Genomic DNA, 72,089 nt, shown 5'->3' with positions numbered 1-72,089 from the left:
TCTCAGAAAGCTTCTGTCTAGTTTTATGTGAAGATATTTCCTATTTCACCATAGGCAATAAAGAGCTCACAAATATTTTTTGCAGATTCTTCAAAAAGATTGTTTCCAAACTGCCCAATCCAAAGAAAGGTTCAACTCTGTGAGATGAATGGACACATCACAAAGAAGTTCCTCAGAATGCATCTATCCAGTTTTATGTGAAGATATTTCTTTTTCATCCTAGGCCTCAATGGGCTCAGAAATATCCCTTTGCAGATTCTAAAAAAGAACTGTTTCCAAACTGCTCAATCTAAAGAAAGGTTCACCTCTGTGAGTTGAATGCACACATCACAGAGAAGTTTCCCAGAATGCTTCTGTCCACTTTGTATGTGAAGGTATTTCCTTTTTCACCATAGGCCTCAAACCGTTCACAAACATCCCTCTGCAGATACAACAAAAGGACTGTTTGCATTCTGCTAAATCAAAAGATAGGCTCAACTCTGTGAGATGAAAGCACACATCCCAAAGAAGTTTCTCAGAAAGCTTCTGTCTAGTTTTTATGTAACAATATTTCCTATTTCACCACAGGCCTCAATGGACTCAAAAATATCCCTTTCAGATTCTACAAAAAGAGTGTTTCTGAACTTCTCAACGAAATGAAAGTTTCAACCCTGTGAGGTGAATGCACACATAAAACAGAAGTTTCTCAGAATGCTTCTGTCTAGTTTTTATGTGAAGATATTACTTTTTCACCATAGGCCTCAAACTGCTCAGAAATATCCCTTTGCAGATTGAACCAAAAGACTCTTTCCATACTGCTCAATGAAAAGAAATATTCATCTGTGTGAGATGAATGCACATATAAAAAAGAAGTTTCTCAGAATGCTTCTGTCTAGTTTTTTTGTGAAGATATTTCCTTTTTCACCATAGTCCTTAAACCATTCACAATTATCCCTCTGCAGATACTACAAAAAGACTGTTTCCAAACTGCTCTATGAAAAGAAAGGTTCAACTCTGTGAGATGAATGCACACATCAGGAAGAAGTTTCTTGGAATGATTCTGTCTAGTTTTTATGTGAAGATAATTCTTTTTCACTACAGGCATCAAACGGCTCAGAAATATCCATTTGCAGATTGTACAAAAATACTGTTTCCAATCTGCTCAATCAAAAGAAAGGTTCTGCTCTGTGATATGAATCCAGGCATCACAAAGAAGATTCTCAGAAAGCTGCTTTTTAGTGTTTTTGTGAAAATATTTCCGTTTTCACCATAGGCCTAAAAGCGCTGCAAATATCCATTTGTGGATTCTACAAAAAGACTGTTTAGAAACTGCTCAATCAAAAGAAAAGTTAAACTCTGCGAGATGAAAGCACACATTGCAAAGCATTTTCTCAGGAAGATTCTGTCTAGTTTTTATGTCAACTTATTTCCTGTTTCATCATAGGCTGTGAAGGGCTCACAAGTATCCATAAGCATATTTTAAAAAAAGACTGTTTCCAAACTGCTCAAACAAAAGAAAGGTTCAACTCTGTGAGATGAATGCACACATCAGAAAGAACTTTCTCAGAATGCTTCTGCCTAGTTTTTATGTGAAGATATCTCTTTTTCACCTTAGGTCTCAAATGGCTAAGAAATATCCCTTTGCAGATTTTACAAAAAGACTGTTTCCAAACTGCTCAATAAAAAAAGTTTCAACACTGTGAGATGAATACACACATCAAAAAGAAGTTTCTCAGAATGCTTCTGTTTTCTTTTTGTTCGAAAATATTTCCCTTTTCACCATAGGCCTCGATGAGCTCAGAAATATCTCTTTGCAGATTCTACAAAATGACTGTTTAGAAAACTGCTGGATCCAAATTACTCCATTATGGCTCACACACTGCAGCCTTAACCTCCCCAGGGTTAAGCTATTCCTCAAGGGATCCTACAGCCTCGGCCTGCCAAAGTGTTGGGGTTAAAGGCGTGAGCCACCAGCACCCGACCTGAGTTAATACATCTGGTCTCACTACGTCTTAACCACACACCCATGAAGAACTCAAGTCAAGAGAGAGTTGGCAAAAGACTCTCAGCATTCTTTCCCAAAAGCAGTGAGGTGGATGGCAGATGTGTGTCCCGAGCTCCTGGGGTTTTAGGTGGCCATGTGTAGAGGAGAGATTTCCAATGTTTCCAGAGAGGCACGAGCCACAGTTATTCGGGGCATCCGAACACGAGATGGGGTTTCTGACAGCAACTTAAGGGCCAGGAAGGGCCAGAATCTGCCAAGACCCATGTCACAGGGTGAGGCCAATGGAACCCAAGGTAGAGGGAGTCAGCGGTCCTCACAGAGAGGACTCCAGCCCTAGGCCCCGCTGTGCAGACCAAATCAGAAGGAAGAGAGTCCTTTGTCCTACATGCCACATCCCTCCACTGAATTTGGGAGTGGATCTGTTTCCCAAACATGAGGTGACATTCGCTTTGCAATGGATCACAAGGGGCCGGGCTTTCCAGAGTCGGCAGGATAAAGAAGTCATTCTGGCTCGGCCACCCCCATCCCCCAGTAACTGGTGAATTTAAATGAGCCGAGGCTGGCCGGGCCGGAGCAGCTACAGGGGGGAGGGGGGTGGGTGGGGTGGGGGTTTCCTGAGGCACTGCAGAAATTGGGCCTTTGCCTCGAGGATGACAGTGCTGCAGGAACCCTTCCAGGCTGCTATATGGCAAGCACTAAACCACTATGCTTACCGAGATGGGGTTTTCCTCACAGAACGCCTTTATGCAGAAGTACACTCAGAAGAAGCCTTGTTTTTAATGGCGACCTGTTCTTACCTCCCAGGAAAGGGCTATAAAGCATATAGACTCTTGAAAAGACACAGTTGTCCTACACCACAATGCGAATACCTGCTTGCAAAATGTTGTGTTGATCTCAGTAAGCTTGCAGACTGGGAACAAATCTTATCTGGTGGAGTGTTTAATAAGGAGAAAAGCCATGATGATATTGCTACTGAGTTTGGTGATTCAGTTTGCTTTCCCCTTCCATTGTTGGGATGTGCATATTGCAAGACAATATACAATTGCAAGATGTGTATATTGCAAAGGATAAGAATGTTTCCAAAAGAGACTTAGTTTAAATCCTTTCCTCTGTTATCCCTTTGAATCATTATGTGAAATAGGTGAAAAGCCAGATCCTGACCAAACATGTAAATTCACATCTTTACAGAACTTTAGCAACTGTCTGCCCAACTTTGCACAACACAAGTACCTAACCACAGTTTATGTCACAGACAGCCTGAGACCTTTCTTATGGAAACACCCCAGGACACAATTGAATTAAACAGAGTCAATTTAGAATCTTCCAATTCAAAGTACTCCTTGAATACAGATTCCCCAGTGTCTTTTATTGATTCAGCTGTAATTTCACCTGAAACTATCCCACTGGGAACAGGAACTTCCATATTATCTAAACAGGTTCAAAATAAACCAAAAACTGGTCGAAGTTTATTAACAGGACCAGCAGCTCTTAGTCCATTTACCCCAAGTTTTGGGATTTTGCCATTAGAAACCCCAAGTCCTGGAGATGGATCTTATTTACAAAACTACACTAATACACCTTCTGTAATTGATGTGCCATCCACTGGAGTCCCTTCAAAAAAGTCTGTTGCCAGAATTGGCCAAACTGGAGCAAAATCTGTCTTCTCGCAGAGTGGAAATAGCCGAGAGGTAACTCCAATTCTTTCACTAACAGAAAGTTCTGGTCCATAAATAACTACAACAACTCAGGTAATGAGCCCCACTATGACATCTCCCCCAAATGAACTGCATCGAAGAAGTTCATGACTCTTTACTAGTGACAGTTCCACAACCAAGGAGAATAAGAAGAAATTAAAAATGAAGTTTCCACCTAAAATCCCAAACAGAAAAACAAAAAGTAAAACTAATAAAAGAGGAATAACTCAATCTAATATAAATGACAACCTGGAAATTACAAAATTGGACTCTTCCATCAATTCAGAAGAGGAAATATCCACAATCACACCTCAGATTCAGGCTTTTAATCTACAAAGAGCAGCAGCAGAAGGCTTGATGAGCCTTCTTCGTGAAAGGGGGAAAGGTTATTTAGCTTTATGTTCATACCACTGCAAAGAGGCTATAAATATTTTGAGCCATCTACCTTCTCACCACTTCAATACTGGTTGGGTACTGTGCCAAATTGGAAGGTCCTATTTTGAACTTTCAGAGTACATGCAAGCTGAAAGAATATTCTCAGAGGTTAGAAGGATTGAGAATTATAGAGTCGAAGGCATGGAAATCTACTCTACAACACTTTGGCATCTTCAAATAGATGTCGCTCTTTCATTTCTGTCAAAAGACTTAACAGAGATGGATAAAAATTCGCCAGAGGCCTGGTGTGCTGCAGGGAACTGTTTCAGTCTGCAACGGGAACACGATATTGCAATGAAATTCTTCCAGAGAGCTATCCAAGTGGAACCAAATTATGCTTATGCCTATACTTTATTAGGGCGAGGGTTTGTCTTAACTGAAGAATTGGACAAAGCATTAGCTTGTTTTTGAAATGCTATCAGAGTCAATCCTAGACATTACAATGCATGGTAAGTGGTAATGAATTGTAAAGACAAAGTCTTGTTGATGGTGCTGCTAGTAACTAATTTTTCTTGTTAGATAGCTCTTTATTGTCATGAATTTGGTTACTAATACTTACGAATGGTACATACTGGTCAATAACTTCAAACTAACTTTTTTTATGAAATGTATGTCTTTAACAAACTCTTCAGTTAACTAATGATAATAGAATACGAGATGCTTATACTCAACAGTTTCAGTCTTCTACAAAACTTTTGCAGATACTGTAGTTGTGTTTTGTTTGTTTGCTTGTTTAGTTTTGTTACTTGATTTGTTACATTTTCTTCGAACACAAAAATGGTGATTGGGACTAAAAGTGCTTGGGAAATTGGAAAGGAATAGCATAATTCACTTATTGGATAATAGAAAAAAACACTGAAAAAGTTCACCGGTTGCTTTTTGAAAATGTTCCAGTTTATTGAGTTACTATTAAGAACTTAATGTATCCTTTATTTAGCAGTATCTCTGTTTTACTTTTTTGTATTTGTGTATAAGTGGACACATAGGAAATTACTACCCAGGTCATATTGTTATCAACTAAATAACATATGAAAAAGTTTGGTCCTACTTCTGCCTCAACACCATACTTACTGTTGGCATTTATTGTATTTCTCTGGACTGACTTAAAGTTTAAATATCAAGAGAAGGCAAGGCATGGTGGCTCATGCCTGTCATCCCAGCACTTTGGGAGGCCAAGGTGGGCAGGTCACAACGTCAAGAGATCGAGAACATATGGTGAAACCCCGCCTATATTAAAAGTATAAAAATTAGCTGGGCATGGTGGCAGACGCCTGTAGTCCCAGCTATTCAGGAGGCTGAGGAAGGATAATCGCTTGAACCTGGGAAGTGGAGGTTGCAGTGAGCCAAGGTTATGCAATTGCACTCCAGCCTGGGCGACAGAGTGAGATGCTGTCTCAAGAAAAAAATAAAATAAAAATAAAATAAAATAAATATCAAGAGAAAGTATAATTCTGAAGTAGTAACTCTGCAGAAGCTTTTTTGTCAGATACAGTTATCTTTGGGGTTAGTTATTATAGCAGTTGAGTTTTAACACTTGATTTGCTTCTAAATCTGAAGCATTATATTACTAAAATATTTTTTGATTTGTGATTATGTTGTTTAATGGATTATATATCATTTTGCAGTAATAGTTGCAGTGCCTGAAAGATTGCCAGAAAAATAGTGCTAGCTATTGCTAAACAATGTAACAATCAACTTGCCAATATTGCCATCTCTTCCAATAGCTATGTTCTCCATAATATTTTAAGAACTCAGTTCTTCATAAGGCTTGTGTTGTTTTTGATTTTTTCCCAAGTCTGGTGGATGCTTGTGCTGTTCTTTTTTAAATGTGTATTGTCTGTCCAGCTATTCCGCAGGAGTCACATTCTTAAAAACCTTAACCATATCAAAATTGTGTTTAAAGGAGGACTATTCAGACTGGCAAGATTTTAGTAGTAGGAGTTTAAATGCTGACGTATTTAGGTAACTCTAAATACTGAGCAACTTTATTCTATCTACAAAATAGGTAGTCTTTCTTTTCTTTTCACTTTCACTATCATTAGCACCATGTTTAATACCTTTTCTTCATCTATAACACAATTATAACGATATACACAGCCACTCAAATAAAGCAGATATATTGTGCTTTAAAAAAAAAGAAGTCATTATATGGCACACAATGAGGTGTGACTCAAATCTAGAATCTCCAGTGAAAACCAATGAAACAGGGTCAAATCACGTGTCTACTAAAAATAAAAAAATGAGCCAGGTGTGGTGGTGCTGAGGCAGCAGAATCACTCTAACCCAGGGGACAGAGGTTGCAGTGAGCTGAGATCACGCCACTGTACTCCAGCCATGGGGGTACAGAACAAGACCCCATCTCAGAAGCAAACAAACACAGAAAGCCAATAAAGGTGTTTAATTCAACGTGTCAGGCTCAGGTCTCTTGACAGGATACATCCAGTACCCGGGGAAACGTTGATGGGTGGGGTGGAATCTATTTTGTGGCCTCAAGGAAGGGTTTGAGAGACAGTCCCACAAACGTTGACGGCAAACGTGACGGCCTAAAGAAGCCCCTCCGCCCAAGAAGTGATATTCATTTGTATCCTGTAGCCACTCAAGAGGGAGAATCGGGCTCTCTACAGACCCCCAACCCCCACCCCACACCACCCCAACCCCCCCCAGCTTCGTGAAATGAGCTCTCGCTCCGTCAGGCCCTATTCAGGCCGTGTGGTTTTGTAACCTCCAGTGTGTGTGCCTGGGTTGTGGGGTGGGGTTGGGGCGGCTGTGTACAGAGGAGGGGATAAAGCGGTGGTGTCCCGTGGGTGCCCAGTACATGGGACGTGAGTGGGGTGGCCAGAGCCTAGGGAACTCATTGCCTGTCAGGACGTCTCCTCTCTTGGTCCCCTCTCTGACCTACGCTCCACATCTTTGCAGTTCAGTGGGGACCTTGTGGGTGGAAGTCACCATCCCTTTGGACTTTAGCCGAGGAAGGCCAGGCTCCCAAGAGTCTCCCCGGAGTCAGGGCCTTGGCCAGGCTCACAAGGATGCTGAAGGTAACGGTTGGTGACAGTGATGTAAGTTGGAGGCCTCGGCCCAATGCAGAGGTATCCATTTGACCTCGGTGGGACAGGTCAGCTTTGTGGAGTCCCGTGCATCCTTCCAGAGACTCATCCAGAGCTAGCAAGCATGGTCCTGAGGATCCCAGCTCCCATCAGAAGCACTTTTGTTCACACAGAATCCTGGGCAGGAAAGTTCTCAGCAGGTTTAGACCTCCTAGCCAAAAAGCCAAAGCCACTTCTGGGATTTTTTTTCAAAGAGCCAGTGGTTCCAAAATGGGCCGTGGGTAGTTGTGGAAATGGAGAGAAGTGTTTGCAGATACATATTTCAGACAGAACGGACAGGGCTTGGTCAAAGGTCATGAAGGACATGAGCAGATGCACATTGAGAAAACCCTACCAGCATCCTAGGTGAAGAGAGGTATGAATTTTTGAGACAGCCAAGCTAGATGCAACCCCAGATTTTAGGGTTGGATCATTATTAATATGTACTATCTATGAGGTATCCAAGTACAGAAATCAACTCTCCAGTTCTGTACAGTATTTTGTACGGAGATCAAATCTGGGATGTCTAAAGTTAAGAATTCAGGCCGTGGTAATGGATTAGATTAGATGTACTTGAACTTATTTTGCCAAGAAAGAGAGGGCGGGAGATAGAAAGAGCCAGAGAGTGAGCGAGCAAGAGAGAGAGAGACACACAGAGACAGAGACAGAGAGACAGACAGAGAGAAACAAAGATACACAAAGAGAGAAAGACAGAGAGAGACAGAGAGATAAAGACACAGAGAAAGACACAGATGGAAAGAGACAGAGAGAAACTGAAAGAGAGACAGAGGCAGAAAGAGAGAGAGATAGACAGAGAGAGACAGACCGACAGGCCGACAGACAGGCAGAGAAAGAGAGTAAGACAGAAAGCAGACACACACACACACAGAGACAGAGACAGTTGGGGAGACAGAGAGAAAGAAAGAGAAAGACAGACAGAGGGAAAGAGACAGAGAGAGAAAGAGACAGAGAGAGGGGGAGACAGAAACAGACAGAGAGAGAGACAGACAGGAAGAGAAAGACAGTAAGACAGAAGACAGACACAGAGAGAGAGAGACAGTAAGACAGAAGACAGACACAGAGAGAGAGAGACAGAGAGACAGACAGGCAAAGAGAGAGAAAAAAACAGACAGACAGGGAGAGAGAGAGACAGACAGACAGGGAGAGAGAGAGAGATACTGACAGACAGGCAGAGAAAGAGAATAAGACAGAAGATAGACACAGTGAGAGAGACAGAGAGAGAGACAGAGACAGCGAAACAAAGAAAGAAAGAGAGATACAGACAGACAGACAAAGAGACAGACAGAGAAAGGCGAGACGGACAGAGAGAGAGAGAGAGAAAGAGAGAGAGAGAGAGAGAGAGAGGCAGGCAGAGAAAGAAAGAAAGAAGACAAACACCGTGAGAGAGACAGGCAGAGAGAGAGTCACACAGAGACAGAGAGACAGAGAGAAAGAAAGAGAGAGACAGAGATAAAGACAGAGACGAACAGAGAGAAACAGACAGAAAGGGAGAGAGAGAGACAGACAGACAGGCAGAGAGAGAGAGACAGAAAGGCAAAGAAAGAGATTAAGACAGAAGACAGACACAGTGAGAGAGACAGGCAAAGAGAGAGAGAAAAAAATAGACAGACAAGCAGAGAGAGAGAGACAGAGAAAGAGAGACAGAGAGTCAGAGACAGGAGGAGGAATGGCGTGGTCAGGAAATAATTACACATATTTTATAACGCTTTTGATTCCGTAAAGGGTGGCCAGGGTGTGCTTTGAAAACAACAACAGCAACAAGAGCAGCAGCAGCAGCAGCAAGAGCAGCAGCAGCATTCGCTTATGGATTTCTAGAAAATAAGATGTTCTGAAGTAAACATCAACCGGCTCTCACTACACGTTGAGAGATTCACAAAAGCGCTAGTTAACAACAGGAGAAAACAGCAGCTAACATGTCTTAGGGAAAAGATACGTCTTCCTGAAAATTGGGGATTTCTACTTCACCTGAAAAGAAATACATACGAAAAAGGAAAAACACGAACAAAACGAAACAAAACAACAAACATGGGCCAAGGCGCCGTCCCTGGAAATCTTAAGTGAGCAAAGTATTAGTTTTCAGAAAACGTTTCTATTATGGGCAAATACTAACAACGCCCAGACTAGAGCTGTGATGCCATTCCCATTGTGAAACTACTGGCTGATGGGCGGAGAAATTAAAACATCATGATAAAAGGTGATGGAGACCCAGCCAGGGTGAAGCTTTCGTAGGGAGGGAGGCCTGAGGAGGGAAGTGGGGGGAAAAAACCCCACAACAGCAGACCCGCCCGCTTGCCCACGCGGGTCAAGGGCTATGCCATCGGCCCGAGCTCCCTCCAGGGAAGTGGGACCGTGCCACCCCCATCTTCAAAAATGGTGGCCACCGAGTGAGGCCTGATGCCCACCGTTGCAAATGTCAGCCTGGCAAGAATGAGATTGCCGGTAAGGGGTGGGGGAAGGGGAGAGAAGACGGAGGCACACCAGGGTGGCTCTGGAAGGTTTCCAAGCAGGGTGTTGGGAGGCGGTGGGTGGGGGTTTTGGGGGGAACCCACCTAACTGACTCACTAAATGAAGGTAAAGGGACGTGGGTAGTGGGGGGAGCCAGGAGGCAACTTGAAAATTAAAGTGACCCCTCCTAAAACCCAAGTAGAAGAGTCTATGCACATGAAAGAAACCAACACACAAAGAAAACTAAAGCGCTGATCAAAGAACAATAGGGCCCCCGCCAGGGCGGAGGTTCCCTAGGCAACAAGGGAGAGAGGGAGGGACCTCCAGAAGGGAGAGAGAGAAACCCGTTGCCCAGGCTCAGTGAAGTAAGCAAGACCTCCCTCCATGTCACCTAGACTTTCAAGAACAGTGGCCGCTAGATGATGCCCGAAGACAACCGATGCCTGCAAGTGTCAGTCAGCATGGAAAAGAATGTATTTATTTATTTATTTATTTATTTGTTTGTTTGTTTAGGGACAGAGTCCTACTCACTCTACAGCCTGGGCTGTAGTGCAGTGGCACGATCTCGGCTCACTGCAGTCTCCGCCTCCCAGGTTCAAGTGATTCTCCCACCTCAGCCTCCCGAGTAGCTGGCATTACAAGCGCATACCCCACCGTACCTGACTCAGTTTAGTATTTCTTGTAGAGACGGGGTTTTACCGTGGTGGCAAGGCTGGTCTCGAACTCCCAACCTCGAGTGATCCCCCGCCTCGGCCTCCGGAAGTTCTGGGATGACAGACATGAGCCACTACGCCTGGCCTTAACCATGTATTTTTGAGTCGAGGAGCTTATCAGGGAAATACGAGAAGTAGGGATGCCACATGTGACAGAGAGATAAGTCTGAAAATGCCCCTTCCATCCAAGTGGGGACCCGGCCTCGACCTCCCAAAATCATACACCAAGTGGTGAAGCGTAGCAAGGCCCGTCTGTCTCGATTCCTCTCGGCCTCTCTAAGCAGGTCCTTCTCACTTTCGTGGAAGGGGCAGGGCCCTCTCCGCCATGGGGGGTCTGACATACTGACAGAGAAAGAGACAGACATAGAAAGACAGAGATGGACAGAGAGAGACAGAGAGAAACAGACAGAAAGAGAGAGAGACAGAGACAGAGAGAAACAGACAGACAGGGAGGGAGAGAGACAGAGAGAGAGACAGACAGACAGACAGAGACAGACGGAGAGGAAACAGAGAGAGAGACAGAGAAAGACAGAAACAGACAGACACACAGAGACAGACAGAGAGAAACAGAAAGAGAGAGACAGAGAGAGAGAGAAAGGGAGGGAGAGAGAGACAGACAGACAGGTAGAGAAAGAGAGTAAGACAGAAGACAGACACAGTGAGTGAGACAGGCAGAGAGAGACAGAAAGAGACAGAGAGAAAGAGAGAGACAGACAGAGAAAGAGACAGACAGAGAAAGACAGAGATGGACAGAGAGAAACAGAAAGAGAGAGACAGAGATAGAAAAAGAGACAGAAACAGACAGACAGGGAGGGAGAGAGACAGAGACAGACAGAGAAAGACAGAGACAGAGAGAAACAGACAGAGAGAGATGGAGAGAGTGAGAGATATATAGAGAGAAACAGAAAGAGATGGGGAGAGAGAGACAGGCGGGCAGAGAAAGAGAGTAAGATAGAAGAGAGACACAGTGAGAGAGACAGGCAGAGGGAGAGAGAGACAGAGACAGAGAGAAAGAAACAGAGAGACAGACAGAGAAAGAGACAGACAGAGAAGGACAGAGAGAAACAGCAAGAGAGAGAGACAGAGAGAGCGAGAGTGAGAGAGAGAGAGAGAAACAGACAGGGAGGGAGAGAGACAGACAGAGAGAGAGAGATCGACAGGCAGAGAAGAGAGTAAGACAGAAGATAGGCACACAGAGAGAGAGAGAGTGAGGAAAGAAAGAAAGAGAGAGACAGGCTGGGCGCGGTGGCTCATTCCTGTCTTCCCAGCACTTTGGGAGGCTGAGGCGGGTGGATCACGAGGTCAGGAGATCGAGACCATACTGGCTAACTCGGTGAAATCCCGTCTTTACTTAAAATACAAAAAATTAGTCGGCCTTGGTGGCAGGCGCCTATAGTCCCAGTTACATGGGAAGCTGAGGCAGTAGAATGGCGTGAACCTGGGTGGTGGAGTTTGCAGTGAGCCGAGATGGTGTCACTGCACTCTAGCCTTGGCGACACAGTGAGACTCCATGTGAAAAAAAAAAGAGAGAGAGAGACAGACAGACAGAGAAAGAGACAGACAGAGACAGACAGAGAGAGACAGAAAGAGACAGAGCGAGAGAGAACAGAAAGGCAGGAAGAGAGAGAGACAGACAGGCAGAGAAAGAGAGCAAGACAGAAGACAGACACAGTGAGAGAGACAGGCGGAGAGAGACAGACAGAAAGAGAGACTGACAGAGATGAGACAGAGAAACAGAAACAGACAGAAAGAGAGACAGACAGACAGAAAGTGAGGGAGAGAGGGAGAGAGACAGAAAGGGAGGAAGAGGGACAGACAGAGAGAGAGACAGACGGGTAGAGAAAGACAGTAAGACAAGATAGGCACAGAGAGAGAGAGTGAGAGAGACAGACAGAGAGACTCAGAAAAAGAAAGAAAGAGACAGACAGAGAAAAACAGAGACAGACAGAGAGAGACAGAGAGAAACAGAGACAGACACAGAGAGAGAGAAACAGACAGAAAGAGAGAGACAGAGAGAGAGAGAAACAGACAGGGAGGGAGACAGAGAGAGATAGACAGGCAGAGAAAGAGAGTTAAACAGAAGACAGACACAGTGAGACAGGCAGAGAGAGAGAGACAGAGATAGAGAGAAAGAAAGAGACAGACAGACAGAGAAAGAGACAGATAGAGAAAGACAAAGACAGACAGAGAGAGACAGAGAGAAATACAGAGAGAAGGTCCTAGACGAGTAGCAATATAGTGCCTGTTCTTTCATTTTCTCTTTCTTTTCTGGTTTTCTTTTCTTTTCTTTTTTCTTTTCTTCTCTTTTCTTTTCTTTTCTTTTCTTTTCTTTTCTTTTCTTTCTTTCTTTCTATTTATTTATTTAGAGACCGAATCTCACTCTGTCGTCCAGGCTGTAGTGCAGTGGCGCCATCCCGGGTCACTGCAACCTCCGCCTGCCAGGTTCAAGTGATTATCCTGCCTCAACCTCCAGAGTAGCTGGGATTACAGGTGCCTGCTCCGCCGTGCCCGACTCAGTTTCGTATTTTCAGTAGAGACGGTGTTTCACCATGTTGGCTAGGCTGGTCTTGAACTCTTGAATTCGTGACCCACCCAACTCGTCCTCCCAAAGTGCTCAGATGACAGACGTGAGCCACTGCTTTCAGTGTACAGTGCCATTTATTAGAAATCACTCATGGGAACACGCACTTATAGGTCACGTGTAGATATTTTATTTATTTACTTATTTATTTATTTTTTGCACTGGAAGGTGGGGGGATGGAGTTTCGCTCTTGCTGCCCAGGCTAGAGTGCAATGGCATAGGGGACTCAAAGAGTCAACCTATGGCAGAGAGGACACGTCATTCTGAGTGTAAGGGCCGCAGTGAAAGGTGGCAGGGCCGGCACTTTTAAAGGCTGAAATCCCTGCGGCTCAGGCCTGTCGTCCCAGCACATTGGGAGGCCCAGGAGGGCAAATCACTTCAGGTCAGGAGTTCAATACCAACGCAGCCAACATGGAGAAACCCCATCTCCACTAAAAATAGAAAAATTAGCCTTCTGTCATGGTGCGCATCTGTAATCCCAGCTACCGAAGAAGAATCACTGGAACCCGGAAAGCAGAGGTTTCAGTGAGCCAAGACAGCGCCACTGCACCGCAGCCTGGGTGACAGAGCGAGAGAGACTCACTCCAAAAAAAGAAACGAAGAAAAAAAGAAAGAAGAGGCCCAAATACTACTTTGTCGCTGAATGTTCCCCCAAAAGGCCGGAAACCCCCTGACTCAGGTCAAGGAGGTGGTGTTTCGTTTCACTTCTCTCTCTCTCTCTCTTTCCTTCTCTCCCTCTCTCTCTCTTTCTCCTCTAACTTTCATTTCTTGTTCAAGCATACATGTGCAAGATTGTTACATAGGTAAATTTCTGATGGGAGATTCAGTGTGCAAATGATTTCATCACCCAGACACTGAGCGCAGTACTCGACAGTTTTCATGCTTCGTTTTGTTTTGGTTTCTCCTGAAGCTGTCTCTCCTTCCACCCCTGCTCCCTCAAGTAGGCTCCCGCGTCTCTCGTGTCCCTCGTTCTGCCCACGCAGAACTCTCATCTATAAGTTCCCACTTATGGATGAGAACACGCGGTATTTAACTGATTGTTGCTTTCATCTTCGGTGGTGGTGGTGAAAGAGGCATGACACTAAATCGACCCTTAGGACGCTCCCCTCTGTCCCCACCCCACTCCCCCTCCCCCTACACACCCTCATTCCTGCACACACTCCTCAAACGCAGGAAAGGAAGAAAGACAGAAATTAAAGTAAGAGGTCAGCCTCCAAGGTGGTGGAGGGAGGGGATTTCAAAGGGTGAGCAAGCGATGGGGGTCAGGGGATATCTTGGCTGAGCTTGCAACAATAGGGGAAAGAGTTTCCAGCCCCACCACATCCCGTAATCCTCAGCCGTAGCCAGCCTCTGTGTGGGGTTGTGCCTGTAAAAGCTTCTGAATGGAGAGAAACCCAAGGTAATGGAAGGCATCAGCTCCAATTCCAGGAAGCGAATAGGGCTTTGTGCATTTGAATGGGGCTTTAGAAGGCAGTGCTGCGGCTTCCAAAGCATTGCACCTCGCCTTGCCTCATCTCGCCCAGAGCGAGACTCCGTCTCAAAATCAATCAATCAATCAATCACTAATAAAAAATTCATCAATGAAAGAAAGAAAGAAAGAAGAAAGAAAGAAAGAAAGAGAGAAAGAAAAAAGAAAGAAAGAATCAGTACAGTGGTCGTGGTCGTGAATCATTCCCCAGAGTCCAGGCGCAGTGGCTCACGCCTGTCACACCAGCACTTTGAGGCACCGGGTCAGGAGGGTTGCAACAAAATGATGAAACCCTATCTGTGGTAAAACATTGAAAAATGAAGGCCAGGCTCGGTGGCTCATGCCTGCCATCCTAGCACTTCGGGAGGCCAGGGAGGGCAGATCACTTGAGGTCGGGAGTTCAAGACTAGCCTGACCAACATGGAGAAGCCCCGTCTGCACTAAAAATACAAAGTCAGCCAGACGTGATGGCGCATGCCTGCAGTCTCAGCTGCTGGGGAGGCTGATGCAGGGGAATCACTTGAACCAAGGAGGCAGAGGTTGTGGTGGGCCAAGATCGTGCCATTGCACTCCAGTATGGGCAACCAGAGAGAAATTCTGTCTCGGGAAAAAAAATAAATAAATAAATAAAAATTATCTGAGCACAGTGGCATGTGCCTGTGGTCCCAGGTACTCTACTCTGGAGGCTGAGGTGGAAGGATTGCTTGAGTCCAGGAGCATCCACACTGCAGTGAGTGAGTTATGATGGCACCACTGCCAGGTTGACAGAGTGAGATGCTGCCTCTAAATCGGTCAATCAATCAATCAGATCACTGGAAGGTGCTGTCTGTGTCTTATTTTCAAAGGGTGTCTCTTTAGGCCAAGCAGGCATGGTGCCTCACGCCAGTAATCCCAGCACATTGGGAGGCTGAGGCAGGAGGAAAGAAGGAAGGGAGGAAGGGAGGAAAGAAAAAAGGCAGGAAGGCAGTCAGGCAGGAAAGGAAGGAAGGAAGGAAGGCAGGAAGAAACAAAGAAACAAAGAAACAAACAAAGAAATAAGAAGGAAAGAAAGAAAGAAAGAAACAAAGAAAGAAAGAAAGAAAGAAAGAAAGAAAGAAAGAAAGAAAGAAAGAAAGAAAGAAAGAAAGAAAGAAAGGGAGGGAGGGAGAAGAAGAGAGAAGAAAAGAGAAGAAAAAGAAAAGAAAAGAAAACGGGGAGGGGCATATCTCCTTGACTGGTGACTGCCCAGGATACAGCTGACTGAAGCCTCGACCTGTGGGGCCTAAAGTGTTCTTCTCCTTATCTCAGCCTCCCGAGTAGCTGCGACTACAGGCAGGTATTACCACGCAAAACTAATCTTATAAAAATATTATAATTATTATTGAGAGAGAGTCTTGCTCTGTCTCAATAATTGCCATGGCATGATCTCAGCTCACTGCAACCTCGGCCTCCCCAGTTCAAGCAACTCGCCTGCCTCAGTCTCCTGAGTAGTTGTGATTACAAGCCTATGCCACCAGAACTGGTAATTGTTCTATTTTTCATAGAGATGGGGTTTCACTATGTTGGCCAGCCTGGTCTTGAATTCCTGGCCTCAAGTGATAAACCCACCTTGGCCTCCCAAAGTGCTGGAATGACAGGCGTGAGCCACTGTGCCCAGCCCAGATGATCTTTTTTATAAATTGTAGAGAAGGAGTTTTGTCAACCACAGGGTGGAGGGTGGGGTGGGTTTTACTCAGACTGCGTACTGTGAAAAGGGTAAATTAGTGTGGTTTGTGAACTAGATGTGGAAATTGTGTGTGTGTATGAGAGACAGAGACCAATCCCACCATGAGGACGCGGAAATGGTGTTTGATTTGGGTACCTATCTATTCACCTGTCTGTGTGTAGATGACTGAAGATTCCACAAATGAAGGTCAGCAGTATCTATTGAGCTGTTTCTCCCTCTCATGCATCTCATGTATGTGGTGGAGAAAGGAAAGAAAAGAGGTTCTGATGGGAAGTTGTCTTCATGCCTGAGGAAGCTGAAGGCAGGCTGACGGGACGGAGGACATCCTATGTGACATTTCCATACCTGGACACCCTTTACAATGCTGGGGCTGCCAGTCCACCCTGTATGTCAACATACCCCCAAGAACAGCATGGTCCGGGGTGGCCCAGTCTCATCCCATCCGGCCCACCCGGGGTATCTGGTGGAAGTCTTCACTGGAGGATTCGACACCATGGAATACTATGCAGCCATAAAAAATGATGAGTTCATGTCCTTTGTAGTGACATGGATGAAACTGGAAACCATCATTCTCAGCAAACTATCGCAAGGACAAAAAACCAAACACTGCATGTTCTCACTCATAAGTGGGAATTGAACAATGAGAACACATGGACACAGGAAGGGGAACATCAAACACTGGGGACTGTTGTGAGGTGGGGGAAGGGGGGAAGGATAGCATTAGGAGATATACCTAATTCTAAATGACGAGTTATTGGGTGCAGCACAACAACATGGCACACGTATACATATGTAACAAACCTGTACGTTGTGCACATGTACCCTAAAACTTAAAGTATAATAATAATAAAATTTAAAAAAAAGAAAAAAGAAAGCGTCATCGCAGTTCCCTTGGGGTCACCAGGCAACGGCCAGCCGGGAGAGGGTGGTGGGACATGAAGGGGGACGGGGCATCAGCCTCAGAGCTCGCTGGAAGGTGGCAGGTAGCCAGTGGGGGACACTGAGCCAGAGACGTCTGGCAGGATACAGATCTGGAAGGTGCATCAGTCCTCTCCCATACCTCTCCCACGGAAAATCCCACAGCGGTGGTGGGAGCCTTGGCTGGGGGAGAAGCAGGGACAAGGGGGAGAGGGAAGGAGGCCCCCGGGAGGATTTAGCACAGAAAACCCACCCAGGCAAGCTCCCTCCGTCCTATCGGGTCCAAGGTACACCCTGGGAGGTGGCAAGAGAAACGTTCACCCCATACTTTTTGTCTTTCTCTTTATTTTTTTTTGTCTTTTCCATTTTACAAGAGATGCTCATTTCAACAACCAGGCGGTGGATGTGACGGGAGAAGTGTCAAGGCCAGGAGACCAACCTGATCAACTGAGCAACACAAGTAGGAGAGCCCAGCTGAAAAAAATGAAAAAAAAGGGGGAGGAGGAGGAAAGAAAAGAAAAGAAAAAAGAAAAACAATCACCAAGAAAGTTAAAATTCTCTAATGGTGTAGGCACAAAAAAGAGTGATTTCACGTCTTTTCCCACAACATGGATAGAGCTGGAAGCAAGTATGTACCCAGTGAACTGCCTTCTGCTTAAAAGTGGGAGGTAAACAGTGGGTACGCACACGGTCATCAAGATGGAAATAACAGACACTCCAAAAGGGAGGAGGAGGACAACAGGGGGACGAGGGATGAATAAATCGCCAGTCAGAGACAACGTTCGCCACGTGGGTATCGGATACACTGGAGGTCCACTTCTACATCCGGAGGTAGTAGTATGCTGATCTAACAAACAAGTAGGTACACCCCCTAAGTCTGTAAAATACCAAAACAACGACGACAGCACCAGCAGCAGCAGCAGCAACAACAACAGCAACAGAACAGAAGCTGGAACACAAAACCACCACCACCACCACCACAATCACCAGTTGGGGGTTGGGGGAGGGTGGCCGCGCTCCAGGCCTTCAGGCTCAGTCCCCTCGGGTTTAAAAAACAAAACAGCAGACTCATTCCTGCCTGTAGGCAGGAAAAACCCAATCAAAGTTCTTCATTGCTAGAAAGGGAAGTAGAATACGTAGAAGGGCTTATTGATCTTGTGATCGATCGCGGCCATACATGTAGGAAAAAATTAAATACAGACAGCAACACTTTCTACACTGTTCAAAAGCATCGTAGATCAGACGCACCACACTCCATGGGGCTTGTGCCACTAGAAAGAAAAGACAGGCTGGGCGCGATGGCTCATTCCTGTCATCCCAGCACTTTGGGAGGCTGAGGCGGGTGGATCACGAGGTCAGGAGATCGAGACCGTCCTGGCTAACACGGTGAAACCCTATCTCTACTAAAAATGCAGAAAATTAGCTGGGCCTGGTGTGGGCGCCTGTATTCCCAGCTACTCGGGAGGCTGAGGCAGGAGGATGGTATGAACCCGGGAAGCGCAGCTTGCAGTGAGCCAAGATAGAGCCACTACACTCTGGCCTGGGCTAAAGAGCGAGACTCCTTCTCAAAAAAAAAAAAAAAAAAAAAAAAAATCCAAGCATATTGCTGCATGCCTGTAGTCCCAGCTACTCAGGAGGCTGTGGTAGAACAATCACTTCACCCAGCAGTTTGAGGCTGCAGTGAGCTATGATCATGCCACTGCACTCTGGCCTGGGTGACAGAGAGAAACCCCTTCTCAAAACAAAGAACAACCAAAAACTTTCAAGAATACTCAGAGATAGTGTAGGTTTGGTTCCAGACAACAACAATAAGGCAAATGTTACAATCAAATTAGTCACATAAACATTTTGTTTCCCAGTATTTATAAAAGTTGTGCTTAAACTGTGTTGTAGTCTAATGAGTATTTAATAATTATTAATTAATTAATTAGTAATCACATTATGTCTAAAAATCCATGTACATACCTTAACTTAAAATATCTCATTGCTGAAAAATACTAATGAATATCTGAACCTTACCAAGTCATAATCTTTTTGCTGGTGAGTGAAGGGGCGGCCTGCTCCTCCACACTTGTGGGTATTTCTAGTCAAGTGGGAAGAGAAACTGAGAAAATAATTAAGACACAGAGACAAAGTATAGAAAAGCACTAGCAGGCCCAGGGGACCAGCACTCAGCATACCAAGGACCTGCACAGGCACCGGCCTCTGAGTTCCCTCAGTTTTTATTGCTTATTATTTTCATTATTTGAGCAAAAAGGAATGTAGTAGGAGAGCAGGGTGATAATAAGGAGAAGTTTTTATTGCTTATTATTTTCATTATTTCAGCAAAAAGGAATGTAGTAGGAGAGCAGGGTGATAATAAGGAGAAGATTTTATTGCTTATTATTTTCATTATTTCAGCAAAAAGGAATGTAGTAGGAGAGCAGGGTGATAATAAGGAGAAGGTCAGCAAAAAACATGTGAGCAAAATAATCTATGTCAATTAAGTTCAAGGGAAGGTACTATGACTGGACGTGCACGTAAGCCAGATTTATGTTTCTCTCCACCCAAACATCTCAGTGGAGTAAATAATAACAAAGCAGCATTACTGCAAACATGTCTGCCCTCCCATCATAGGGCGGATTTTCTCCTATCTCAGAATTGAACAAATGTACAATCGGGTTTTATACTGAGACATTCAGTTCCCAGGGGCAACCGGGAGACAGTGGCCTTCCTCTATCTCAACTGCAAGAGGCTTTCCTCTTTTACTAATCCACCTCAGCACAGACCCTTAACGGGTGTCAGGCTGGGGGACAGTCACGTCTTTCTCATCCCATGAGGCCATATTTCAGACTTTCACATGGGGAGAAACCTTGGACAATATCCCGCTTTCAAGGGCAGAGTTCCCTGCGACTTTCTGCAGTGCATTTTGCCCCTCGTTTATTAAGATTAGAGAATGGCGATGACTTTTACCAAGTATACTGCTTGTAAACATTTTGTTAACAAGGCACGTCCTGCACAGCCCTAGATCCCTTAAACCTTGATTTCATACAACGCATGTTTTTGTGAGCTCCAGGTTGGGTCTGAGTGGCTGGGGCAAAGTGGCTGAGGCAAAGCGGCTGGGGCAAAGCTACAAATTAACAACATTTCACCAAAGCAATTGTTTAAAGTACAAGTCTTTTTCAAAATGGAGTCTCTTATGTCTTTTCTTTCTATATAGACACAGTAACAGTCTGATCTCTCTTTCTTTTCTCTACAGTGAGGGTCTTGCCTCTATGTTGATGGCTGCTGACTGATCAGTATGGGGGCTGCTGAAGTTTGGGTACCTGTGTCAATTTCTTAAAACAATGAAGTTTGTTCCTTTCACAAAAGATTTCCCTATAGCATGTGATGCTGTTTGATAACATTTTATCCACAGCAGAACTTCCTACAAAATTGGAGTAAACCCTCTCAAACCCTGCTGCTGCTTTATCCACTAGGTTTATGGAATATTCTAAATCCTTTTTTGTTATTTCAACAATGTTCATAGCATCTCCACCTGGAGTAGTTTCCATCTCAAGAAAATATTTTCTTTGCTCATCCATAAGAAGCAACTCGCCACTTGTTCAAGTTTCATCATGAGTTTACAGCAATTTAATCTTATCTTAAGGCCCTAATTCTAATTCTGATTGTCATGCAATTTCTACCACATCTGTAGGGACTTCTTCCACTGACATCCTGAGCCCTCAAAGTCATCCATGAGGGCTGGAATCAACTTCTTCCAAACTCCTTTTAATGTTGATATTTCAACCTCCTCCCATCAAACACAAATGTCCTTAATGGCATTTGCTATTAAGGACATTTGTGATTCACAGGAGGAGTTTGAAATATCATGAAGGGATTAATGGTGAAACCTTTCCAAAAGGTTTTCAATTCAGTTTATCCAGACTCACCAAAGAAATTACTATCTATGACAGCTATACCTTTACAAAATGCATTTATTATTTAATAAAAACACTTGAAAGTCAAAACCACTCTTTGATCCACAGGCTGAAGGATAGATATTGTCTTAGCAGCCAGGAACATAACATTAATTTCCAAGTACATCTCCATCTAAGCTTCTGGGTAGATAGGAGAATTATTAATAAGCAGCAATCTTTTTTCCTTTTTTCTTTTCTTTCCTTTTTTTTCTCCTTTATATAGTTTCCCTCTTGTTGCCCAGGATGGAGGGCAGTGGCGTGGTCTTGGCTCACTGCAACTTCCGCCTCCAGGGTCCAAGCCATTCTTCTGTGTCAGCCTCCCAAGTAGCTGAAATTACAAGTACCACCACCATGCCCGGCTAATTTTTTTGTATTTTTATTAGACATGGGGTTTCATAATTTTCGCCAGGCTGGTCTCCAACTTCTGATCTCAGGCGATCCAACCACCTCGGCCTCCCAAAGTGCAGGGATTATAGGTGTTAGCCACTGCACCAGGCCAAGCAGCAATCCCTTTAAAGGACTCGTTTTTTTTTTTTTTTCTGAGCAGTAGGTCTCAATAGTGGGATTAAAATATTCAGTAAACCATACTGTTAACAGTTGTGTTGTCACTCAGACTGTGATGTTCCATTTCTAGAGCACAGAAAGGATAGATTTTGAATAATTCTTAAGAGCCCTGAGATTTTCAGAGTGGTCAATGAGCATTGGCTGTAACTTAAAGCCACCAACTGCAGTGGTCCTCAAAGACAGTCAGCCCATTCTTTGAAGTTTTGAAGCCAAGTGTTGACGTCTCTCTAGCGATGAAAATTTTACATCTTCAGTAAGCTTAATCATTTCTAGCTCTTTACTTAAAGTGAGAGACGTGCAATTCTTCCTTCCATTTGAGCTCTTTGAGGCCACTGTGGTTACTAATTAACACCCCCAGTGGGTGTCATCCTCCTCCCTCCTCAATAGAGTTCACCCACAGCTCTGCGTGGGGAACGGGGCTTTCTGCACCACACACGCCCTGCATGCCTGGGGCTCTCCCACAGTGGGCTTTCATGATCCAGGGAGCAAGGGCCGTCCCCCCGCTCCAGCCCAGCCAGGCTGTGCAGGCAGAAGGAATCTCTCAACCTGCCATTGCACGTGGGAATTTTTGTGTTCACTGCCCTGGCTCCTCTGGAAGTAGGACTGTCTCACCCTCAGACACCTCGGTCGCCTCCACACCCCAACAAATGCCAGGAGGACAAGGATCCACAGCACGGCAGCCTGCTGGGCGCGTGTTCAGTGGGACAGCTTGGGCCCCCTCAAGCTGAGTCACAAGGGCAAGGTGTGTTTGCACCACCCACGTCCCACCGGAGTCCGCGGTGGGTCTGGAGCCCCAGGTCGCCAGGGCGGGATGGGAAACCAAAGACGGGGCACCTCCACCTCCGAAGCTAGCGACCCCGGACGCCTCCGCATCAAGCACAGATGCAAGCCATCCAGGCACCTCTCAACCGCTCCGGGAACCGGGGCGCTCCTCTAAACTCACCTCCAGCCTGTTAGATGAGCTCCTGTCAACCCCAGAGTTTCAGCAAAAGGCACAACCTTTCCTAGGTCCGGCGCCACTGGGGAAGCTGAAGGAAGTGGAAGAGCCCGTTCCGCTGGAACCACTCCTCAGCCAGGAAGAAGACCGGGCTCTGCTGGAGAAGCTTTAGGACGCGGGGTGGGGGCGGGGTGGGGGCAGGGCGGCCGCCTCTCTTTCGCGGTGAACCTCTGACTCGGTATGGAGAGGCGTGTCTTCCCTTCCAGCTGACCTGCCTAGGATCTCTGAGTTCCAGGTCCCATGAGAGACTCCACTCAGAGGAGGGCTGTCATTCTTTCCTGAGCATCCCGGGGATCCCAGGGCCCGTCCAGGTACTGGGAGGTGGAGTGTCTACTGCTCATGCGCGGGTGAGCAGGCAGCAGCCTACGTTTTCTAACCAGCTCAGGCGGAGCTCTCATCCCTTCCCTCTTGCGCCCCCGCCGCATTCTTCACTGGGGCGGGCGGAGACCTCCATCCCGGGAAACACTGGCCTGGGCAGGTGCCAAGCCTACTCTTCTTTCCGCGTCTCGCCACCTCTGTCTCCCCGCCCCACCGTCACTCGACTACCCTTGCCCAGCCAGCTTCCTCGGCATCACCGTGGAGTGCCTGATGGCTAAATGCAGACCCGAGACCCCGCGCAAACCGGGTTGCTGCCCTTTATACGCGGGAGGGAACTCAGGCAGAGATGGGGAGAGGAATGGAGACAGAGAGGGAGGGAGCGATGGAGGGAGAAAAGAACGGATGGACCCAGGGACCTTGGAAGGTTTGGAAGGATAGGAGGGAGAGAGGGAAGGAGGGAGGGAGGGAGGAAGGGAGGAACTGAGGGAGGGACGGAGGGAAAGAGGGAGGGAGGGTGGGAGCAAGAAACAAAGAGGGGAAGGCAGAGAGAAAAGCGGTCTTCTTCCTCCAGGACCAGCAGGATCTTGCACTCCGGGAAAATGTTGGGTGCCCAGGGCAGGCTAAGTGCTCGGCCCACAGCCGCGTCAGCCTGTGGGGCTCTCACCGGCCCTCTGGATCGCCAGCCTGGGTTACTTCATCTGGTAGCGATTCAGACGAATTTCGTCTCCAAAGGAATAAGCGAACTACCCAGAGAGCAATGAGCCGAGACTCGGGTGATTGTCCATTTTTCATCCACATGGTTCACAGATGAGATAGCCCCACGTTGAGCCTGCAACGGAGCGCGAGGTGGATAGTCCCGCCCACACAGGAGTCACACTCAGGCCGACTGAAGCATGGTTTCGGGTTCCACGTTCCTTTGTCTTCTGCAAGGGGGCCTGTTGCTCATGTGTCTCTAGCCCACTAAAGCGTGACCATTTTGACTGTTTGTTTCCCGAGCTCTGTGGGGACACAGAAACCTCCAGAGAATAGTGGAAAAGCAGCATCGTGTTTTTGCTCTCCTTTCCAGTTTCCTCTTTGGAAACAGGTCATAGTGGAGACTCCCCATTTCTTACGAAACAGGAAACCATCGTCAGGCCGTGATGCACTGGGCGTTTCTTTTCTCTGTAGTTTCGCTCTCGTTTTCTACATGAAAACGAGCGAGATTCGTAAGGAATCAGAAAAGAATTTATGGTACACAAGTCTTGACTACTGTTGCATTCCACTTTGAAATCACGTTGAGCTAAAACAACAGTTTTCCAAGATTTAAAGAAAAATAGATTTTATACAAGGGATTCTTTTATTCACTCAATACATAATTTAAGTTACTGAGAGTAACAAGTGATATTTTTTCCACTATAATTTGCTCTGATGAAAGAAATAATTCTTTTAACTCCTCACAAATGCTACATTTTCAGGACTAAAGGAATAATCAGTAGGCATTCTTTCTTCTTGATCTAAGTTATTTGTCTCTAGAATATGTCAAGTAAGCTTTTAAAGATTCAGGGAGGGGCAGTTTCATGATTTTTTTCACTCAGAAAATTTTGAGGTGGCTCCTCTGGCTTCATCGTTTCACTGTGATCTTTTTCTTCCTCTTCTTTGCTATCTTCTTCCATTTTTTCATCCTCCTCACTGTCTAGAGGCTGAAGAATAAGCTGATTACCCACAAATACATAAGTGGTAATTCTCTGTTTAACTATTTCTTTTCCTTTTGGGTGGAGCCCTTTGAGGAATCCCTTTGGCCTGCATCTCATCATTTATGAAATTTCTAAGTGTGGGTCGAATGTAAATACAAGCCGAGTCCTATAGATTCCTGACAGTGATTCCTTACAGATTTATAGTGGTGAGGGTTAGATTTAATTTTATATAAGGGTTAAATAATAGTTAAACTTATGTAACCTGATCTGAATTTGCATTTCCTCTATGAAAACTTCATTTATCTAATAAGGAAATCAAATGATTGTAGACCTATTTACCTTACTTTTGTTGCAATAACTGTTGCTGTGTTGCTGTATATATATTCTGGGCAATAAATGAGTGTAATAACAATACAAAATATTGAATAATTTAGATTTTAAAAGTCCCAAAAACTTTATGAAATTTTACAGCACTGCTACTTTTGCTTTTGAATCTCTTTCCAAAAGACTTGAGTAAAATATCGACTTCTCTCATACAGATTTTAAGAGCAAAGCAAGTGAATTATTAAAATAGGAAGTATGTACTTAATGCAGCTTTTTATATGGACCCTTTACAATTTCAGTATTTTTAAAAATGAGGTTATCTTAACTCTCTAGAATTTTTTTTTCTTATTATACTCTAAGTTTTAGGGTACATGTGCACAATGTGCAGGTTAGTTACATATGTATACATTTGTAATGCTGGTGTGCTGTACTCATTAACTTGTCATTTACAAGTAGGTAAATCTTCTAAAGTTATCCCTCCACCCTCCGCCCACCGTACGACAGTCCCCAGAGTGTGATGTTCACCTTCCTGTGTCCGTGTGTTCTCATTGTTCAGTTCCCACTTATGAGTGAGAACAAGTGGTGTTTGGATTTTTGTCCTTGCAATAGCTTACTGAGAATGATGATTTCCAATTTCATCCATGTCCCTACAAAGGACATGAACTCACCATTTTTTATGACTGCATTGTATTCCATGGTGTATATGTGCCACATTTTCTTAATCCAGTATATGATTGTTGGAAATTTGGGTTGGTTCCAAGTCTTTGCTATTGTGAATAGTGCCACAATAGACATACGTGTGCATGTGTCTTTATAGCAGCATGATTTATAGTCCTTTGGGTATATACCCAGTAATGGGATGGCTGGGTCAAACGGTATTTCTAGTTCTAGATCCCTGAGGAATCGCCACACTGACTTCCACAATGGTTGAAATAGTTTACAGTCCCACCAACAGTGTGAAAGTGTTCCTATTTCTCCACATCCTCTCCAGCACCTGTTGTTTCCTGACTTTTTAATGATCGCCATTCTAACTGGTGTGAGATGGTATCTTATTGTGGTTTTGATTTGCATTTCTCTGATGGCCAGTGATGGTGAGCATTTTTTCATGTGTTTTTTGGCTGCATAAATGTCTTCTTTTGAGAAGTATCTGTTCATGTCTTTCACCCACTTTTTGATGGGATTGTTTGTTTTTTTCTTGTAAATTTGTTTGAGTTCATTGTAGATTCTGGATATTAGCCCTTTGTCACATGAGTAGGTTGCGAAAATTTTCTCCCATTTTGTAGGTTGCTTGCTCACTCTGATGGTAGTTTCTTTTTCTGTGAAGAAGCTCTTTAGTTTAATTAGATCCCATTTGTCAATTTTGGCTTTTGTTGCCATTGCTTTTGGTGTTTTAGACATGAAGTCCTTGCTCATGCCTGTGTCCTGAATGGTAATGCCTAGGTTTTCTTCTAGGGTTTTTATGGTTTTAGGTCTAAAGTTTAAGTCTTTAATCCATCTTGAATTATTTTTTGTATAAGGTGTAATGAAGGGATCCAGATTCAGCTTTCTACATATGGTTAGCCAGTTTTCTCAGAACCATTTATTAAATAGGGAATCCTTTCCCCATTTCTTGTTTTTCTAAGGTTCGTCAAAGATCAGATAGTTGCAGATATGTGGTGTTATTTCTGAGGTCTCTGTTCTGTTCCATTGGTCTGCATCTCTGTTTTGGTACCAGTACCATGCTGTTTTGGTTACTGTAGCCTTGTAGTATAGTTTGAAGTCAGGTAGCGTGATGCCTCCAGCTTTGCTCTTTTGGCTTAGGATTGACTTGTTGATGTGAGCTCTTTTTTGGTTCCATATGAACTGTAAACTAGATTTTCCAATTCCGTGAAGAAAGTCATTGTTAGCTTGATGGGGATGGCATTGAATCTATAAATTACCTTGGGCGGTATGGCAATTTTCACGACATTTATTCTTCCTAACCATGAGCTTGGAATGTTCTTCCATTTGTTTGTGTCCTCTTTTATTTCATTGAGCTGTGGTTTATAGTTCTCCTTGAAGAGGTCCTTCACATCCCTTGTAAGTTGGATTCCTAGGTATTTTATTCTCTTTGAAGCAATTGTGAATGGGAGTTCACTCATGATTTGGCTCTCTGTTTGTCTTTTATTGGTGTATAAGAATGCTTGTGATTTTTGTACATTGATTTTGTATCCTGAGACTTTGCTGAAGTTGCTTATCAGCTTAAGGAGATTTTGGACTGAGAAAGTGGGGTTTTCTAGATATACAATCGTATCATCTGCAAACAGGGACAGTTTGACTTCCTCTTTTCCTAATTGAATACCCTTTATTTCCTTCTCCTGCCTAATTGCCCTGGCCAGAACTTCCAACACTATGTTGAATAGGAGTGGTGACAGAGGGTATCCCTGTCTTCTGTTAGTTTTCAAAGAGAATGCTTCCAGTTTTTGCCCATTCAGTATGATATTGGTTGTGGGTTTGTCATTGATAGCTCTTATTATTTTGAGATACGCCCCATCAATACCTAATTTATTGAGAGTTTTTATCATGGAGGGTTGTTGAATTTTGTCAAAGGCCTTTTCTGCATCTATTGAGATAATCATGTGGTTTTTGTCTTTCGTTGTGTTTATAGGCTGGATTACATTTATTCATTTGTGTATATTGAACCAGGCTTGCATCCCAGGGATGAAGCCCACTTGATCATGGTGGATAAGCTTTTTGATGTGCTGCTATATTTTGTTTGCCAGTATTATATTGAGGACTTTTGCATCAATGTTCATCAAGGATATTGGTCTAAAATTCTCTTTTTTGGTTGTGTCTCTGCCCAGCTTTGGTATCATGATGATGCAGGCCTCATAAAATGAGTTTGGTAGGATTCCCTCTTTTTCTATTGATTGGAATAGTTTCAGAAGGAATGGTACCAGTTCCTCCTTGTACCTCTGGTAGAATTCGGCTGTGAATCCATCTGGTCCTGGACTCTTTTTGGTTGGTAAGCTATTGATTTTTCCTCAATTTCAGAGCCTGTTATTGGTCTATTCAGAGATTCAACTTCTTCCTGGTTTAGTCTTGGGAGGGTGTATGTGTCGAGGAATTTATCCATTTCTTCTAGATTTTCTAGTTTATTTGTATAGAGGTGTTTGTAGTATTCTCTGATGGTACTTTGTATTTCTGTGGGATCGGGGATGATAACCCCTTTATCATTTTTTATTGCGACTTTTTGATTCTTCTCTATTTTCTTCTTTATTTGTCTTGCTAGTGGTCTATCAATTTTACTGATGTTTTCAAAAAACCAGCTCCTGGATTCATTGATTTTTTGAAGGATTTTTGTTTCTCTATTTCCTTCAGTTCTGCTCTGATTTTACTTATTTCTTGCCTTCCGCTAGCTTTTGAATGTGTTTGCTCTTGCTTTTCTAGTTCTTTTAATCGTGATGTTAGGGTGTCAATTTTGGATCTTTTCTGCTTTCTCCTGTGGGCATTTAGTGCTATAAATTTCCCTATACACTGCTTTGAATGTGTCCCAGAGATTCTGGTATGTTGTGTCTTTGTTGTCATTGGTTTCAAAGAACATCTTAATTTCTGCCTTCATTTCGTTATGTACCCAGTAGTCGTTCAGGAGCAGGTTGTTCAGTTTCCATGTAGTTGAGGGGTTTTGAGTGAGTTTCTTAATCCTGAGTTCTAGTTTAATTGCACTGTGGTCTGAGAGACAGTTTGTTATGATTTCTGTTTTTTACATTTGCTGAGGAGAGCTTTACTTCCAACTATGTGGTCAATTTTAGAATATGTGTGGTGTGGTGTTGAAAATAATGTATATTCTGTTGATTTGTGGTGGAGAGTTCTGTAGATGTCTATTAGGTCCGCTTGGTGCAGAGCTGAGTTCAATTCCTAGGTACCCTTGTTAACTTTCTGTCTCGTTGATCTGTCTAATGTTGACAGTGGAGTGTTAAAGTCTCCCATTATTTTTGTGTGGGAGTCTAAGTCTCTTTGTAAGTAAATCAGGACTTGCTTTATGAATCTGAGTGCTCCTGTATTGGGTGCATATATATTTAGGATAGTTAGCTCTTCTTTTTGAATTGATCCCTTTACCATTATGTAATGACCTTCTTTGTCTCTTTTGATCTTTGTTGTTTTAAAGTCAGTTTTATCAGAGAGTAGGATTGCAACCCCTGCCTTTTCTTGTTTTCCATTTGCTTGGTAGATCTTCCTCCATCCTTTTATTTTGAACTTATGTGTGTCTCTGCACGTGACATGGGTTTCCTGAATACAACACCCTGATGGGTCATCACTCTTTATCCAATTTGCCAGTCTGTGTCTTTTAATTGGAGCATTTAGTCCATTTACATTGAAAGTTATATTGTTATGTGTGCATTTGTTCCTGTCATTATGATGTTAGCTGGTTATTTTGCTCGTTAGTTGATGCAGTTTCTTCCTAGCCTCGATGGTCTTTACAATTTGGCATGATTTTGCAGTTGCTGGTACTGGTTGTTCCTTTCCATGTTTAGTGCTTCGTTCAGGAGCTCTTTTAGGGCAGGTCTGGTGGTGACAAAAATCCCTCAGCATTTATTGTCTGTAAAGTATTTTATTTCTCCTTCACTTACGAAGCTTAGTTTGGCTGGATATGACATTCTGGGTTGAAAATTCTTTTCTTTAAGAATGAGGAATATTGGCCCCCACTCTCTTCTGGCTTGTGGAGTTTATGCTGACAGATCTGCTGTTAGTCTGATGGACTTCCCTTTGTGCGTAACCCGACCTTTCTCTCTGGCTGCCCTTACCATTTTTTCCTTCATTTCAACTTTGGTGAATCTGAAAATTATGTGTCTTGGAGTTGCTCTTCTCGAGGAGTATCTTTGCAGCGTTCTCTGTATTTCCTGAATCTGAATGTTGGCCTACCTTGATAGATTGGGGAAGTTCTCTTGGATAATATCCTGCAGAGTGTTTTCCAACTTGGTTCCATTCTCCCCGTCACTTTCAGGTACACCAATCAGATGTAGATTTGGTCTTTCCACATAGTCCCATATTTCTTGGAGGGTTTGTTTGTTTCTTTTTATTATTTTTTCTCTAAACTTCCCTTCTCGCTTCATTTCATTCATTTCATCTTCCATCACTGATACCCTTTCTTGCAGTTGATTGCATTGGCTCCTGGGACTTCTGCATTCTTCACCTAGTTCTCGAGCCTTGGATTTCAGCTCCATCAGCTCCTTTAAGCACTTCTCTGTATTGTTTATTCTAGTTATACATTCGTCTAAATTTTTTTTCAAAGTTTTTTAACTTATTTGCCTTTGGTTTGAATTTCGTCCTGTAGCTCAGAGTAGTTTGATCGTATGAAGACTTCTTCTCTCAACTCATCAAAATCATTCTCCGTCCAGCTTTTTTCCATTGCTGGTGAGGAACTGTGTTCCTCTGGAGGAGGAGAGGCACTCTGCTTTTTAGAATTTTCAGTTTTTCTGCTCTGTTTTTTCCCCATCTTTTTGGTTTTATCTATTTTTGGTCTTTGATGATGGTGATGTACAGATGGATTTTTGGTGTGGATGTCCTTTCTGTTTGTTAGTTTTCCTTCTATCAGACGGGACCCTCAGCTGCAGGTCTGTTGGAGTTTGCTAGAGTTCCACTCCAGACCCTGTTTGCCTTTATAGCAGCAACAGTGGCTGCAGAACAGCGGATTTTCGTGAACCGCGAATGCTGCTGTCTGATCGTTCCTCTGGAAGTTTTGTCTCAGAGGAGTACCCGGCCGTGTGAGGTGTCAGTCTGCCCCTACTGCAGGGTGCCTCCCACTTAGGCTGCTTGGAGGTCAGGGATCAGAGACCCACTTAAGGAGGCAGTGTGCCCGTTCTCAGATCTCCATCTGCATGCTGGGAGAACCAATGCTCTCTTCAAAGCTGTCAGACAGGGATATTTAAGTCTGCAGAGGTTATTGCTGTATTTTTGTTTGTCTGTGCCCTGCCCCCAGAGGTGGAGCCTACAGAGGCAGGCAGACCTCCTTGAGCTGTGGTTGTCTCAACCCAGTCCGACTTCCCCGGCTGCTTTGTTTATCTAAGCGAGCCTGGGCAATGGCGGCACCCCTCCTCCAGCCTCGCTGCTGCCTTGCAGTTTGATCTCAGACTGCTGTGCTAGAAATCAGCGAGACTCCATGGGTGTAGGACCCTCTGAGCCAGGTGCAGGATATAATCTCCTGGTGTGCCGTTTTTTAAGCCTGTCAGAAAAGTGCAGTATTAGGGTGGGAGTGACCCGATTTTCCAGGTGCTGTCTGTCACTCCTTTCTTTGACTAGGAAAGGGAACTCCCTGACTCCTTGCACTTCCCATATGAGGCAATGCCTAGCCCTGCTTTGGCTCACACACGGTGCACTGTACCCACTGTCCTGTGCCCACTGTCTGGCAGTCCCTAGTGAGATGAAACCGGTACATCAGATGGAAATTCAGAAATCACCCATCTTCTGTGTCACTCACCCTGGGAGCTGTAGACCTCAGCTGTTCCTATTTGGCCATGTTGGCTGCCCCCACTCTCTAGAATTTTAAAATTATATTTAGAAATGTTTTTTCTATAGTTCACTGTATAAAGTATTTGGTTTTTTTAGAAAAGCAAAATCATCATTATGTGTGACTCTTGATAGGCCACAGAACGAGTGAATGAGCATGAGTGAGGCCACTTTCTTAGATGTCTGTAAGTAGAAGGGCCATGGTAGACCTGGTCAGCAGATGCACTTTAGCAGACGGAACTTCTAGTTTCCCTGAATGTTCATCCTTGACAAGGTAGGGCTGAGCCTACATTTGCTTTGGATCTTTCTAGTACAAGAAATATTCACAGAAATTGTATGTAGATAGATTTTTTTTTTTTTTGGAAAATCCTGTTCAGAATCATAATGTAATCTTTGGGACTCATGCCATGCTCATTTGACTTCTTCCCATATTTTTTATGTTTCTTTTGGTAAAACTATAATGGTTTTCATTTTTTACTTAATATCACACAATTAAACTGTCCATATTTGAGGTTTATTGTAGCTTATCAGTGATAAAAAACAGGTAGTAACTGCCATTGTTTGTTTGTTTGTTTTCCTAATAAGGCCTGAAAACAGCCATTCCTTATTAAGAAAGTGTGCAATGTAATATATTTACTAGAGTTACATGGATTATATATTTCTTAAAGGGAAAAATTTGAGAGTATCATGGATTGCCACCAGGATTATTATTACAGTAGTTGCTCAGATCAGGTTAAGGAAGCCCAATCAATGTATAGTGAAAGGATTATTATCTCTCTGCTAAGATTCAGATACAGTTTCAAAAATCTCAGCCCCAGTAATTCCACAACATCTGAAAACAAGTGTTTGTGATCATGTGTAAGCATGAAATTGTTCCACGTAATTGAGGATATTTTAGTTATGTGAAAGACAGTATCAATGGAAGGTTATTTGTTTTATACCAGTGGCTAGGATGGTGGAATTGGGGTTATTTCTACAGTTATTCTTAGATGATTAGTAAACTGTTAAGAAATGTCCCATATCATTTGTATCTAGGAAAGAAAAAAATCAGTATCATACTGTTGTCATCTGTCAGAAATGTTCACTTTATTCTGAATTAAATGTGGCTTTTGAAGTTACCTTGAATTCCTGGTGACCACACGTTTTTATCTGGAAAACCTGGGGAAAGTTGTCTGTCCCATCTACCCTGCTTTTTTTTTTTTTTTTTTTTTTCTCGGTTGGAACTGCTGTTTAGATGATGCTTTTACTATTTAGGACATAGTTTTTGTTAAGAATATATTTGAAGTTAGGCTTTTCCGTATTGTCTTTCATTCTTTGACTTTGGCAAAGTGTACAGTAGATTTTCATGATCATTGCATACTTCTTGTAACTGAAATGTATTTTTATATTTTTAAATGCATTCATTTTGCACTTGTGACTTTATTATTGACTTTAAGAGGTAGAAATAAAAAATGAAAATTTAAAAATACGAAAATGAATGAGATCCACACACCTGCCTGTGTGAGACTATCACGGCAACAGCGACACCCACAGGCATTGCTGCCTTCATGGAGTGGGCATGGAAAACTCAAGACTATCATGGAGGTTCAGTTCTACACGCCATCCTTCCAAGGTGGTTTCTCCCTGAAATCGTGTGTGAGCCCAGAGAGAAACTTCCAGTTTCTGTAGAATTCTGGAGAACTCAGAGAGCCAGCCCTGGAAGCCCCCCTTTCACGGCTGATCTGGCCCCACCTTCACCTACCACACAAGGCCCTGGTCTGTGGTTTCTGGCTTCAGAGGGCCGGTTACCCAGGGCCCTTAGGTGCTCATGCGTATTCGTGAAGGGGTGAAGCTGGTGGGTCTTTATAAGGGCCACTGGCGGTGTTGGACTCCTGACTGGCCTGTGTGCAGTACAAAGGCCAACTGAGGCACGTGGGAGCCGCCAGCCACTCTCTGCCCATGTCTGTCCATGAAATTCTGGCCAGGTGCCCTCGCGATGGCTCTCCCGACACCTTCTGACAGCCCCTTCCCTCCAGAAGCCTGAGGACGAGGACAGCAAAGGAGACTCGTTTGTAACCTGAACAAAAAAGATGACCTGCCAGCATGCTTTGAGCATAACCCTTACCCGAACTGGCCAGAGAGACCTGTCTTTTAGAGTCCAGGATTCAGATTTCGTGTCAGAATCGAAAGTTCAGGCATCCAGGCCAGGGTGGCAGGGAACCCGTGCACGCAGGCAGCCTGTGCAACATGGCCCACCAAGATGCCACCCTCCCTCCTTTGTCACCTTCACCCCCACCAGGGCGTGGGGAACAGGGGGCTTTCGTGAGCCAGACAGCAAGGCTCGCCCCTCTGCTGCAGCCCAGTGAGGCTTTGCAGGCAGAAGGAATCTCCCAACCTGCCGTGGCACACGGAGATTTTGGGTTTGCTGCCCTGCCTTCTTCAGAAGTGGCGCTGTCCCACCCTCAGACACCTGGGTGACCTCCGCACCCAAACTGATGGCAGGGGGACCAGGATCCGCACTACTGTGGCTTTCTGGGTGTGTTCTCCATGGGACAGCTTGGGCTGCTCACGTTGAGTCAAACAGATGGCAGGGGTACCAGGACCCGCAGCAAGGTGGCCTTCTGGGTGCCTGCTCAGTGGGACAACTTGAGCCACTCAGGCTGAGTCACAGGAGCAAGGTGTGCTTGTACTGCACACGTCCCAAGTGAGTCCATATTGGGGCTGGGGCCAGGGTCTCCAGGTCGCCAGGGTGCTTGGGGACACGAAGCCGAGGCACATCTACCTCCGCAGCTGATGCCCATGGAGGCCTCTGCATGTCAGAAGCAGATGTAAGCCATCCAGGCACCCTCCCAACCGCTACAGGAGCTGAAGCATTCATCTGCACTCACATCCACCCTGTTATATGAGCTCCTGTCGACCCCAGAATTTCAGCAAAAGGCACATCCTTTCCTAGCAACAGAGCCACTGGGGGAGTTGAAGGACGTGGAAGAGCCCACATTTCTGTAACCACTCGTCAGCCAGGAAGAACACTGGGCTCAGCTGGAGGAGCTTTAGGACGCGGAGATGGGACAGGATGGGGGAAGGGGGGTGGCCCTTCTTTTGCGGTGAATCTCTGGCTCGGTATGGAGACCTGTGTCTTCCCTTCCAGCTGACTTGTCTAGGATCCCTGAGTCCAGGTCCAGCGAGAGACTCCACAGAAAGGAGGGCTGTCATTCTTTCCTGAGTATCTCAGGGATTTCAAAGCCAGAACAGGTACTCAGAGATGGGCCATCTACTGTGCATGCGTGGGCCCGCAGGCAGCCGGCTAGGGTTTGGGAATAGCCCAGGCAGGGCTCTCCTCCCTTCCCCACCCCCCCACACCGTATAACCCCCCTGCCCCGGCGTCCTTCAGTTGTGTAGGCGGAGATCTCCACCCTGGGAAACACCGGCCGGGGCAGCGGCCAGGCCTGCTCTCCTTTCCGCAGCTCAACTCCACTGCCTCCCTGCTCCACCATCACTCACCCACACATGCCCTGCCATCTTCCCCGGCATCACGTGGAGTGCCTGGCAACTAAATGTAGACCCCGAGATCTCGCACAACCTGTGGTTCTGCCCTTTCTAGGTGGGAGGGAAGCCAGACAGAGTTGGGGAAAGGAATGGAGACAAAGTGAGTGGGAGTGACAGAGGGAGGAAAGGGCGGATGAACAGAGGGACCTTGGAAGGGATGGAGGGAGGGAAGGAAAGTAAAAGAGAAAAAGGGAGGGAGGGAAGGAGGGAGAAAGGGAGGTATGGATGGAGGGAGAGAGGGAAAGAGAGAAGAACAGAGGGAGGGATGGAGAGAGGGAGAGAAGGAAGAATAGAGGGAAGGATGGACAGAGGGAGAAAAGAAGCAAGAAACAGAGAAAGGAAGGCAAAGAGAAAAGCCATCTTCTGCCTCCAGGACCAGCAGGACCTCGAACTCCGGGAAAATTTTGGGTGCCCAGTGCAGGCTGAGTGCTCGGCCAAAGGCCGCGTAGGCCGACAGTGCCCTCAACGGCCCTCAGGATTACCAGCCTGGGTTACATCAACTGGGAGCGATTCAGACGAATTCCGCCTCCCAAGGAATGAGTGAATTCCTGAAAGAGCAGAGCTGAGACTCGAATGGTTGTATGTTTTTCATCCACATGGTTCACAGATGACATATCCCCACACTAAGCCAGCAACAGAGTGCGAGGCAGATACTCCCATCCACACAGGAGTCACACTCAAGCCGAGTGAACCATGATTCCGGATTCCACGTTCCTTTGCCCTCTGCAAAGTGGTCTGTTGCTCACTGGCCTCTGGCCCCCGAAAGCATGACCATGTTGACTGTTTGTTTCCCGAGCTCTGTGGGGATACAGAAACCTCCAGCGAAGCATGGAAAAGCGGCATCGTGTCTTTGTTCTCCTTTCCAGTTTCCAAACCGGCCATTTTGGAGACTCCCCATGTTGCAGGAAACAGGAATCTGTCTTCAGGCTGTGATGCCGCAGTCCCCTGCCCTGGCTCCAGGCCCACCAGGCGGCCTCCCTTTCACTGACCCTCCAGGCCTTCCACTGGCTCACGAGCTCCCAAGATTACAACACATGGGTCCGGCTCAGGAGAGGGTGTATTTGGAGGCGTTAGGGCTCAAGGCCCACAGTCCTGGGATCACCTCTGGTCCTCTGCCTTACCGCGGAAAAATTGTTTAGGATCCCTCGCTGCCCCTCCTGCAAGGCCCGCTCTTGCCCCACACACCCAGAGCCGCCAGGGCTGCCCAGGGTCGAACAGCCTGCTCAGCCCTTTTTCTCACAATGCCCACACCATCATCACTTGTCCCGAAGAGGACCTGCCTGTGGCCAACGGGACTAGAAGGCCCTGCTTTGCCCCAGCTGGCACTAGAGCCCCAGCAGCCTGATCCCGGGAAAGAGGGGCTGACGGATACCCAGACACACCACACCAACAGCACGAGCAAACCCACCGCGACACACACACAGATACACACAGGTGCACGTGCACAGGCACACATGCACACACTCGGACACACACACAAGGACATACAGACAAAGACACAGACACAGCTTGAAAGAGAGCTAGGGAGACCGGGATGGAGAGATAGGAATGTGGGGAGAGAGAGAAAGGTGGAGGAGGAGAGAGACAGAAGGTGACAGAAGAGTGAGAGGTGGAGGGGGAAATAGAGAAAGGGAGATGGTGAGGGAGTTGTAGAGCAAGAGAGACAGAGCCTTGGAGAGGGAGGCTCTGCTCAGGTAGACAGGGCACCTTTGAGCAGGCCGGGGTGAGGTGGAGGGTGCTTGGGCCAGGCTAGAACAGGGGGTCAGGACTGCCCAAGCGGGAAAACCAACGGAGCCCTGAGACGTGGTTTTTTTTTTTTCTTGGATTGATTGGTTGCTTTGGGGGTGCATTTCGTAGGGTCCTTCTGCCTCCTTGGTGTGGTGGTCCCTGAGATTTGTAGAGTGCACCCGTCCATCTGGTGGAAGCAGTGGCACTGAGCATGTCCATGTGGTCAGGCCTGGGTCTCTCTCGTGTCCTGAGGCCTAGAGTTTACACAAAGTCGGTGGCAATGGGAAATAGGGTGCACAGGGACGGATTTCTTCGTGGCCGGTAAAGACAATGTCCTTCCCTCGGGGAAAGCAGCCCACGTGTTCTGGAGCGGAGGTCTTGGCTAGCGACTGTGGGACCTGCTGCCCCAGCTTGGATGGTTGCAGTGGCGCTTGATCAATGAATTGAATTGCCTGGGGTCCGGGGAGTGGGAGGACACCCCAGAGGGCAGTAAACCCTAGCCTGTGCCTTCAGGGTCTAGTACCTGCCACAGCGCCCCGGCTGGAGCCGGGATCCTGGTGGGGCTGTAGCCAGGCGGAAGAGGTGGGATGCTGCCCCCTGGCGGTATTGCAGCTGCGGATCCCCACGAGGAGGTTTCATCTAGACATAAATCTTTTTCTTTCTTCAGCTGATATGTATCCTTAATTTTAGATTAGTGGTAACTGCACAAATTTAGAGGCACAAAATATGATTGCACACACCTTATAATCGCATTACCACTTCGCATTACCATCACCTTTCCCCCTCCTCACCACCCTCAACCCGTAGACTAGGTCTCGCCATGTTGCCCAGGCTGGCCTCAAACTCCTGGGCTTAAGTGATATGCCTGCGTTGGCTTCTCAAAGTGCTGGGATCAGAGGTGTGAGTCCCCATGGACAGACAACCACCAACAAGTTTTGATTCAGCAGCACTGGGTCGTGGAGCTAAGGACCCACAAATTTAGAAAAGTTTTTAAATATCATAATTTTTCTGTGAGGAAATAGTATTTGGTATTACATTTTTAGACTCTTTTATAATGTTCTGTTTTTTCCACTGAGCACAGGACTAAGTAGTAATTGGAAAATCACAGCATAAGTCATATTACTTTTTCTAATACATAGTCCTTGGCTGTTCTCTAAGCTAAACCTGATCACCTATATTGAGAAAAAGAAAAAGCCTCAGAGTGTGAGGAGACAGGAGATAGTAGCCAAACATCCAAAGAGGTGGGAGTGAATAAGGCAGATGACACGGATGAGATGTCCAAAGGTCAAGGAGAAAGCCAGATCTTAAAGTGTGGTTTGCGAAGTTTTGCTCCAATGGAAATCTTTTCTGAGAAGCCCTGATTTCTTTCTCTTGCTTTCATTAGAGACAAACATCTTCTGCCCCATGCTCTTCAATTTTCTAGGACTGGACTTCCCCTTCAATGATCATTCATCTAAGTTACAAAGAAAATCAAACTCTTTGCATGGCTTGCAAGTGACTGGAGGACCTGACTGCTTGCTCTTTTATTGCTTTTGAGGACATGGGACCATCTGTGATTTTTAAGGAACTCTATGTTAAACATTTTCTAATTTCCATTTTGAATCCTGTCTAAAATGTGTAAGAGTAGTGGAGATATTGGGATTTGGTTTAGAAATTGCAGAGACACCACATCCAGGTGTCATATGTTTTCTGCTTTATAATTTCATACCTGTGAAGGTTTCAAATGTGATTCTATGGAAATTCATACTCAATAATTTTATCAGAACACTAAGCATCTGCGCCATATAATAAAACCTAATGTTATTTTACTTCAAAATTTTAAGTTTTTGGTATGTATTGAGGCTAAAACTGTAAACACTCTGTGCCATAATTCCTAAACTGTAATATGGTTTAATGTATCTACTTTCTACATTTAAAACATGTACTTTGCCATTGAGTAACTTAGAATATTGCTGAGCATGTATTAAATACCCATTTGTTTCCTGATTTTTAAATAGTTAACATTTTATAATTTTCTCTTGTTTAGTTTGAAGCTTGCTAGGATTTTGTCATTGATATGTATGTGTGTGTATATATATATATATAAACACACACAAGTATATACACAACAACTTATGTAATTGATATATATGTATATGTTTTATATATGTGTATACACACACTTATGTGAATATATGCATGTGTACATAACATTAATTTTTTGACCAATAAAAATTGCATAATTATGTTTTGACTACATTATAATAATTTGATATGTATATATATTGTAAAAGGTTTAATACAATTAAGTTGATGAAAATTATGTCACCTCACATGGTTATGATTTTGCAGTGAGAGCATTTGAGGTCTCCTACTGTTGTAGCAAATTATAAGCATAAAAAACACTGTTATTAACTACATTTTAAAGCTATACATTAGACCCCCAAAACTTATTTATCTTATAACTGAAAGTTGGTACTCTTTGAACACCTTATCATTTTTTCTACCTCCAGGCCTGGTCTTTACCATTGTACTCTCAGCTTCTGTGAGTTCAGGCTTTTTAAATTCTCAATTTAAGTGAGAACATACAGTGTTTGTTTTTCTGTGCCCTACTTATTTTGTGTAGCATAATGTACTCAGGTCCATTCATGTTGTTGAAATAGCAGAATTTCATTCTTTTTTATGGGTGAATAATATGTGGTTGTCTATTTATACCACATTTTCCTTATCCATTCATCATCTACAGATAAGTCATTTTTTAAAAAAATACTACCCTTGACAGTTGTGAATAACGCTTCATTGAATAGAGGGGTGCAGATTATTTTTGAGATGCTGATTTTATTTTGTTTATAGACAGAAGTGGAATTTCGGGATTGTATGATAGTTCAATTTTTGAAAATAACCTGCATACTAATTTTCATAATGACTCTTAAAGTTTACAACTCATTAAGACTGTACAGAAATATTTTGTCACATCCTTGTTAACACTTGTCATATTTCTTTTTTTGATATTAGCCATTCCAACTGCTGTAAAGTGATATCTTTTGATTTGCAATTTTCTCATGAATGGTAATGTTTAGCATATTTCTACACACCTTTTGGACATTTGAATATGTTTGTAAAAAATATTTAGTCTTGGTCGGTGGAGCCAAGATGGCTAAATAGGGACAGCTCCAGTCTACAGATCCCAGCTTGAGTGACGCAGAAGATGGGTGATTTCTGCATTTCCAACTAAGGTACCAGGCTCACCTCACTGGGGAGTGCTGGTCAGTGGGTACTGGACAGTGGGTACAATGCGCCACACATAAACCAAAGCAGGGCGAGGCATCGTGTCACCTGGGAACTGCAAGGGGTCAGGGAATTTCCTTTCCTAGCCAAAGAAAGGGGAGACAGATGGCACCTGGAAAATTGGGTCACTCCCACCCTAATACTGCACTTTTCCAACCGGCTTCACAAATATCACACCAGGAGATTATATCCTTCACCTGGCTCAGAGGTTCCTACATCCACAGAACCTCGCTTATTGCTAGCACAGCAGTCTGAGATCAAACTGCAAGGTGGCAGTGAGGCTGGGGGAGGTGTGCCTGCCATTGCTCAGGCTTGAGTAGGTAAACAAAGTGGCTGGGAATCTCGAACTGGGTGGAGCCCACCACAGCTCAAGGAGGTCTGCCTGCCTCTGTAGGCTCCCCCTCTGGAGGCAGGGCACAGACAAACAAAAGACAGCAAAAACCTCTGCAGATATTAATGTCCCTGTCCCACAGCTTTGAAGAGAGTAGTTGTTCTGCTAGCACGCAGCTTAAGATCTGAGAATGGGAAGATTGCCTCCTCAAGTGGGTCCGAGACCCCTGAGTAGCCTAATTGGGAGGCACCCCCCAGTAGGGTTGGACTGACACCTCACACGGCCAGGTACTCCTCTGAGACAAAACTTCCAGGGGAAAGATCAGGCAGCAGCATTTTTGGTTCAACAATATCCGTTGTTCTGCAACTACCACTGCCAATACCCAGGCAAACAGGGTCTGGAATGGACCTCCAGTAAACTCCAACAGACCTGCAACTGAGGGTCCAGACTGTTAGAAGGAAAACTAACAAACAGAAAGGACATCCACACCAAAACCCCATCTGTACATCACCATCATCAAAGACTAAATGTAGATAAAGCCACAAAGATGAGGAAAAAAAGAGCAGAAAAACTGGAAACTCAAAATCATAGTACCTCTCCTCCTTCAAAGGAATGCAGCTCTTCACCAGCAATGGAACGTAGCTGGATAGAGAATGACTTTGACGAGTTGAGAGAGGAAGACTTCAGAAGATCAAACTACACCAAGCTAAAGGAGGAAGTTCAAACCAATGGCAAAGAAGATAAAAACTTTGAAAAAAAATTAGACAAACGGATAACTAGAATAACCAACGCAGAGAAGTCCTTAAAGGACCTGATGGAGCTGAAAACCATGACACCAGAACTACGTGATGAATAAACAAGCCTCCGTAACCAACACGATCAACTGGAAGAAATGGTATCAGCGATAGAAGACGAAATGAATGGAATGAAGCTTGAAGAGAAGTGTAGAGAAAAAAGAATAAAAAGAAAAGAACAAAGCCTCCAAGAAATATGGGACTATATGTAAAGACCAAATCTACATCTAATTGGTGGAGCTGAAGATGACGGGGAGAATTGAAACAAGTTGCAAAACAATCAGCAGGATATTATACATGAGAAATTCCCAAATCAAGCAAGGCAGGCCAACATTCAAATTCAGGAAATACAGAGAACACCACAAAGATACTCCTCGAGAAGTGAACTTTAAGACACAACATTATCAGATTCACCAAAGTTGAAATGAAGGAAAAAATGTTAAGGGCAGCCAGAAAGGTCGGATTACCCACAAAGGGAAGCATATCAGACTAACAGCAGATCTGTTAGCAGAAACTCTACAAGAAAGAAGAGAGTGGAGGCCAATGGTCAACATTCTTAAAGAAAAGAATTTGGACCCAGAATGTCATATCCAGCCAAACTAAGCTTCAGAAGTGAAGGAGAAATAAAATCCTTTACAGACAAGCAAATGCTGAGAGATTTTGCCAGCACCAGAAATGCCATAAAAGAGCTCCTGAAGGAAGCACTTAACATGGAAAGGAACAACCGGTAACAGTCACTGCAAAAACATGCCAAATTGTAAAGACCATGCAGGCTAGGAAGAAATTGGATCAACTAACTAGCAAAATAACCAGCTAACATCATAATGATAGGATCAAGTTCACACTTAACAATACTAAACTTAAATGTAAATGGGCTAAATTCTTGAATTAAAAGGAACAGACTGGCAAATTGGAAAAGAGTGAAGACCCATCAGTGTGCTGCACTCAGGAAACCCATCTCACGTGCAGAGACACACATAGGCTCAAAATAAAAGGATGGAGGAAGATCTACCAAACAAATGGAAAACAAAAAAGGCAGGGGTTGCAATCCTAGTCTCTGATAAAACAGACTTTAAAACAACAAACATCAAAAGAGACAAAGAAGGCCATTACACAATGGTAAAGGGATCAATTCAAAAAGAAGAGCTAACTATCCTAAATATACATGCACCCAATACAGGAGCACCCAGATTCATAAAGCAAGTCCTTAGTGACCTACAAAGCGACTTACACTCCCACACAATAATAATGGGAGATTTTAACACCCCATTGTCAACATTAGACAGATCAACGAGACAGAAAGTTAACAAGAATACCTAGGAATTGAACTCAGCTCTGCACCAAGCGGACCTAATAGGCAACTACAGAACTCTCCACCCCAAATCAACAGATTATACATTATTTTCAGCACCACACCACACCTATTCCAAAATTGACCACACAGTTGGAAGTAAAGCACTCCTCAGCAAATGTAAAAGAACAGAAATCATAACAAACTGTCTCTCAGACCACAGTGCAATCAAACTAGAACTCAGGATTAAGAATCTCACTCAAAACCGCTCAACTACATGGAAACTGAATAACCTGCTCCTGAATGACTACTGGGAACTTAACGAAATGAAGGCAGAAATAAAGATGTTCTTTGAAACCAATGAGAACCAAGACACAACATACCAGAATCTCTAGGACACCTTCAAAGCAGTGTGTATAGGGAAATTTATAGCACTAAATTCCCACAAGAGAAAGCAGGAAAGATCTAAAATTGACACCCTAACATCACAATTGAAAGAACTAGAGAAGCAAGAGTAAACACATTCAAAATCTGGTGGAGTGCAAGAAGTAACTAAAATCAGAGCAGAACTGAAGGAAATAGAGACACAACAAACCCTTCAAAAAATTAATGAATCCAGGAGCTGATTTTTTGAAAAGATCAACAAAATTGATATACCGCTAGCAAGACTAATAAAGAAGAAAAGAGAGAAGAATCAAATAGACGCAAAAAAAAAATGACAAAGGGGATATCACCACGGATCCCACAGAAATACAAGCTAGCATCAGAGAATACTATAAACACCTCCACATAAATAAACTAGAAAATCTAGAGGAAATGGATAAATTCCTCGACACATACACCCTCCCAAGACTAAACCAGGAAAAAGTGGAATCTCTGAATACACCAATAACAGGCTCTGAAATTGAGGCAATAATTAATAGCTTACCAACCAAAAAAAGTCCAGGACCAGATGGATTCAGAGCCGAATTCTACCAGAGGTACAAGGAGGAGCTGATATCATTCCTTGTGAAATTATTCCAATCAATAGAAAAAGAGGGACTCCTCCCTAACTCATTTTATGAGGCCAGCATCATCCTGATACCAAAGTCGGGCAGAGACACAACCAAAAAAGAGAATTTTAGACCAATACCCTTGATGAACATTGATGCAAAACTCCTCAATAAAATACTGGCAAACCAAATCCAGCAACACGTCAAAAACCTTATCTACCATGATCAAGTTGGCTTCATCCTTGGGGATACAAGGCTGGTTCAACATACGAAAATCAATAAACGAAATCTAGCATATAAACAGAACGAAAGACAAAAACCACTTGATTATCTCAATAGATGCAGAAAAGACCTTTGAAAAAATTCAACATTTCATGCTAAAAACTCTCAATAAATTAGGTATTGATGGGACTTTTCTCAAAATAACAAGAGCTATCTATGACAAACCCACAGCCAATATCATACTGAATGGACAAAAACTGGAAGCATTCCCTTTGAAAACTGGCACAAGACAGGGATGCCCTCTCTCACCACTCCTATTCAACATAGAGTTGGAAGTTCTGGCCAGGGCAATCAGGCAGAAGAAGGGAATAAAAGGCATTCAATTAGGAAAAGAGGAAGTCACACTGTCCCTGTTTTCAGATGACATGATTGTATATCCAGAAAACCCCATCATCTCAGCCCAAAACTTCCTTAAGCTGATAAGCAACTTCAGCAAAGTCTCAGGATAAAAAATTTATGTGCAAAAATCACAAGCATTCTTATACACCAATCACAGACAAACAGAGAGCCAAATCATGAGTGAACTCCCATTCACAATTGATTCAAAGACAATAAAATACCTAGGAATCCAACTTACAAGGGATAGGAAGGACCTCTTCAAGGGGAACTACAAACCACTGCTCAATGAAATAAAATAGGATACAAAAATGGAAGAACATTCCATTCTCATGGGTAGGAAGAATAAATATTGTGAAAGTTGCCATACTGCCCAAGGTAATTTATAGATTCAATGCCATCCCCATCAAGCTAATAGTGACTTTCTTCACAATATTGGAAAAAACTACTTTAAAGGCCATATGGAACCAAAAAAGAGCCCGCATCACCAAGTCAATCCTAAGCCAAAAGAACAAAGCTGGAGGCATCACACTGCCTGACTTCAAACCATACTACAAGTCTACAATCACCAAAACAGCATGGTACTGGTACCAAAACAGAGATATAGACCAATGGAACAGAATAGAGCCCTCATAATGCCGCATATCTACAACTATCTGATCTTTGACAAACCTGAGAAAAACAAGCAATGGGGAAAGGATTCCCTATTTAACAAATGGTGCTGGGAAAACTAGCTAGACATATGTAGAAAGCTGAAACTGCATCCCATCCTTACACCTTATACAAAAATTAATTCAAGATGGATTAAAGAGTTACATGTTAGACTTAAAACCATAATAACACTAGAGGAAAACCTAGGCAATACCATTCAGGACATAGGCATGGGCAAGGACCTCATGTCTAAAACACCAAAATGAATGACAACAGAGGCCAAAATTGGCAAACAGGATCTAATTAAACCAAAGAGCTTCTGTACAGCAAAAGAAACCACCATCAGAGTGAACAGGCAGCCTACAGAATGGAAGAAAATTTTTGCAATCTACTCATCTGACAAAGGGCTAATATCCAGAATCTACAAAGAACTCAAACAAATTTACAAGAAAAAAACAAACAACCCATCAAAAAGTGGGTGAAGGATATGAACAGACACTTCTCAAAAGAAGACGTGTTTGCATCCAAAAAACAGATGAAAAAATGGTCATCATCACTGGCCATCAGAGAAATGCAAATCAAAACCACAATGAGATACAATCTCATGCCAGTTAGAATGGCGATCATTAAAAATCAGGAAACAACAGGTGCTGGAGAGGATGTGGAGAAATAGGAACACTTTCACACTGCTGGTGAGACTGTAAACTAGTTCAACCATTGTGGAAGGCAGTGTGGCGTTTCCTCAGGGATCTAGAACTAGAAATACCTTTTGACTCAGCAATCCCATTACTGGGTATATACTCAAAGGATTGTAAATCATGCTGCTATAAAGACACATGCACACGTATGTTTATTGCCGCACTATTCACAATAGCAAAGACTTGGAACCAACAGAATGTCCAACAATGATAGAGTGGGTTAAGAAAATGTGGCACATATACACCATGGAGTACTATGGAGACATGAAAAAGGATGAGTTCATGTCCTTTGTAGGGACCTGGATGAATCTGGAAACCATCATTCTCAGCAAACTATCTCAAGGACAAAAAACCAAACACCGCATGTTCTCACTCATAGGTGGGAATTGAACAATGAGAACACATGGACACAGGAAGGGGAACGTCACACACCGGGGACTGTTGTGGGGTGGTGGGAGGGGGGAGGGATGGCATTAGGATATATTCCTAATGCAAAATTACGAGTTAATGGGTGCAGCACAACAACATGGCACATGTATACATATGTAACAAACTTGCAAATTGTGCACATGTACCCTAAAAGTTAAAGTATAATAATATTAAAAAATAATGTTTAGTCTTTTGCCTATTTTTTAGTTGGGTATTATAATTATTATTGTTTAGTTTCTGATTTGTATGAGTTTCTGCTGTATTTTGAATGCTATCCTCTTATCATATATGGTTTGCAAATATTTTATCCCATCTTAAATGTTTTCTTATTTTTTGCTGTGCACAATTGTTTAATACACTACAGCTTTATGTCTGGTTTTATAGCTATACTTTTGATATCATATTTAAAAAAATTGCCAAGGACAGTATCATGGAGGCTTTTCATATGCTTTTTTAAAGATTTTCTTTTAAGAATTTATGTATTAAATTTAAGTCAATTTTTGTGTCTGGCGTAAGAAATATGATCAAGTTTTATCATTGTGCTTGTCAGTATCCAGTTTTCCCAGCACTAAGTATTGAAAAGGCTACACTTTTTGTATTGCTTATTCATAGGGCTCTTGTCAAAAATTAACTTTAGATGCATAGTTTTACTTCTGGGCTCTGTATTCTGTTCCATTGGTTTTTGTGTGGGTTCCTATAAACATACCATTCTATTATGTTTACTGTAGTCTTGAAATGTAGTTTTAAATAATAAAGTATAATGTCCCCAGTTTTCGTTTTATTCCTCATGATTGCTTTGGCCTTTCAATATTTCTGATAGTTTTATATACATTGCAGAATTTATTTTCTATTACTGTAAAAAGTGGCACAGGAATTTTGATAGGAAGTTGAATTAATCTACAGATTGATTTGGATAATATGGCTCTTAGACAATATTCTTCTAATCCATAAACATGCAATATATTTACATTTATTTGTGTTTTTTAAATTTTTTTCATCAACATATTTTATTTTTTATTGTAAAGATCTTTCACCACACTGGTTAAATTTACTGCTGAGAAATCTATTATTTTGTTGCTATTGTAAATGAGATATTTTTTCTTTTTTATTGGTTTGTTGCTAGCATATAGAAACAAAACTGATATTTGTATGTTAATTGTATATTCTGCTTATTTACTGAGTGCATTTATTAGATGCACTATTTATATACAGATGCACTAAATGCACTATTTAAATGTATTATTTATGTTTTTTATATATAATATTATGTCATCTACAAACAGTGACGTTATTTCTTCTTTTCAATTCGGATCTTTTAGCTTTTCTTGCTTAATTTTTTGACGTAGGACTTAATTAGTCTATGTTGGACTTCCAGTTCTATGTTAAAATAGAACCGTTAGAATGGTCATAATATAGACTTGCATTGGTGTTTGTGCATTTGAAGGAGCAAACACCTCTTTTCATTTTTTTGTTGTTGTTATTTTGTTTTTCAGATGGAGTCTCGCTTTGTCACACAGGCTGGAGCACTGTGGCACGATCTTGGCTCACTGCAATCTTCACCTCCTGGGTTCAAGCAATTCTCTGCCTCAGCATCCCGAGTAGCTGGGATTACAGGCGCCAACCACCATGCCTGATTAATTTTTGTATTTTTAGTAGGGACAGTGTTTCGCCATCTTGTCCAGGCTGGTCTTGAACGCCTGACCTCGGCCTCCCAAAATGCTGGGATTACAGGTTTCGGCCACAGTGCCCAGCCACCTCTTTTCATTTTTATAAACTGGTTTTAGTAGGTAAAGATCTTCATCTGTTGGCTCTCAAGGCTGATGAGATCTTTACTGGGTTTGCAGTAAAAAGTCTTGTAGCTGCGTCACAAGGTGGCTGCCGAATCTGAAGTGAGTTTTACCTTTAGTGGGTTTGTTGCCAGGAGCACGTGTGGTTGTGAGTTCTGTCATGTTTTTGGGCAGGCTGGATTGTTTTCAGGGTTTTGTTCTGTGGAGCAGGCACTAGGGCAGGTTCTGCTATATGCTGGGCCTAATAGCAGATGTGTGGGTGCGTGTGGCTCCCACTGAGTACCTAGAACGGTTTCCTCAGTTTATCTACAAACAGTGATTTTTGAACTGTTTTGTGTGAGTCACGAGTATGACGTCCCCAGCTTTTTTCTTATTCCTCATGATTGGCTTGGCCGTTCAGCCTACATTGTAGGCTTACATTTTCTATTACTATAAAAAGTGGGACAGGGATTTTGATAAGGATTTGAGTTAACTTACAGATTGCTTTGGATAATATGACACCTTATTAACCAAAGGGCCTGCCTTCTCAAAATGACCCTTTTTGATCTTGAGTTTTAGCAAGGTTTCATAATGCCCTGTATCCCAAAGCTCACTATATTGCCCAGGCTGTTCTTGAACTCCTGGCGTGGCAGTCCTCCCACCTCAGGCTCCTGAATGGAGGAGATTACTGTCATGAGCCACTGTGCCTGGATCTCTCATAAAGTTACTTTGGTTGATGGATGGCTGACTAGTTTTTATTGCTGCAGGAGAATACAAAAGTAGGGACCTCCTATTCCACCACCTTGATAATGTCACTGTCTCCATACATTTCTTCCTAATTTTGTTCTCTTGTATGTTTTTGTGTTATTTTAGGTTCAAATATTAAGACCAATAGGCTAGGACTTATACATTGTGTGAAAAGTAAATTAGATAGCCAGTAGGAACCCTATATATATTATAATATTATAATATTCTCCTATAAGATTAAGTTTAGTGCAGGCAAAAAGGGCTCCTTAAAATTTTCATTCACTTTTTTCATCCTCTATCCAAACTATAATGTAATTTGTGCCCCAATTTTTATTTTATCAATTACTTTTAACAATATTTCATAAAATTTATATTTTTTCTTTATTTAGAAATGTAAGGCTATTATTTGCTTTTAAAGGCTGTAATACAGCTTTTTTTATTTTGTGAAAAATAGCACCAATATTATAAATATTTATAGTGTAAATACTTATTCATTAAAATCTTCCCATTAGAGAATTTCATTAATTATTGTAGTGTGTTTCTGTAAAATTGTACTGCCACACACTACAGGGCAATGATTCAAAATGCCTGGTCTTCACAGATGCACAGTCACAGTTGAACATTGTAGTTATTTACAAAAAATATTTTCTAGTGTTATATCAATGTTCCAAACAAGTTTTTATGGGTAAATATTTCTCCCATTCTAGTTTTGCAATTGCATGTTAATTGTATTTTTATTTTAGGGTAGGTTCATTGACATTGGTTTATAGTATTTTTGATTTTAACTAAGTATTATTGTGGATGACTGTGTGCAGCAACTTTTAATGTATAGTTTATGTCAATGTGCAGTTTAATTACAATATTAATCAGCCATATATTTATTCACAATTCAAGTTTAACAAACTTAATGAAAACTAAGCAAACTAGCATTACATGATAATGCCCCAATCAGCTATCTTATACTTAAGCAAATTCACCAAAAAATAGTTTGTAGCTTTATTGCTGCTTTTGTTCAAACTATGGTTTATATTCCCTATGACCAAGGAAATTTCTGATATTTTCCTACCACGCTAAAGAAACAGACAAAAAGACAGTGATCATACTTTGAAGTAGCAGTTTGTGTAGAGCCCCAGATATTCCATCTGTAGACCACTATGCTCATATTTCTTTGTTTTAATAAGGCTGTAGCCCAAAACCTTACATTTTTGTGGAAATTAAAGCTTTTCATTTCCATACAAAAGACAGGACAGCCCCATGATCTAAATCCAAGGGTGATGGCTTAGAGTGAGGACCATTTCTTGTTGACATGGAGATGGTTGTGTTGGTCTACAATAAATCTATCGGAGAGGCAGGTTGTGGTAAGTTGGAAGTGTTGGCTGCCTTCATGGTCTCAAAGTTCCCTGTCAAGTTCACCTCAGCACTGCTGTACTCCTGTTCTGATGTCAGGTTGGGAATGCTTGGCCAGTAGTGGTTCTCCACATGGTCCTCAACTGCCAGTGATTACCTGATCCACTGCCTGCCAGAAATGCAATTGTAGCAGAGGAGGCTGGTAAGGGGACAGAAGCCAGAGATAGTAACAGGCCCACTGCCTTGTGGGGGAAGACAGCAGTGGGCTCTCAATCCTAGCTCACATGCCAAGTGCCATTCTCATCCGAGCACCCAGTTGTATCTCCCATAATGTGCACTGCCTGGCATGAGGTAAATGGAGAGCCCAGCTAAGGCCTAAAGTTGAAAAGGGGCTTTCCAGAGTCCCACATGTGCTGGACATCTCACCAGCCCTGGAAAGAGTCTTTGTCCTTGTGGCCACAGATAGACAATGATGGGAGCCTGCCCACATTTCAGGGCCTTCTGGAGTCTTCACTTGAGAGTTCAGCTCTGGCAACAGAGGACACTTCTGGTGTCCAGAGAGTCTCAGTGCCTGGCGGAAGTAAAACCGATTGATGGCATCTGTTGGTTTCTGGGAGCACTGCTTGGCCATCCTTATCTGTGGGCCCCAGCCAAGGCACTGCAGGAAGCCTGGTCTCTGGCTAGCATTCTGGACTGTGAAACAGCATGGCTGCAGCTAGCACTGGATGGAGAGAGTACAGTGTGGTGAAGTGGGGATAGTGGGCATTCTGCCACATGGCCTAGGGTTTCTCGTGACTCTGGACTGCCCAGGTGCAGTGAACAGAAGGGAATCAGGGAGTGGAGACCATTTCTAGGCCACAGCTCAGGGATAGAGAACCCAGGCTGAGCCTGGTGATGGTCCTGAGTTGAGGAGATAACCTCAGAGTCCAGGGAGACCAAAGAAGCTCAGATAAACTCTGCAGGGCAGAGTATTCAGGGCATGAAAAGGACAAAGTCACAAAATGAAAACGCTCCAGAATCTTCAGTTAAATACTGATCAGCACATGTATGTGTGTAAACTACAAGTCTGGGGGAAAAATACCTGAAGGAAACAGAAAGAACAATGCTTGAACCTCCCACAGAACCAGGCATATTTGGTGTTCCCACCAGCAAGAGTGGACAAATCTTATACTTCCCGGACGATTGGATGGAACACTCAGAAAAGAATTGCCTCAGCAGTGTGAAAGATTAGATCTAGGCCGAGGCTGCTAAGGTCCTAAATAACAAGACCTGAAAGAAAACCCTCAAAGAACCAAAATTTTCCAGATAATTTAACTGCATCCTAGAACATAGCTCAATAATATTTATAGGAACCCAACAATATCCAACACACAATAAGATATATTTCATGTTGTCTGCCATCCAGGTGAAAATTACCAGGCATGTGAAGAAAAAGGAAATGTCTCAATAATGAGAAGAAAACTTGATCAATAGATGCAGAAATTGCAAATAAGATGTAATTAGTAGGCAACGATATTAAAACAGTTATTGTAATGATAACATTCCACAAGAAGAAAGTAAAGGGAAGCTACAACATGGAAGTAGAGACATGGAAGACCCAGCTTGAACTTCTAGAGATGAAAAATACAATGTCTGAGATGAAAAATATACTAGATGGCATTTAAAATAGAATAGATGTTATAGAAAAAAGGATTAGTCAACTGGAAGATGTAGCAGTAGAAACTATCAAAAAATGGAACATGGAGAAAATAATGGAAAAAATTGAACAGAAAATCAGCACCAACAGGACTAATATATGTGTAATTGCAGTTCCTGAAGAAGGTGGGGAGGAGTAGGAGAAAAAATATTTGAAAAAACTGTGGCTGAAAAATTTTAAATTTGAGAATAACTGTAATCCCAGAGATCTGAGAACCAATGGACCCTTAGCACAAGAGACATGAGGATGACACACTAAAGCACATCATAATCAAATTGCCCCAAACCAGTGACAAAGAGAAAATCTGAAAAGTTACCAAAGGGAAAAGGACATTATACAGAGAGGAACAAGGATGAAAATGGGCTGAGCGTGGCGGCTCACACCTATAATCCCAGCACTTTGGGAGGCTGAGACAGGATGATCATTTTAGCCCAGGAGTTCAAGACCAGCCTGGGCAACATGGCAAAACCCCGTCTCTACTAAACACACAAAAATTAGCAGGGCATGGTGACACGCATCTGTAACCCCAGCTACTCAGGAGGCTGAGGCAGCGAGAATCGCTTGACCCTGTGAGGCAGAGGTTGCAGTGAGCTGAGATGGTGCCATTGCACTCCAGCCTGGGCAACAGAGCGAGATTCTGTCTCAAAAAAAAAAAAAAAAAAAAAGATGGCAGAATCTGGTTAGAAACAATGCAAGGCCAGATGTGGTGGTGCATGCCTGTTATCCCAGCACTTTGGGAGGCCAAGGCAGGATGATCACTTGAGCCCAGGAGTTCTAGACCAGCCTGGGAAATATGGCAAAACCTGGCCTCTACATAAAATGCAAAAATTAGCTGGGTGTGGTGGCGCATGCCTGTAGTCCCAGCTACTTGGGAAGCTGGGGTGAGAGGATTGCTTGAAACCAGGAAGTAAAAGTTTCAGTGAGCTGAAATCATGCCACTGCGCTGCAGCCTGGGTGACAGAGCGAGACCCTGTTTCAAAAAAAAAAAAAAAAAAAAAAAACAGAAACAATGCAAACCAAAGGATTGTAGAGTGACTTCTATAAAATACTTAAGGATAAAACGATTGTCAGTCTAGAATTCTACACCCAGCAAAAATATTTTTCAAAGATGATAGTGCAGTAAAGACTTTCAGACATTGAAAAGCTTGAAGAATACATTACCAGCAAGTCCTCACTGCAAGGAATATTAAAGGAAATCCTTCAGGCAGAGGGAAAGTGAAACCAGATGGAAGTCCAGATGTACACCAAAGAATGTAGAGCACCAGAGATGGCAAATGTTTGAGCAAAAATACAACATTAAAAAGCATTTTTAAAAGATAATTGACTGTCTAAGGCAAAAAATGATAACAAATTAATGTGAGTTTACAGCACATATAGAAGTAAAATGCATGAAAACAATAACACAAAACCCAAAAGGAGGGAAATGAACGGGCACTCTTTTAAGTTTCTTATCCGCTATGTGAAGTGGTATAATGTAGATGGCAGCCAATGCTAAGTTAAAAACATATACTCTATTATTCTGTTCTTGCACTGTTATAAAGAAATGTCTGACACTTCTCAAAATAAGACATTTATGCAGCCAAAAAACACATGAAAAATTGCTCATCATCACTGGCCATCAGAGAAATGAGAATCAAAACCACAATATCATCATTGGCCATCAGAGAAATGCAAATAAAAACCACAATGAGATACCATCTCACACCAGTTAGAATGGCGATCATTAAAAAGTCAGGAAACAACAGGCGCTGGAGAGGATGCGGAGAAATAGGAACACTTTTACACTGTTGGTGGGACTGTAAACTAGCTCAACCATTGTGGAAGTCAGGGTGGCGATTCTTCTAGAAATACCATTTGACCCAGCCATCCCATTACTGGGTGTATACCCAAAGGATTATAAATCATGCTGCTATAAAGACACATGCACACATATGTTTATTGCCACACTATTCACAATAGCAAAGACTTGGAGTCAACACAAATGTCCAACAATGATAGACTGGATTAAGAAAATGTGGCACATATACACCGTGGAATACTATGCAGCCATAAAAAATGTTGAGTTCATGTCTTTTGTAGAGACATGGATAAAGCTGGAAACCATCATTTTGAGCAAACGACTGCAAGGATAAAAAGCGAAACTCCACACGTTCTCACTCATAGGTAGGAATTGAACAATGAGAACACATGGACACAGGAAGGGGGACATCACACACCGGGGACTGTTGTGGGTTGGGGTACTGGGGGAGTAATGGCATTAGGAAACATACCTAATGCTAAATGACGAGTTAATGGGTGCAGCAAGCCAACATGACACATGTATTCATATGTAACAAACTTGCACATTGTGCACATGTACCCTAAAACTTAAAGTATAATAATAATTAAAAAAAATAATAAATAAACTAAAACAAAAAAGAAATGTCTGAGACTGGGGGTGGGCATGGTGGTTTACGCCTGTAATCCCAGCACTTTGGGAGGCTGAGGCAGGTGTATTATGAGTTCAAGAGATTGAGACCATCCTGGCCAACATGGTGAAACCCTGTCTCTACTAAAACTACAAAAAAAATTAGATGGGCTTGGTGGCATATGCCTGTAGTTCCAGCTAAGCCACTTGGGAGGCTGAGGCAGCAGAATCACTTGAACCAGGGAGGCAGAGGTTGCAGTGAGCCAAGATCGCACCACTGCACTGCAGCCCGGGCGACAGAGTGATACTACGTCTCAAAAAAAAAAAAAAAAATCTGAGACTGGGGAATTTATGATGAAAAGAGGTTTAATTGGCTCACAGTTCTGCAGGCTGTACAGGAAACCTGATTCTGTCATCTGCTTGGCTTCTGGGGAGGCCTCAGGGAGCTTACAATCATGACAGAAGGCAAAGGGGAAGCGGGCGCATCTTATGTGACTGGAGCAGGAGGAAGAGAGAGAGGAGGAGTTGCCACACACTATTAAACAACCAGATCTTGTGAGAACTCACTTGCTATGTGGTACCAAGCGGGGATGGTGTTAAACCATGAGAAACTGGCTCCATGATGCAATCACATCCCTGCAGTCCCCACGTTTGGCATTGGGGATTAGATTTCCACATGAGATTTGGGTAGGGACACAGATCCAAACCATATGATATACCATAAACCATAGAGTAATGATTAAAACTCAAAACCAAACCAAGCAAAAATAGTTATATGTAAAAGGCCAACAAAGAAGATTAAATGAAATAAAAATACTCAACAAATTCAAAAGAGGTCAGAGAAAGAGGAAAAGGACAACAAACTACAGATGGGACAAATAGAAAGCAAACAGGAAAATGACCAATTAAAACAAACTCTCCGGCATTCCACCAGTTGCGTGTGGTTATTTAGCAACTCTCTACCTCTGACAACAATACCTGTCACACAGGGTAGTCATCAGAACTTGCCACATGTGATATGGAAACCCTGCCTTTTGCAGACCTGCAATCATTATACATTAGCTCGTAATGTTGGTAGGAGAGACACAGGTCTCTGTGTTGGTCATGCTGAGAGCTCCCTTCTCATTGCTCTGTTTTCCTCCTACTTTGGTCCCTTCCTGTACTTCCACACCCCACACCATCTAGTTGGAGAAGATTCTCAGCCTCCCAGTCTGCAAATGTTCAATGTCCATGAACCAAATAGCCAACAAATGTACTTCTGTACGTTTATCTGCTACCCAGGGATCCAGGAGAAATGCTTTCCTTCCTGCAAGAAGTCCGTGGTTGCTGATGCCAAGAATGTGCTCTCTCTGTCCTCTTCTCTTTTCTGATCTGCATATTCTCAGCTGTTCTGCATTTCTGGGAAGACTTTACACAGGGACAACTATGAGTTTTTGTAAGAAGATGAGAAGTCACCACTTTGGGAACCATCCATTAGACGTTCCAATATTGCTGCAGACAGGGACTCTAGCATGTTCTCTTCTTCTCTGACACCCACCCCTTCCCCCATTGGCCACAGCAACTTGGGTTTGCTCTTCAGTTATGGCAGTACCTACCCCTGGGGAACTGTGAATTGTTTTACACCCTATCTAATAACACAGTGTGTCCTTATACAAAGTAAGTATTCAATATACATCTATTGAAGGGATTTCATCACAGTTAAATCTGTGGAGAGTTCAGCAGATAAGTGAATTGCTCAAGATGGTCAGAGGCTCTCTTATTCCATTTGGGCTACCGTAACAATATACCTTAGCCTAGGGGGCTTATAAGCAGCAGAAATATATGTCTCATAGTTCTGGATGCTGGCAAGTGGAAAGTCAAGGTAGTGGCAGATTGGGTGTCTGTTGAGGGCCTGTTCCTTATGGAGGGCACCTCCTAGCTGTGTCCTCACATGGTGGAAGGAGAGAACAAGCTCCCTTGGTTCCCTTTTACAAGGCCACTTATCCCATTCATGGGGTCTTTGCTTTCATGATTAAATCACTTCCTAAAGTCTTTGCCTCCTAATTCAAACCTAACCTATCAGGGGTTAGGTTTCAACACACGGATTTTAGGGGCACAAAAACATTGACTATAGCAAAGACATAGATGTACCTGGGTCTGGGACCTTCTGGGTCCAGCTCCATTATGACACCCACACTGCCCATGGTCTCCCACATGATGTAATTCTGTCCTGTGACATTGTGCCCATGAGGCAGGGATGCAGTAGAGGCCTCTGCAGACATGGCTTGTTCTTGGGACTTCGGCCTGGCTTTGTGCTGCCAGCCTGGAAGAATCCACCAGCTGCCCACTCTCATACCTGATTCAGGTTCTTGGGTCCCTCCAGGCACATGTCAGATAGTCCACTCAATTTTTTACTTGCCCCACCTCCATGGGTTCCCTTCTGAACTCAGGGACCATGGAGGGAGGTGGGAGTCTCTGTTTTTAGTTGATGCTCTTGTCTCCTATTTGGGAACAATGCCCAGGCAAGGGAATCTCTTTCCTACTGTTTTCTAAGAACATCAGGGGCTTCCTCCAAACTCTTCACCTACTCCCTCCACTAATCCTTTCTCCCTCAGGGACACAGGGCACAAGCCCACTTCCTGTGTGAAGATCCTGCCACAGGGTGGCTCTTTGGTTTTCTGCAGACATCCAGACAAGAAGCTAAAGGTGAATGCACTCCGGAATCCAGGAGCACTGGCGATTTTCTCACCTTAGCTCAGAGAACATCCCCACAGATACCCCTCGCCCCACCACAGGCCCCCTGAATCCATACCATAAAATGTATGTCATTTTGTTCAAATAAGGACCCAGCTGAGTATTTAATCCCTATTTAAAGATGATGTTTATTTTATTTTAGAGTTTAAATTAATCAGCCTCAGGATACAGAATTAGATAAGGCTGGGATTTAGCTCCCCTGGAATAATTCATTTCACATCAAGCCTTCTTAACTCTTTGGCTGCAGAGGGAAAGTGTCTGTGTCTTTCTCTACAGAGTTTCCCAGGGCTGGCCAGGTGAACAGACATGCTCCCTCCTCCCCGTCCTGTCAGCCAGGGCACGGTGTGTGCTTATGATGCATGGAGTTAGGATACTAGCCTTTTCATCACAACAGTCTTAAATCCTCACACAGGGAAATAGAGATAATATACAAGTAGGAAAAAAAAGAAAAAGAAGCAGTGTTGAATTCTGCTACCTAAAGATAACCATTGTTACCATGTAGGCAAGCTTCCTTTCATGCTGTGTCAATTGTTTAAAAAATATGGCTCAATATTACAAACACACAGAACTATGTAGAGGATAATGACATCAAACTTTCATGTACCTCCCAGTTAAAATTCAAACGTGGTAGTTTTGGATGCATTTGCTCCAGAGTTTAAGGGAAGAAAACTACGGATTCAGCCTTGTTTATGCTGACTCTCGAGTTATATGTCCCTTTTCTAGTCCATTTACCGCCTCCTTCCCCACTATCCTGAAGTCAATGTGTGTCTTTGCATCCATGTTTAATACCTAGTGTGCCTGTCTATGAAGAATAGATAGTGCTCTTTGGTCTGTTTTTGCAATTTTATAGAAATATCTGTCCGTACGTACTCTCCTGAAAGTTGCTTTTCCCTTCAACAATGTCTTCCAGATGAATCTAGAATTCTGCATTTCTCATGAGGAGAGGACGAGCGACCCCCCCTGCAACCCCCACCCCAAGGTGATGCTGATGTTCTGGTCCAAGGCCTGCACACAACCTGGTGAGGCTTGGAGTCTTGGGACAGGTCTGTTGTCAGCCCTTCCTTCCTAGGAAGCACAGCCAGCTGACCTTGGGGCTGGAGACCTCACTAGGCCCCTCGCCAGCAGTGTGCACATCCGTCTTCACTCATCTTCATCAATATTTGTTATCACACTTTCTGATATTGTCTGTGGATTTTGCTGTGCAGCTGAATGCCTGCCTTGTTTTTCCCAGCCTTTCGGGTCTCCTCCTCTGTGAATTGCTCCTGTCCCATATGTCTGTTGGGTTTTGGCTTCTCCTTCCTGACTTGTAAGTGCTTTTTTTTTTTTTAGATGGTGTTTTGCACTTGATGCCTAGGTGGGAGTGCAATTTCATGATTGCAACTCACCACGACTTCTGCCTCCTGGGTTCAAGCGATTCTCCTGCCTCAGCCTACTGAGTAGCTGGGATTACAGGTAAGTGCCACCACGCCCGGCTAATTTTGTATTTTTAGTAGAGACAGGGTTTCTCCACGTTGGTCAGACTGGTCTTGAACTCCCGACCTCAGGTGATCCACCCGCCTCAGCTTCCCAAAGTGCTGGGATTACAGGCATGACCCACCACGTCTGGCCAATTTTGATTTTAATGATCTGGATATCAATGCTTTTTTGACCAAATACCTTACAAATATGTTTTCCCTTTTGGTGCACTATATTAGTCCATTTTCACACTGCCAATAAAGAGATACCCCAGACTGGGAAGAAAAAGAGGTTTAATTGGACTTACAGTTCCACATGACTGAAGAGGCCTCAGAATCATGGTGGGAGGTGAAAGGCACTTCTTACATGGCGGTGGCCAGAGAAAAATGAGGAGGATGCAAAAGTGGAACCCCCTGATAAAACTGTCAGTTCTCATGAGACTTAATCACTACCAGGAGAACAGTATGAGGGAGCCGCCCCCATGATTCCAATTATCTCCCACCAGGTCCCTCACACGACACAGGAGAATTATGGGAGGACAATTCAAGATGAGATTTGGGTGGGGACACACAGCCAAACCATATCATGCACTGTCTTTGTCTTTTAACTTTATTCATTGCCTCTTTTGTCACATCAAAGCTTCTACATTTAATACGATTGAATTTACCAGTAATTTCTTTTATGGTATCTGTGTTTTGTGTCATATTAAAAAAGCTTTTCTCTGCTTAGTGTCATAAAATCTGTCCTCTGTTTTCTTCTAAAAATTGGAAATCTGCTTTTCACGTTTTGTTTTATTTCCTTTGTTCTTTGATTCATAGGGATATGAGGTAGAAATCTCTATTAGTTAACTCTCGTTTTGTAACAAATAACCCCACAACTCAGAGACCTACGACCATAGGTCACCATTTCTCACTCATGGGCATGGGTTTCTTGGGAGGTTTCAGCTCGAACTGTGGTGGCTGAGCTGGATCTGCTCCAAGTGTCTCTGATCCTCCTGGGTTTGGGGCCTGCCAGGGTGCCTTATTCTCATAGCAATGGCAGGAGTGCAAAGAACAAAGGGAAATGTGAAGGTCTCTTATCTCACCACCCAGGCTGAGAATGGGCAGACTACCACTTTACCACATCCACTGGCCAAAGTGAATCACGTGTCCAAACCAGAAGTCAAGGGCAGGAAGTTTACGTATGAATCCCATCTCCACGTGCTATGATTTCCTGGGCTTTCAACTTCTTAAGGCTGAATTGTTTTATTCTCACCTCCCCAGACTGCAGAAAACACATTTTCTCCAGGACTCGTTGAGCCATAGGGCAGCATGATTGTAGTTGATAAGGACTAGACGGAACTCAAGTCTCCAGCCTCTGTGCAGTGGGCAGGTGCCATTTGGCCACTGAGGCCACTTCCTTCCCCTTGTCCCCATTTAGGTCCTCTGTTCTGCTCCAATCTCCCTGTCATTCTTCCCAGGCCTTCCAGGCATCAGCCTCTTAATAGTTCCTGGCTTTGTTCCCTCTCTATTATGTGAGGGTTTCCATCTTTATTTGGTGTAGGAGGACTGGACTGAGTCAACTCAGCCTGTCACGTCCCCACTCTCAGCACCTGGGTACCCCTGAGTGCTCAGCATAAGTGGTGTCCCTTGGTGCCTCCCTCCATGGCATGTTTTGAAGGCATAGGAGCTGGACTGATATTCGGGACACCTAAACCTTTGTTCCACTTCAGCCATGACAACTTCATTGGTCTAGGCAAATCATGGCAGCTCTCTATGCCTCATTTATTTATTCCTCACACAATGGAATGACATAACCCTTAGTGCTTACCTAAAGGAGGATAAATGATTCCCCTGCCTTCTCCCCATTTCTGCATTTGCCAGAGCATCAGATTTTTGTGTCTGGACAAAAATATAGGGAAGGAAGAGCAGGTAAGCTTTGAGCACAAAGAGGGCGTTTAGGGATTTCACTTAAGGAAAGAAAGCCAGGGGGCAGAGAGGGGTGGTGGAGCATGATCTTGGGCCAATGGTGAAGAACCAATGAAGTGCAATTGCATGGGTTAAGTTGTGTAGCAGCCTGGGTTCCATCAAGAGATACAAACCACATAGTGGGTCTAAAGGGGAAATGTAGTATAAAGGATTGCAACTATGATAAAAGAGTCACGGTAAGACATAAAGCAACTCTGCCTTGTGCCCTAGTGCAGAGGGAGGTATCCAAGGAAGTACAGATTTGAAAGGTGTTTGGACGTCATAAAATATGGTTCAGCCACCACATAAGAGACGTTTGTGGATTTGGGCAGGCTGGAGCTCGTCAGCAGCTTTTGCACAAGCACTAGGCCACCCACTGGAGTGCAGGTGAGGGAGCCTGCTGTCAGCCACTGGTGCAGGTGAGGGAGCCAGCCGTGAGCTGCTGGAATGCAGGGGAGGGAGCTGGCCATGAGCCGCTGTTGTACAGGGGAGGGAGCAGGCCATGAGCCGTTGTGGCAGATGAGGGAGCTGGCCACGAGCCACTGGAGTGCAGGTGAGGGAGCTGGCCGTGAACCGCTGGTGCACGGATGCATGGCGGTAGTCTGGCTGCCTTTGTAGGGAAGGAAGCCTCCAGAATGCGTGAGTCCCGCAGGGTCTGGCAGAAGAAATGGCAGCTTTGTGTGCACCCTCTAGAATACAGGTCACTGTGTGCAGATTGCACAAGGGGTACTAGAGGGGGTCTGGGAAAATTTCAGGAACTTTCTGATCACATGGTCCCTGCTGCGTTTTGGTTTCCATGTCAAGATATTGCAAGCCAAGGCTACAAGGTGGCTGAGGGACCACGCCTAGGTCTGTGGTTGGGGCTTGAATATGATCAAGGCCCAGCCAGCGAGCTCCTGACACCTGCAGTCTCTCCATCCTCTACCTAGATGCCTGCAGAATGTTCATTTCCAGAGGGTATATTGAACGGTGTTTCCCAGTTTATCACAGTGCACTTATTGAAACGTGCACTAGGAGCTGGGAGGCAACAGACTGAAAACTGACACTGGAGACGCTGGCTCATAGCAACGAAGAGAAGCTGAAAAGGAGTGGGAAGGAACTAACTGTAATTTTACATCAATGATCTGCATCTTTGTTTCGATGGTTTGGGGCAACCGAAATGACTATTCTTTCTACCTTGCTAGTTCAGACACAGCCTTTTTTTTTTTTTTTTTTTTTTGAGATGAAGTCTCACTCTGTCACTCAGGCTGGGGTGCAGTGGCCTGGTCTCGGCTCATTGAAATCTCCACCTCCCTGGTCCAAGTGATTCTTCTGCCTCAGTTCCAGAGTAGCTGGGGCTAACAGGCACCCACCACAATGACCGGCAAACTTTCGTATTATTGGTAGAGATAGGGTTTCTCCATGTTGGTCAGACTGGTCTTCAACTCCTGACATCAGGATATCTGCCCGCCTATGCCTCCCAAAATGCTGAGATTACAGATGTGAGCCACTGTGCCCGGCCACCTGAGACATTTTGGGCAACAGCTGTGACAGAAGAAATGTGTATCCCTTCCGGGCAGGGGATTTAAGAAGTGGTTCATGGCTGTTTGTGTTTTCTTTGCTCTGTTTCTGGAACTGTGGGAGCATCTTCTGGGATAAGGTCTATCTGTTTGAGTCTCTGAATGACTACGACAACCAGAGCCCCCTTGTTGACCCGTGATGGATGTGAAATTAATTGAGAAGTCAAGGCCGGGTGCGGTGGCTCACACCTGTAATCCCAGAACCTTGAGAGGCTGAGGTGGGCAGATCATAAAGTCAGGTAATCAAGACCATCTTGACTAAGACGGTGAAATCCGGTCTCTACTAAAAATACAAAAAAATTAGCCAGGTGTGGTGGCAGGCGCCTGTAGCCCCAGCTACTCAGGAGGCTGAGGCAGGAGAATCTCTTGAACTCAGGAGGTGGAGGTTGAAGTGAGCTGAGATTGCACCACTGAACTCCAGCATGGGCGACACAGTGAGACTCCATCCACTGCACCGCACCCCCTGAAAAAAAAAAAGAAAAGAAGTCAACTTTGCTGTTGAAGCCACTGAGGTTTGGGGGCTTTCTTGTCACACTGCGTCACCTGTCCTGACGAATGCATGACTCATTTCATCCTTGCCACAGCCCCTGAGAGAAGGGGCTTCATCCTCATTTCACAAATGAAGAGTCAAGTCTCAGAGAGGTTAGGAGCATGAGCAAGGTCACACAGTGAGGGGTGGAGCTTGGATTTGAATCCAGGTCTGTCTAACCTCAAAGACTGAAGTGGGGATGAAAATAAGTTGCCATTGTTGTTTGCCTGTCACCCAGGTGATGTAACTCTTGTCTAGGCTCTGCCTACGGGGGCTTTGTGACATATCTCTGCACTGATCACCTAGGTGATGGGACTCTTTTCTAGGCTCTTCTATCCTTGGATTGTAACCTTGCAGGATCTTGGACTCATATCCTTTCAGGGATCATAGAAGTGAACACATCAAAGCTGCCATGATAAAGTTGTGGAAAAGTGGGCAATATTGCCAAATGCAAAATATCTGGGCTATATTTTGGTCTGAGATAACCATTTGAGATTACTGGAAGTTAGGGAATGTGGAGGCCAACTCCCATAGGGATGTCGTATAAGACTCCAATTCCTAAGTCAATGATCTCAACACTGTGGATCAGCACTCTCCCTGTAATGGGACATCTTCACTCATTTTGTGCTGCTATAACAGAATACCATAGACTAGAGAATCTATAAAGAAAATAAATTTATTTCTTAGAGTTCTGGAGGCTAGGAAGTCCAAGGATGAGGGCTCTGCATCTGGTGAGGGCCTTCTTGCTGTGTTATCTCATGGCTGAAGGCAGCTGGGCAAGACTTTGAGAAAGAAAGAGAGCAAAAGGGGCTGAACTTGCTTTTTATACAAGCCCACTCCCAAGGTAACTAACCTACCTCCAAGATAACTAGCCTATTCCTGAGATAGTGACATTAATCCATGCATGGGGACTGAATCTCATAAACCAATCACTCTTATTAGGGCCCACGTCTCAACACTGTTACATAGAGGATTAAGTTTCCAAAAATTGAGCTCTGGGGGACAAATGCAGACCTTACATGGGGGATTGATGAGTATATGGGAGGGACCAGTCATGAATATTTTGGCTGAGAGTTGTGTTTGGGAGCTGAAGCCATGCTCCATCATGGCAGGGCACACATAGACCTTTGAATGCTCTGAGGAATGAATATTGAACAGTGTAACTCACGGCAGAAGGTGGAATATTTAAAAAGCAGAACTGCCTGGGTCAACTAAAAGAGTGAACAAACAGCCTGTAGCCTGTGGCTGGCTCCTCTTCTCTTCCCATCTCCACCTTTCACCTTTCTCTCTTTCCCTCCCTCCCTCTCATTCTCCCTTAATTCCGTTCCTCATTCCTTCCTTTCTTCCTTCCTCTGCCTTCTTCTTTCTCTCCCTCCCTGCTTCCTTGTTTCTTTCCTTCTTTCCGTTTCCCTGTTTCTCTCCCTCCTTCCTTCTTTCTCTCTCATTTCCCTCTCTCTTTCTTTCTCTCTCTCTCCATCTTTCTCTTCCTCCATCCTTCCTTCTCTCATTCTTTCCTTCCTTCTCTCTTTCCTTCTTTACCCCCTTATTTCCTTCCTTTCTTCCTTCCTCCTTCCTGCCTTCCTTTCTTCTCTCTTTCTTTGACTGATGTGTTCTGAGCCCAAGCACCCTGTGGGGTAGTAAGTGGTATCAAAATTGACTCAATAATCAAGAAGAAATAGAAAACCTAAGAAGTACTATAACATGAAGAACATAAAACCTCTAGTAAAATAAAATCTTTCACAAAGGAAGGACAAGGCCCAGATGATTGTATGAGCAAATTTTACAGACTTTCAAAGAATGGATCATTCTAATTATGATGCCCCAAACAACTGTAGCTAGGAATATTAATGCTTGATTTTTCAAGAGTTTCATTTCCTAAAATCTGTAGGATCAAAGGTAGATTGGCATGTGTTGGAAATTCTCAAATGTTGTGCAGTTCCTTGGAGTCTTAGCATTAAAAAAGAAAGGCCTTGCTTGCATTAACTTTGAATTTTGTAACAGTTACCAGTTAATAGAGATACTCTATGAATTTATATACATTCTGATTTTATAGGAATGGAGGCATATCAGACAATTGCCACTGCACCCAGATTTTTTACTTTGTAACATATCTTGGACATCATTTTTGAGCATCCTTTTAAAATTTATTTTTTCAAATAGCGGCATAGTATTCTATCATATGAATAACCATAATTTCAATAAACAGTAAGGTGATAATCATTAATGTGATTGATAAACATTAAGGTGATTTCTAGACTTTTGTTAATTAAAAAGATGGTATAATACTTTCTCCCATTCATACATAATTCCAGGCATCATGAGTATGTCTGTAGGGTAAATTTCTGGAAAGGAAATTGCTGAATCAGAGGGTATTTCCATTTATAATTTTGTTATATATTGTTTAATCACAATTGATATAGTTTGTACTAATTTATAATCCCAGTAACAAGATGTGAGTAACACTTCAAACTCCACAAATTCACTGCCAGTGCTTGAAGTCTTGATGCATATTGCCAGCCTTCCTTCAAGTAAAATTCTATAAATGGCAGACGTTACATTTCCAGATAGCTTTGTGGTAACCAAAAAAGAATTGATTTATTAGCAATTTGTGTATCACATTGAGACAAAATACATTTGTAATAAATATCATTATTGTTACGTACTTAAAACATCCCATGTATTGCAAAATCATACTTTAGATGGGGCCAAGCTGGCCGATTAGAAGCAGCTGTGGCCCGTGGCTTTCACAGAGAGCAATGAAAACTGTGAGTGAATTCAGCACCTTCAATTGAGGTATTCAGGTTCTTGCATTGGGACTGACTAGGCAGACAGCTCGACCCACAGAGAGTCAGGAAAAGAAAGTGAGTCAATGATCCACCCAGGTGTGGCACGGAGCTAGCTGAGCCCTCACTCGCAGGCAAGGGAGGCTATGAGTAATTGTGTGACTCTGCCCGGGAAACCATGCTTCTGCAATGGATCTTTGTAACCTGCAAATCAGGAAGTCCTTTCATGAGCTCAGCCACCACGGCCTTGGGTCTGAAGCAAAGAGCTGTGTGGAGTCTCAGCAGAGTGCTTGCCGGCTTACTGGGGCATGCATGGAAACCCAGGAATTTTGCATACTCTGCACCGAGAATTCCAGCAAAGCTGGAGATACATCTGTGCATTCCCTTAGGAAGGGGGCTGAATCCAGGGAGCCAGGTGACATCATTCTGAGGCCCCACTCCCACAGCACCTCACAATACCCATTGGCTTGGAATTCCAGCTGGCCAGTCGCAGCAGGCTGGAGAAAGCCAGAGGTGGACCGAGTTTGCAGGGGGAGAGGCAGCTGCTCTATCTTTGGTTTGAGTTGACCACTCTAGCCTGCTGGCACCAGGGAACAGGAAGAGTCCCCTATAACATAGTACAGCTGTTGTGACTGATCGTGGCCAGGCTGCTTCTTTAAGTGAGACCAAAATCCATCCCTCCTCACTGGACAGGGCCTCCCCATAGAATTTTAGCAACTCCAGCCAGAGTTCTATGGACAGAACTCTAATTTTTCCCTGGGATGAAGTCCACAGGGAGAGGGGTAGCTGCTGTCTCTCCAGTTCAGCCAACTGAACTTTTCCAGCCTGCTGGCTCTGGAGAGTCCTGGGGGTCAGAACAACACACCTGCTCTGCCAAAGGTCAGCCAGACTGCTTCTTTAAGCAGTCCCTGATCCTGTTCCTTCCTCCTGACTGGGTGAGACCTCCCAACCGGGGTCTCCAGACACCTCCTACAGGAGGGTTCCAGCTGGCATCAAGTCAGTAATCCCTTGGACTGGTGCTTCCAGAGGAAGGAACAGGTTGCCATCTTTGCTGTTTTACAGCCTTCACTGGTGATTCCTCCAGGTGCAGGAGAGACTGATGTGACTAGGGTCCACAGTGGACCCCCAAAAACCACAGCAGTCCTAGCCCTAGGGAAGAGTGGTCTGACTGTTAAAAACAAACAGAAAACAACAACAACATCAACAAAACGACCCCATGAAAAACTCTGTACAAGTCAGCAACGTCAAAGACCAAAGGTAGATAAGCCCACAAAGATGAGAAAGCATCAACACAAAAACGCTGAAAACTCAAAAAGGCAGAATGCCTCTTCTCCTCTAAATGACAACAACACCTCCCAAGCAAGGGCACAGAACTGACCCGAGGCTGAGATGGCTGAATTTACAAAAGTAGGCTTTAGGAAGTGGGTAATAACAAACTTCTCTGAGCTGCGGGAGCGCGTTCTAACTTAATGCAAGTAGCTAAAAATCATAAAAGAACACAGTAGCTGATAACCAGAATATTCAGTTTAGAGAGGAACATAACTGACATGATGGAGCTGAAAAACACAACATGAGAACTTCACAACACAACCACAACTATCACTCACAGAATAGGCCAAGTGGAGGAAAGAATCTCAGAGCTTCAAAACTATCTGTCTGATATAAGACAGGAAGAGAAGAATAGAGAAAGAATAAAAAAGAACAACAAAACCTTCAAGAAATATGAGATTATGTAAAAAGACTGAACTTAAGACTGATAAGGGTAACTTGACCCACCATGATCAAGACGGCTTCATCCCTGGGATACAAAGTCGGTTCAACAAAGGCAAATCTATAAATGTAATTCATCACGTAAACAGAACTAAACACAAAAACAACACGGTTATCTCAATAGATGCAGAAAAGTCCTTCAAAAAATTCAACATCCCTTCATGTTAAAAACTCTCAATAAGCTAGGTATTGAAAGATCACTACTCAAAATAATAAGAGCCATATATGACAGACCCACAGCCAATATCATACTGAGTGAGCAAAAGCTGGAAGCGTTCCCCTTGAAAACTGACACAAGAAAAGGATGGCCTCTCTCACCACTCCTATTCAACGTAGTACTGGAATTTCTGGCCAGGGCAATCAGGCAGGAGAAAGAAATAAAGGTATTTAAATAGGAAGAGATGAAGTCAAATTATCTTTGTTTGCAGATGGCATGATCCTATATCTAGAAAACCCGATCATCTCAGACCAAGAGCTTCTTAAGCTGATAAACCACATCAACAGAATCTCAGCATACAAAATCAGTGTGCAAAAATTGCTAGTATTCCTATAAACAAACAATAGGCAAGTAGAGAGCCAAATCGTGAATGAAATTCATTCACAATCGCTACAAAAAGAATAAAACACATAGGAATACAGCTAACAAGAGAAGTGAAGAACCTCTTCAAGGAGGACTACAAACCACTGCTCAGAGAAGTCAGATAGGACACAAACAAATGGAGAAGCATTCCATGATCATAGATAGGGAAGAATTCATTCCTGAAAATGTCCATACTGCCCAAAGTAATTTATAAAAGAATTCAATGCTATTCCCATTAAACTACCAATGAAATTCTTCACAGAATTAGAAGAAAGTATTTTTAAATTCTCATGAACCAAAAAAGAGCCCAAATAGCCAAGGCAATTCTAAGCAAAAAGAACAAAGCTGGAAGCATTACACTACCCAACTTCAAACTACACTATAATGCTACAGTAACCAAAACAGCATGGTACTGGTACAAAAACAACCAATGAAACAGAATAGAGAACTCTGAAATAAGACCATACACATACAACTATCTGATCTTTGACAAATCTGACAAAAACAAGCAATGGGGAAATGATTCCTTATTTAATAAATCATGTTGGGAAAACTGGCTAGCTATATGCAGAAACTGAAACTGGACTTCTTCCTTATACCTTACACAAAAAATAACTCAAGTTGGAATAAAGACTTAAACATAAGACCTAAAACCATAAAAACCATTGAAGAAAACCTAGGCAATACCATTCAGGACATAGGCATGGGCAAAGACTTTGTGACTAAAACACCAAAAGCAATGGCAACAAAAGCCCAAATTGACAAATGGGATCTAATTAAACTAAAGAGCTTTTGCACAGCAAAATAAACTATCATCAGAGTGAACAGACAACCTACAGATTGGGAGAATATTTTTGCAATCTATCTGTCTGACAAAGGGCTAATATCCAGAATCTACAAAGAACTTAAACAAATTTACAAAGAAAAAAAAGCCCCATCAAAAAGTGGCCAAAGGAAACAAGCAGACACTTCTCAAAAGAAGACAGTTATGTGGCCAACAAACATGAAAAAAAGCTCATCATCACTGGTCATTAGATGAATGCAAATCAAAACCACAATGAGATACCATCTCACGCCAGTTAGAATGGCGATTGTTAAAGTCAGGAAACAGCAGATGCTGATGAGGCTGTGGAGAAATAGGAATGCTTTTACACTGTTGGTAGGAGTGTAAATTAGTTCAGTCATTGTGGAAGACAGTGTGAAAATTCCTCAAAGATGTAGAACCATAAATACCATTTGACCCAGCAATCCCATTATAGGGTATATACCCAAAGCATTATAAATTATTATAGTATAAAGACACATGCACTTTATGTTTATTTCAGCACTGCATATTTATTTCAGCGCTATTCACAATAGCAAAGACTTGGAACCAACCCAAATGCCCATTAATGATAAACTGGATAAAGAAAATGTGGCACATATACACCATGGAATACTATGCATTTATGTCTTTTCCAGGGACATGGATGAAGCTGGAAACCATCATTCTCAGCAAACTAACACAAGAAAAGAAAACCAGGCCAGGAGCACTGACTCATGCCTGTAGTCTCCGAACTTTGGGAGGCTGAGGAGGTGAGTTTGAGATCAGCCTGATCAACATGGAGAAGCCCCGTCTCTACTAAAAATACAAACAATTAGCCAGGCATGTTGGCACATACCTGTAATCATAGCTACTTGGGAGGCTGAGGCAGGAGAATCGCTGGAACCCAGGATGCAGAGGCTGGGTTGAGCCGAGATCATGCCATTACACTCCAACCTGGGCAACAAGAGTGAAACATTGTCTCAAAAAAAAGAGAGAGAGACAGAGAGAAAGAAAAAGAAAAAAGAAAAGGAAACCAAACACTGCATTTTCCCACTCATAAATGGGAATTGAACAATGAGGACACATGGACACAGGGAGGGGAACATCACACACTGGGGCCTGTCATGGGGTGGGAGGCTAGAGGAGGAATAGCGTTAAGAGAAATACCTATGTAGATGACGGTTTGATAGGTGCAGCAAACCACCATGGCACTTGTATAACTACGTAACAAACCTGCATGGTCTGCCAATATATCACAGAACATAAAGTACAACAAAGAAAACTTTACATAAATACATAAAGTCTAGAACAGCTAATACATTATAATGAAAAGTCAACAATAATCTCAGCTCAAAGAGAACACCATAAAATTATGAAGAGCTCTCAACAAATCTCTAAATTTATGTCCTCATAAGATTACATTTCTATTTCTTCTTGAATAATTTCCCCATTTTAGCTATGATTTGGTGATAGTAAGATGGTAATTCTGAAGAGAAAATTCTCCTAACCCTTCATTGAGAAAATTCTGCCTCATTTCACCACACACCTGAGTCTTAAGCAGTCACTTCTAAAGTAGCTGAATAATAGATCCTCACCCAGCTGAGTCTATGAGTTGAATCCATGTACGTGAGATAAGGCCCCCAAGGAGAGGTAATAAGCTGGGAATGCCATCAATTCATCTTTCTTCAGGCCTATATTTGTCATTGTCACTTGTAGTAGCAGGACAGCCCTGGCATTGGGATTTGTAGTAACAGAGAGTATCGAAGGGAAAACTGAACTTCCCTAATTTTTGGAAAAAAGCAGATTGGAAGCAGATGAGTTCCAACGTTTTCCATGTGTGAGGTCATTGTCCCAGGTAGTCTTGCTCAGCACATTTCTTTTCAGCAAAACAGAAGTCAAACGATATTTCTACCTTCCAAGAGAATAGAACATAATGTCAGATTTTCTCATGGATTCCCACAAGTTCAAGAAACTTTCATGGCCTTATTTAACTGCTTAAGCATTTCAACTAAAAAATTGTCTTTCAAATACACAGGAATATGTTTGGAAAAATTTTAACCAGAAAAAGTTGGAATTCTAAAGTAAAAAATTCATGAGGCCATAAAAATTTTTACATCTTTTAATTTATATGTCAACTGGGGAAAGAAAAACATTCTTTGAAGTTTCCTTTTATACCATTAAAGACTTATTCTTTATTTCAGCAATACAGGGTGACTTATTCAGGTTGAATCTTGAAGGTAAACTTTAACTTAATTTTAAGTTCTGGCTAAGTTTTAAGCATTTCTCAGTCACCTACCATGATTTCATCTCAGAAACCAAAATCTCAATTTCATTTAGACCTTTGAAATATTAAAACAAAAGGTTAAATGCTTCAAAATAATATTCATGTAGAGACTTACATATGTGGACCAGGAATCTCCAGGTATTACAAAGTTTATGAGAACATAACAAATGTTGATACACACACTTAATTCTGAAATAAAAACTTACAACAAATAAAATTAACAAATCAAGAAAATTTTGTAGGTTACACATTTTATGTCTAAAAATATAGGTATGAAACTCTCAAGGATGGATAAAAGAAGAAATCACAATAGAAAATAGAAAATATCTAGAGACAAATTAAAAACATGAAATCCCAAAAGTTAAGAAATACATCAAAAACAGTACCATAAGGGAAAAATTTATAGCTATAAGTGATTATAAAAAATAAGATACCGAATCAACAACTTTACTCCTAAGGAACTAAAAACAGAGGGAAAAAGAGGGACTATTAAAGAGGGACAACTAAAAGCTAGCAAAATTAAAAAAAATGATAAAGATAACAGTGGAAACAAGTGAAATAGAGAATAGAAAAACAATATCAAAACTCAACAAAACCTAGTTTTTTCTCTGAAGAAGATCAAAACTGACAAAATTTTATCTAGATTGACTAACAAAAAAAGGCAATATTCAAATTATTAAACTCAAAAATAAAATGGGTACATTACTAACAAATTTTTGGAGTAAAAAAGGGATGTAGGAGAGTACCATAAGGAACTATACATTAAAAAATTGAATAGTCTAAATAAAATGAACAAATTCCTAGAAACAAAAAACCTACTAAGACTGAATCAGAAAAGTTGAATAAACCTAAACCTATTCAGCAAGGAGATTCAGCAGGAAGATTGCATCAGTAATCAAAAACCCAGCAACAAAGAAAAGCCTGGAGCAGAGGGCTTCACTGTTGAATTCTACCCAATGTTTAAAGCAGAATTAACACCACTTTTTCAGAACTTTGAAGACGAGATAATTTTTTCTAACTTATTCTATAAGTCCAATATTACCCTGACACCAAGCCAGACAAAGGCACCATAAGAAAACTACAAACATCCCTTATAAATGCTGATGCAAAAATCCTCAACGAAATACCAGCAACTCAAACTTAGCAGTACATTAAAAGGATTATACACTATGAATGAGTATAATTGACTCCTGAAATAAAAGTATGTTCCAACACATGAAAATCAGCATAATATCACATTAACATAAAGAAGGAAAAAATCCTCATGTCATCATCTTAATCAAAGAAGAAAAATCATTTGTCAAAATTTAACCCACATTCATGATAAAATATAAACTATAAAAAGAAAGAAAACACCTTAACATAATGCTATACAAAAAACAAAACAAAATAAAAAAACACAGGTAACATGGTGAAAGACTGAAAGCTTTTACCCTAAGAGCAAAAACAAGGATGACTGGTTTTACTACTTCTATTTAATATAGTACTGAAGGTTCTGGTTAGTTAAAACAGTAAGGTGAGTAAAATAATTAAAGACATTCCAATTTTTTTAAAAAGTAAAATTATCTGTTTGCAGATGACATAACTTTATATATTAAAAATCTTTTAGTTTCTGTGAAATAAACTGTCAGATGCAATAAATAAAATTCAGCAAAGCTGCATGATACAAAATAATACACAAAAATCAGTTGTATTTCTACAATAACAATAAACTATCTGAAGAATAAATCAAGACAACAGTATCCTGTATGATAGCATCAAAAGAATAAAATACTGAGAAACCCATTTAACCAAGGAAATGAAAAACCTGTGCAACAAAAACTATAAACATGGCATGAAAGTATTAAAGATGACACAAATAAATGAAAAGACATCATGTGTTTATGGACTGGAAGACAAAATCTTGTCAAGGTGCCATTGTTATCTATAGTCTTCTACAGATTCAATAAAATCACTACAAAAATTCCAATATTTGTAAAAATAGAAAAACCTATTCTAAAATTCAGATGAAATCTCGAAAAACCCCAAGCGG

Source organism: Pongo abelii, chromosome 16 (genome assembly GCF_028885655.2).
Source record: "Pongo abelii isolate AG06213 chromosome 16, NHGRI_mPonAbe1-v2.0_pri, whole genome shotgun sequence".
In the NCBI taxonomy this organism is placed as follows: domain Eukaryota; kingdom Metazoa; phylum Chordata; class Mammalia; order Primates; family Hominidae; genus Pongo; species Pongo abelii.
The sequence above is the reverse complement of the archived record's forward strand: the minus strand, read 5'-3'. Positions refer to the sequence as shown.